At 37.8% G+C, this 72,089-nt stretch overlaps 2 protein-coding genes and 3 pseudogenes across 2 annotated transcripts in view; 2 read left to right on the top strand and 3 right to left on the bottom strand.

Annotated features, from left to right (window-relative positions):
• Window positions 1-72, bottom strand: part of LOC120858043 (olfactory receptor 6C65-like) — a 936-nt gene extending 864 nt beyond the window's left edge. The window contains exon 1 of the mRNA XM_040233929.1: window positions 1-72. This exon is cut by the window's left edge and continues 864 nt beyond it. Coding sequence (XP_040089863.1) covers window positions 1-72 — 72 coding nt within the window.
• A 27,825-nt stretch (window positions 73-27,897) lies between these two features.
• LOC120857376 lies at window positions 27,898-28,831 on the top strand (annotated as a pseudogene).
• Window positions 28,832-51,384: 22,553 nt separating this feature from the next.
• LOC120858042 (olfactory receptor 6C1-like) lies at window positions 51,385-52,362 on the top strand. Its single transcript, XM_040233928.1, has one exon. The coding sequence runs from the start codon at window positions 51,385-51,387 to the stop codon at window positions 52,360-52,362; it is 978 nt and encodes a 325-aa protein (XP_040089862.1).
• Window positions 52,363-60,703: 8,341 nt separating this feature from the next.
• Window positions 60,704-61,715, bottom strand: LOC120858041 (annotated as a pseudogene).
• Window positions 61,716-64,996: 3,281 nt separating this feature from the next.
• LOC120858040 lies at window positions 64,997-65,818 on the bottom strand (annotated as a pseudogene).
• Between the last annotated feature and the right edge of the window lie 6,271 nt (window positions 65,819-72,089).

Below are 72,089 nucleotides of genomic sequence, written 5' to 3'. Positions count from 1 at the left end.
CAAAACATTTAGCTCTGGATCATCTGTTAATCCCAGAAGAATGAACTCTTTCACAGAGGTGTGATTTTTCATTTCTTATTACTGACTTATTCCAAGTCTATAAATGCAAAAAGAAGCAAGATTTAGTGAGTACGGTTTTACGGATTTTACCTTTTTAAAAATCACTTCTGCTGGTTTAAGAAATGTGTGCATGTGTGTGTGCTTTGTCATTCAGTCATGTCCCACTCTTTGTGACCCCATGGATTATAGCCCACCAGGCACCTCTGTCCACGGAGATTCTCCTGGCAAGAATACTGGAGTGGGTTACCATGCCCTCCTTCAGGGGATCTTCCTAACCTAGGGATTGCACCCAGGTCTCCCACATTGCAGGCAGATTCTTTACTCTCTGAACCCCAGAGAAGACCAAGAATATGGAGTGGGTAGCCTATCCCTTCTCCAGGGGAACTTCTTGACCCAGAAGTTGAACTGGGGTTTCCTGCATTGCAGGTGGATCTTTACCAGCTGAGCTACCAAGGAAGCGCATATATATGTATATAAATAATGGAGATGTAAATTAGACAACAAATTTTACTGAATTTTGAAAATATATCTAAGCCAGGAGAAGAAAACTTACATCTTCTAGACCATCAGCCTTTTCATATTGAGGGAGTGACTTGATAGGACTAATAATCATGTTTGTATAAGAAAAATATACCTATTACATGTGCTTCAGTTTCTTTTCAGAGTTTGATCATACGTGTAAAAAATTAGGTAGAACATTATAAAATATTCTAATCCTCAATCACCATATGGTCTAATGATTTTTCTGAAAATAAAACATTTCAAAATTTGTCTTTTTAGTGAGTTATATGTTTAAATCTTTAATGTCATTCTTGCTTACATAGAAAATTAATAACTTAACAAAAGGATCAGAGCCATAAAAATTAATATGCATATAACCATAGATAAGCTGAGAAGTTAAAATTTTTCTTTTGAGTTAAATAACAATCTACTATATTTTACAAGAGATTTTTATAAGCAAAGTTAATTGATCTAAGTATAAATTCATTAGAAAGTGAGAAAAATAAATGAGGTGATATAAGAACAATACACTTACAATTATATAATCCCATGTGGTAGCAATTTGACTGTTCAAACCCAAGTAATCTTTTACTTTAATTTGAGTGTCAGTGTGGAATTTTACTTATGGAGTATTTCATAGACTTTCCAACTTGTTTCTGCCTTTGATTTTTCCATGCAATAACATACTTATATAGTGTGTAGGTGGATTTTGGCAATATAATCCTGGCTGCGTAGTGTGAGATGGACATATTGAAGGATAAGTCCAGTAGAAAGTTTATTCCTGAAATTGATGAGATCCTGACAGAAAAGTGACATAGTCCCAGTTGCTGGTATAAGGTGTTACATCCAGAAGACAAGCAAAGAGTTCAAGAGGTCCCTCAGGAAAGGATTTGTTGACACAGTGGCAGAGGCTCCATGGCAGTCCCACGTAGTCAATTCATGTTGAGTCTGAAAGGCTGAGACTCAGTAGTATTGCAAGATTTTTTATTGAATAACAGTGTCTCTGATACTAGCTTATTGTTTAGGAGAACAGCTAGAAATGCTGGAATTGGGAGAGGGTAGCAGCCAAACAAAACTTTGTTCTAAGTGTTAAACTGTTGCACAGTAGAACCAACCAGAGACCAAGCTTTCCGGAAATATGGGTCAGACTCAAAGAACTAAAGAGATAACAGAAAAAGGGAAAGGAAAAGAAGAAAGTGGGATTAGAGCAGTAGTTACTTTGGTGAAACAGGCAAATAAAGGTGATAAAGTTATATATTTTGCTGGTTAATAAAGTGAAGCTCCTAGTTCCTAAGGAGAGAGCTCAAACTTTCTGAGTTAGATTCAAAAAATAGAAGCTCTGGAAAGGAGATGCAATGCATGGCGTATCAGTAGAAACTTGTAAGAAAAAAAATGCACTTGAAACTATTCCATGTTTCACCATCTAAGGACAGGCATTTAGTACCTCGTTTCCTAAAATTTTAATAAAAGTAGCAGTGGTCTAACCTTAGATGCAAGGAAAATCTAGCAATATAATATCTTACTTCACTCTCAGTAACCTTTGTGAAAGAAGGATGGTTTATAATTTTGGTTTTCACTTGTTTACCTTCCAGGGGTGAAGACTAGAGTGTCTAACTACTGTTTCCAAAACAAACAGACTGTTTTTTACCTGTTTTTTTTTCCTCCTCAAAATAGCCACAGGGGATTGTTGCAGTGAAACAGAATTCAAATGCCTCTGGAGAGAAATGGTGCTTATTAGTTCAACCTAAATTTAGTTGAATAATTTTAATTAGATGTCCTTTGGAAATAATTTTTAAAGAACATTAAATGTCAGAGGACAACTGCAAAAAGCAACAGCTAGGAAGTAGCCTTCTTTGAAATTTTGGATTTTGTGTTGTCAGTGTTGTTTTATTTTTGCTTGATATAAATGTCTGCTGAGGTACTATATTTCAACTAATGTAAACTTGTGAAGAAGCAGAAAATAGCAAGAGGATAGGGCAACCAGGAGACTCAATGCACTGTTCAAATGTTTTGTTATAAAGTTATTCAAGATTCCTTTACATGGGTAATTAATGTATCGGTCTCATGTGTTAATTTTTTCAATTTTTTCTTAGATCAGTGTGAGTTCATGGATATTTATTTTATACCTTGAATTATAACCATTGCTAATTTATCTTGTTGCTAGATTTTTTCTCAGCTTCGGCCATTGGGAGCCCTTTCAATGGGCTGCTGCTTTTTTTGACCTACTGGTATCATGGTGCTTAAAAAAAAAAAAAAAAAAGGCCCTTCTTTATTTTCTGGAATTATAAGATGCTTCAGGATCATCATGTATATTCCTTACCACAGCCCTCAGTTATTTCTTCAATGATGCCTGGATTCTTTAGGATTAAAGTGTTAGTCACTCAGTCCTGTCTGACTCTCTGTGACCTCATGACTGTAGCCCACCAGGTTCCTCTGTCCATGGAATTCTCCAGGCAAGAATACTGGAGTGAGTTGCCATAGAAACCAGGATCTCGGCCCTGGGTGTGTTCATTGCTGTCATGTGCCATTGATTCTAGGTCCTCTAACAGGACAGAACCAGGAAAAACTTATGAGACTGTGAACCTGTGTATCAATATGTATGTATAATCTTTATGCTACCTTCTGGATTTATATTAAACTAAAAATGACTCTATATTGTTATCTTCATTACCAGATACATTATAATAACTTCAGGTCTTCTCTGTAAGCTCCCACTGCAAAAGTAAGATTATTCTTGGCACCCACTATCCATTTACTTAAATCTTCAATACCTGTCTACTTATATAACATTATCAAAATATTGACCTATACAATGATGGGAAACCCCGTTATTAACTAGACTGTAGAACTTATGTACCTTTCCTTTGTTTTTAGTCTTACAAATTTCATTCATTTTGAAGCTACTTAGGTCAGCAACTTTCAACCCTACTCCCTTCAGTGAGATTATTGCACACATTTAAGATAGAGCATCCATAAAATTAAAAGATGCTTACTCCTTGGAAGAAAAGTTATGACCAACCTAGATAACATATTCAAAAGCAGAGACATTACTTTGCTAACAAAAGTCCATCTAGTCAAGGCTATGGTTTTTCCAGTCATCATGTATGGATGTGAGAGTTGGACTGTGAAGAAGGCTGAGCGCCGAAGAATTGCTGCTTTTGAACTGTGGTGTTGGAGAAGACTCTTGGAGTCCCTTGGACTGCAAGGAGATCCAACCAGTCCATTCTGAAGGAGATCACTCCTGGGTGTTTTTTGGAAGGAATGATGCTGAAGCTGAAACTCCAGTACTTTGGCCACCTCATGCAAAGAGTTGACTCATTGGAAAAGACACTGATGCTGGGAGGGATTCGGGGCAGGAGGAAAAGAGGACGACAGAGGATGAGATGGCTGGATGACATCACCGACTCAATGGACGTGAGTGAATTCCGGGAGTTGGTGATGGACACGGAGGCCTGACGTGCTGCGATTCATGGGGTCACAAAGAGTCAGACACGACTGAGCGACTGAACTGAACTGAACTGAACTGAAGATACAGTTGTTTGGGGAGTCATATTCTGCATTCCAGTCTGTGATCCCCCAACCTCTTAAGTGATTTTTTTAAACATTTGTCTAAATTAAAGTTTACTACCCTCTTCCCCCTTTCTAAAAAAACTTTTTTGGTTACACTGTGTCTTCATTTCTGCAGGAGAGCTCTCTCTAGTTGTGATGAGAGAGAATTATTCTCTTAGTTGTGTCCACAGGCTCCTCATTGCAGTGACCTCTTTTGTGAATCACAGGCTCTAGGGCATGGACTCAGTAGCTGTGATGCATGGGTTTATTGCTTCGTGGCATGTGGATCCATTGAGACCAGCATCAAATAGGTGTTCTCTACACTGGCAGTTGGATTGTTAACCACTGAACCACCAGAGAAGCCCAAGGTTTACTCTTTGGAATGTAATCTTCTATGAATTTTGACAAATGCATAGGACCATGAATTCATCATTACAATATTAAACAAAATAATTTCTTTGTCTTAAAGTCCCCATTCATGTCACCTATGTAATCCTCTATTTTTCAACAATCCCTGACAGCCACTGATCTTTTTACATCACGTATTGTTTTGGTTTTTATAGAATATCATATAACTGAAATCATACATTATGTTGCCTTTTCAAACTGGTTTCATTCATTTAGGAATGTTGATTTATGGTTCATCCATGTCTTTTCACCGTTTGATAGCCATTACTTTCTTTCATTGAATATATAGATGAACCACTTTTTTTTTCCCCATCCATTTCCCTATGTAGGAGCATCTTGAATACTTCTAGTTTTTGATGTTTATAAATAAAGCTTCTAGGAACTATTTGAATTCACTTTTTGCATAGACTTGAGTTTTCAAATCAATTGGGTAAGTATCTAGAACTGTAATTGCAGGATTATGTGGAAGATCATACTTAGATTCTTTTATTCTTTTTGACTCTTGGCTTTTGGATATCAGTTCCCCCCACTGGGGACTGAACCTGGGGCATGGCAGTGAAAGCCCAGAATCTTAACCACTTGGCCACCAGGTAACTTAGCAACTCCCCATATTTAAAAAATTTATTTTTATTTTTATTTATTTTCTTTCTTTTTTTAAAATATAAATTTATTTATTTTAATTGGAGGTTAATTACTTTAAAATATTGTATTGGTTGTAAGCCAGAAAGGAAAACACCAATACAGTATACTAACGCATATATATGGAATTTAGAAAGATGGTAATGATAACCCTGTATGTGAGACAGCAAAAGAGACACAGATGTATAGAACAGTCTTTTGGACTCTGTGGGAGAGGGAGAGGGTGGGATGATTTGGGAGAACAGAATTGAAACATGTATAATATCATATATGAAACGAATCACCAGTCCAGGTTCAATGCATGATAAATTTTACTTTTAGTTTTAATTGGAAATAATTGCTTTGCAATATTGTGTTGGTTTCTACCATACATGAGTCAGGCATAGGTATAGTTTTTTAAGAAACTGAGAAATGTCTCCTAAAGTGACTGTATCATTTTGTGTTACCATTTGCAGTGAATGAAAATATCAGACTTCCTGTTACCTGCATTATCTCTAGCAATTGGTGTTGTTAATGTTTTACAGTTGAGTCATAATATGTGCATAAAGATAGCTCATTATTGATATAATTTGCAATTATCTAAGGACAGTGATGCCTAACATCTTTTCATTCTAATCCCTTAGATTCAAGGAATTAGATCTGATAGACAGAGTGCCTGAAGAACTTGAACAGAGATCCCTAGTCAGTGACCAAAACCATCTCAAAGAAAAAAATGCAGAAGAGTGGTTGTATGAGGAAGCTTTACAAATAGCTGAGAAAAGAAGAAAAATAAAAAACAAGGGAGATGACCCAGAGAGATGTTATGGGGAGGGAGGTGGGAGGAGGGTTCATGTTTGGGAATGCATGTACGCCCATGGTGGAGTCATGTCAATGTATGGCAAAACCAATACAGTATTGTAAAGTAAAATAAAGTAAAAAAAAAAAAAAAAAGCAAGGGAGAAAAGAAAAGATAAACCCAACTGAATGCAAAGTTCCAGAGAAAAGCAAAGAAAGAAAAGAAGATCTTAAATGAACAATGCATAGAAACAGAGGAAAATAAAAGAATGGAGATGACTAGAGATCTCTTCAAGAAAGTTGGAGAGATCAAGGGAATATTTCAAGCAAGGATGGACATGATAAAGGACAGAAATGGTAAGGACCTAACCAAAGCAGGAGAGATTAAGAAGAGGTGGCAAGAAAACACAGAAGAAATATAGAAAAAAATACCTTAATGATGTCTTAAAATAACCATGAAGGTGTGGTCACTCACCTAGAGCCAGACATCCTGGAGTGTGAAGTCAAGTGGGCCTTAGGAATTATTACTATGAAGTAAACTAGTGAAAGTGATGGAATTCCAGTTGAGCTATTGCAAATCTTAAATGATGGCGCTGTTAAAGGGCTATACTCAATATGTCAGAAAATTTGGAAAACTCAGTAGTGGCCATAGGACTGGAAAAGCTCAGTTTTCATTCCAGTTCCAAAGAAGAGCAATGCCAAAGAATGTCAAGTTGCCATATAATTTCACTCATTACACATGCTAGCAAAGTTATTCTCAAAATCATTCAAGCTAGACTTCAGCCGTATGAAAAATGAGAACTTTCATATGTGCAAGCTGAATTTTGAAAAGACAGAGAAAGCAGATCAAATTGCTAATATCTGTTGGATGTTAGAAACAGCAAGGGAATTCCAGAAATATATGTACTTCTGCTTTATTGACTATGCTAAAGCCTTTGACTCTGTGGATTACAATATCCTGGGGAAAATTCTTAAAGACATGGGAATACCATACTACTTTACTTATCTTCTGAGAAACCTATATGTGGTCAAGAAGCAACCTTTAGAATTGGACATGGAATAAGTGACTGGTTCAAAATTGAAAAATAGTATAACAAGGTTGTATTTTCGTCCTATTTTTTAAACTTCCATGAAGAGTACATCATGTGAAATGTTGGGCTGGATGAATCACAACCTGGAATCAAGATTTCCTGTAGAGATAGCAACAACCTCAAATATGCAGATGACATCACTCTAGTGGCAGGAAGTGAATTAAAGGGCCTCTTGTTGAGGGTGAAACGGGAGAGTGAAAGAGCTAGCTTAAAACTTGATACAGCTACTACGGAAGAGGGTATGAACAAGCAACCCCACTCCTAGGCATATAACCTGAGAAAACCAAAATTGAAAGAGACACAGGTATCCAATTGGTCATTGCAACACTATTTACAATATCTAGAATATGGAAGCAACGTAGATGCCCATTGACAGATGAATGGATAAAGAAGTGGTGGTATATATACACAATGGAATATTACTCAGTCATAAAAGGGAACACATTTGAGTCAGTTTTAATCAGGAGGATGAACCTAGAACCTATTATACAGAGTGAAGTGAGTCAGAAAGAGAAAGATAAATATTGTATTCTAACACATATAACACATATAACATATAACAGTGGAAGTAAGGAGATACCCCTCGTCCAAGGTAAGGAGCAGTGGCTGTGCTTTGCTGGAGCAGCCGTGAAGAGATACCCCACGCCAATGTAAGAGAAATCCAAATAAGATGGTAAATGTTGCAAGAGAGCATCAGAGGGCAGACATACTGAAACCATATTCAAAGAAAACTAGTCAATCTAATCACACTAGGACCACAGCCTTGTCTAACTCAATGAAACCAAGCCATGCCTGTGGGGCAACCCAAGATGGGCGGGTCATGGTAGAGAGGTCTGACAGAATGTGGTCCACTGGAGAAGGGAATGGCAAGCCACTTCAGTATTCTTGCCTTGAGAACCCCATGAACAGTATGAAAAGGCAAAATGATAGGATACCAAAAGAGGAACTCCTCAGATCATTAGGTGCCCAATATGCTACTGGAGATCAGTGGAGAAATAACTCCAGAAAGAATGAAGGGACGGAGCCAAAACAAAAACAATACCCAGTTGTGGATGTGACTGGTGATAGAAGTGAGGTCTGATACTGTAAAGAGCAATATTGCATAGGAACCTGGAATGTCAGGTCCATGAATCAAGGCAAATTGGAAGTGGTCAAACAAGAGATGGCAAGGGTGAACGTCAACATTCTAGGAATCAGTGAACTAAAATGGACTGGAATGGGTGAATTTAACTCCGATGACCATTATATCTACTACTGTGGGCAGGAATCCCTCAGAAGAAATGGAGTAGCCATCATGGTCAACAAAAGAGTCCGAAATGCAGTACTTGGATGCAATCTCAAAAACGACAGAATGATCTCTGTTCGTCTCCAAGGCAAACCATTCAATATCACAGTTATCCAAGTCTATGCCCCAACCACTAACGCTGAAGAAACTGAAGTTGAACGGTTTTATGAAGACCTACAAGATCTTTTAGAACTAATACTCAAAAAAGATGTCCTTTTCATTATAGGGGATTGGAATGTAAAAGTAGGAAGTCAAGAAACACCTGGAGTAACAGGCAAATTTGGCCTTGGAATGCGGAATGAAGCAGGGCAAAGACTAATAGAGTTTTGCCAAGAAAATGCACTGGTCATAGCAAACACCCTCTTCCAACAACACAAGAGAAGACTCTGCACACGGACATCATGAGATGGTCAACACCGAAATCAGATTGATTATATTCTTTGCAGCCAAAGATGGAGAAGCTCCATACAGTCAACAAAAACAAGACCGGGAGAGGACTGTGGCTCAGATCATGAACTCCTTATTGCCAAATTCAGACTTAAATTGAAGAAAGTAGGGAAAACCACTAGACCATTCAGGTATGACCTAAATCAAATCCCTTATGATTGTACAGTGGAAATGAGAAATAGATTTAAGGGTCTAGATCTGATAGATAGAGTGCCTGATGAACTATGGAATGAGATTCGTGACATTGTGCAGGAGACAGGGATCAAGACCATCCCCATGGAAAAGAAATGCAAAAAAAGCCAAATGGCTTTCTGGCGAGGCCTTACAAATAGCTGTGAAAAGAAGAGAGGTGAAAAGCAAAGGAGAAAAGGAAAGATATAAGCATCTGAATGCAGAGTTCCAGAGAATAGCAAGAAGAGATAAGAAAGCCTTCTTCAGCAATTAATGCAAAGAAATAGAGGAAAACAACAGAATGGGAAAGGCTAGAGATCTCTTCAAGAAAATTAGAGATACCAAAGGAACATTTCATGCAAAGATGGGCTTGATAAAGGACAGAAATGGTCTGGACCTAACAGAAGCAGAAAATATTAAGAAGAGGTGGCAAGAATACATGGAAGAACTGTACAAAAAAGATCTTCATGACCCAGATAATCATGATGATGTGATCATTAATCTAGAGCCAGACATCTTGGAATGTGAAGTCAAGTGGGCCTTAGAAAGCATCACTATGAACAAAGCTAGTGGAGGTGATGGAATTCCAGTTGAGCTGTTTCAAATCCTGAAAGATGATGCTGTGAAAGTGCTGCACTCAATATGCCAGCACGTTTGGAAAACTCAGCAGTGGCCACAGGACTGGGAAAGGTCAGTTTTCATTCCAATTCCAAAAAAAGGTAATGCCAAAGAATGCTCAAACTACTACACAATTGCACTCATCTCACATGCTAGTAAAGTAATACTCAAAATTCTCCAAGCCAGACTTCAGCAATACGTGAACCATGAACTCCCTGATGTTCAAGCTGGTTTCAGAAAAGGCAGAGGAACCAGAGATCAAATTGCCAACATCCGCTGGATCATGGAAAAAGCAAGAGAGTTCCAGAAAAACATCTATTTCTGCTTTACTGACTATGCAAAAGCCTTTCACTGTGTGGATCACAATGAACTGTGGAAAATTCTAAAAGAGATGGGAATACCAGACCACCTAACCTGCCTCTTGAGAAATCTGTATGCAGGTCAGGGAGCAACAGTTAGAACTGGACATGTAACAACAGATTGGTTCCAAATAGGAAAAGGAGTACGTCAAGGCTGTATATTGTCACCCTGCTTATTTAACTTATATGCAGAGTACATCATGAGAAATGCTGTACTGGAAGAAACACAACTGTAATCAAGATTGCCAGGAGAAATATCAATGACCTCAGATATGCAGATGACACCACCCTTATTGCAGAAAGTGAAGAGGAGCTAAAAAGCCTCTTGATGAAAGTGAAAGAGGAGAGTGAAAAAGTTGGCTTAAAGCTCAACATTCAGAAAACGAAGATATGGCATCCGGTCCCATCACTTCATGGGAAATAGACGGGGAAACAGTGGAAACTGTGTCAGACTTTATTTTTGGGGGCTCCAAGATCACTGCAAATGGTGACTGCAGCCATGAAATTAATAAATGCTTACTCCTTGGAAGCAAACTGATGACCAACCTAGATAGCATATTGAAAAGCAGAGGGGGTGGTCCTAAGATGGTAGAGGAATAGGACGGGGAGACCACTTTCTCCCTCAAAAATTCATCAAAAGAACATTTCAACGCTGAGTAAATTCCACAAAACAACTTCTGAACGCTGGCAGAGGACATCAGGCACCCAGCAAAGCAGATCATTGACTTCAAAAACAGGTAGGAAAAAATATAATAAGATGAAAAAAGAGACAAAGGAGGTAGGGAGGGAGCTCTGTCCTGGGAAGGGAATTCCATCCCGGGAAGAGACTCTTAAAAAGAGAGCTTTCCAAACACCAGGAAACATTCTCACAGCCGAGTCTGTGGTGAGCTTTGGAAGCACAGAGGGCAACATAACAGGAAGGAAAAATAAATAAATAATTAAAACCAACAGATTACGAGCCCAACAGTAACTCCCCCAGCGAAAAGCAGTGCAGACGCCTGCATCCGCCACTAGCAAGTCGGGGCTGGGCAGGGAGGAATGGGAGGCACAGCCGGCAGTGCTTTTTAAGAATCGGGCCACGGGAGGCGTGGGCTGCAGTGTTTTCTTTTGAGAATCGAGCTGGAATGCCCCACGCGTGGACAGAGCGAACTAACTTGGGCTAGCAAACCAGACTGTGGGATAACTACCACGTGAAATGCTCGAACATAAGACAACGCCAGGACCGGGCACAGAACAAAGGACAGATCGGAAATAGCCGGCTGCAGACCATCCCCCTCCGGTGATAGGCAGCCAGAGCCTTAAGGGCTGGAAAGGGGCAATCACAGCTCAAGAGAGACATTACCTACCAAAATGCAAGCAGGTTTCTTTGTTAACTAAGACTTCTGGGGGTTCTGGACAGTCATCATCCGCCTGAGAAGGAACGCCAGCCTTACACCCAGAAAACTGAGCAGCAGGGAAAGGCCATAGTCACAGCGATTGCCCTCGCCAAACTCCTGAGCCACTCGGACCTGGGAAAGGCACAAAACGCAGGCCCAACCAAATCTGCGCCTCTGAGGGCTTCCTGAGTGCTGAGCCTGAGCGGCTTAGACCGGGGAGGTGCTTGAAGCCTAGGGCCGGCCTCAGACATTTCCCCGGGGGAGCTACATAGAGCCTGAGTGGTGTGCGCAGTGAGCAGGGGCAAGCCCAGAGTGGATGAGACACTGCAAGCACACGCCAGTAATATTTGCTTGCAGCATCCCTCCTTCCCCACAGCGCAACTGAATAGTGAACCTAGTGTGTCCACCACCGCCTTCCCTGTGTCAAGACGGAAATCAGACACGGAAGAGACCAGCAAACAGAGGAAGTTAAACAGAAGGAATCACCTTGGAAGTGACCCCACACAACCCACAACACCAGAGAAAGGGCCAGATATACCTTTACTACTTTTACAATCATTTTTTTGTTTGTTTGTTTGTTTGTTTCATTTTGTTTTGTTTTGTTTTTGGAGTTGATGGGGTTGCGTGATGTTTTTTTCTTCTTTTTCTGTTTTTCTTTATTTTTTTTAACTTTCTTAAATTTTTAAATACTCTATTTCTCTAATTATTATTTTTAATAATTCTTGTGGCTTTGTTTTTTTGTTTTATTTTGTTTTGTTTGTTTGCTTGTTTTTTCTTTCCTTTTTTTCCTCTTCTTCTTCTTTTCTTTAATATTGTATTTTTGAAAATCCAATTTCTACTCCAGATTTTTAATCTTTGCTTTTTGGTATTTGTTGTCAATTTTGTACATGTAAAAACCCAATTTTCAGTACCCAATTTTACCTGAGAGCAAGATTACTGGCTTGACCACTCTCCCCTCCTTTGGACTCTCCTTTTTCTCCACCAAGTGGCCTCTGTCTCCTCCCTCCCCCTTGTCTTCTCTACCCAACCCTGCGAATCTCTGTGTGTTCCAGATGGTGGAGAACACTCAGGCAACGGGTTACTGGCCGGATCTCTCTCTCTCCTTTTCATTTCCCTCTTTTATCCTCCTGGCCACCTCTGTCTACTTCCTCCCTCTCCTCTTCCCTGTATAACTCCATGAACACCTCTGAGTGGTCCAGACTGTGGAGCGTACATAAGGAAGTGATTACTGGCTAGCTTGCTAACTCCTCTTTTGATCCCACCTCATTTCATTCCAGTCACCTCTAACTACCCCCTCCCTCTTAACTCAGTGAACCTCTATGGGTGACCCTTAATGTGGAGAAACCTTTCATCTTTAACCTAGATGCTTTATCATCAGTGCTGTATAGATGGAGAAGTCCTGAGGCTAGGGTAAAAATAAAACTGAAAACCAGAAACAGGAGGCTTAAGTCCAAATCCTAAGAACATCAGAGAAATCCTGAATCCAGGGAACATTAATCAATAGGAGCTCATCAAACGCCTCCATACCCACACTGAAACCAAGCACCACCCAAGGGCCAACAAGTTCCAGAGAAAGACATACCATGCAAATTCTCCAGCAACACAGGAATACACCCCTGAGCTTCAATATACAGGCAGCTCAAAACTACTCCAAAACGATTGACATCTCACAACCCATTACTGGACAATTCATAGCACTCCAGAGAGAAGAAATCCAGCTCCACCCACCAGAAACTCCAACACAAGCCTCCCTAACCAAGAAACCTTGACAAGCCACTGATACAACCCCACCCACAGTGAGGAAACTCCATAATAAAGAGAACTCCACAAATTCCCAGAATATAGAAAGGCCACCCCAAATGCAGCAATATAACCAAGATGAAGAGACAGAGGGATACCCAGCAGGTAAAGGAACAGGAGAAATGCCTACCAAACCAAACCAAAGAGGAGGAGATAGGGAATCTACCTGAGAAAGAATTCCATATATTGATAGTGAAAATGATCCAAAATCTTGAAATCAAAATGGAATCACAGATAAATAGCCTAGAGACAAGGATTGAGAAGATGCAAGAAAGGTTTAACAAGGACCTAGAAGAAATAAAAGAGAGTCAATATATAATGAATAATGCAATAAATGAGATCAGAAACACTCTGGAGGCAACAAATAGTAGAATAATGGAGGCAGAAGATAAGATTAGTGAAATAGAAGATGGAATGGTAGAAATAAATGAATCAGTGAGGAAAAAAGAAAAATGAATTAAAAGAAATGAGGACAACCTCAGAGACCTCCAGGACAATATGAAATGCTCCAACATTCGAATTATAGGAGTCCCAGAAGAAGAAGACAAAAAGAAAGACCACGAGAAAGTTCTTGAGGAGATAATAGTTGAAAACTTCCCCAAAATGGGGAAGGAAATAATCACCCAGGTCCAAGAAACCAAGAGAGTTCCAAACAGGATAAACCCAAGGTGAAACACCCCAAGACATATATTAATCAAATTAACAAAGATCAAACACAAAGAACAAATATTAAAAGCAGCAAGGGAAAAACAACAAATAACACACAAGAGGATTCCCATAAGGATAACAGCTGATCTTTCAATAGAAACTCTTCAGGTCAGGAGAGAATGGCAAGACATACTTAAAGTGATGAAAAAAAATAACCTACAGCCCAGATGACTGTACCCAGCAAGGATCTCATTCAAATATGAAGGAGAAATAAAAAGCTTTACAGACAAGCAAAAGCTGAGAGAATTCAGCACCACCAAACCAGCTCTCCAACAAATACTAAAGGATATTCTCTAGACAGGAAACACAAAAAGGGGGTATAAACCCGAACCCAAAACAATAAAGTAAATGGCAACAGGATCACACTTATCAATAATTACCTTAAACGTAAATGGGTTGAATGCCCCAACCAAAAGGCAAAGACTGGCTGAATGGATACAAAAACAAGATCCCTCTATATGCTGCTTACAAGAGACCCACCTGAAAACAACGGACACATACAGACTGAAAGTGAAGGGCTGGAAAAAGATATTCCATGCAAATAGAGACCAAAAGAAAGCAGGAGTAGCAATACTCATATCAGATAAAATAGACTTTAAAACAAAGGCTGTGAAAAGATACAAAGAAGGCCAGTACATAATGATTAAAGGATCAATCCAAGAAGAAGATATAACAATTATAAATATATATGCACCCAACATAGGAGCACCGCAATATGTAAGACAAATGCTAACAAGCATAAAAGGGTAAATTAACAATAACACAATAATAGTGGGAGACTTTAATACCCCCACTCACACCTATGGACAGATCAACTAAACAGAAAATTAACAAAGAAATGCAAACTTTAAATGATACAATAGACCAGTTAGACCTAATTGATATCTATAGGACATTTCACCCCAAAACAATGAATTTCACCTTTTTCTCAAGTGCTCACAGAACCTTTTCCAGGATATATCACATCCTGGGCCATAAATCTAACCTTGATAAATTCAAAAAAATTGAAATCATTCCAAGCATCTTTTCTGACCATAAAGCACTAAGATTAGATCTCAATTACAGGAGAAAAAATATTAAAAATCCCAACATATGGAGGCTGAACAACATGCTGCTGAATAACCAAATCACAGAAGAAATCAAAAAAGAAATCAAATTATGCATAGAAACGAATGAAAATGAAAACACAACAACCCAAAATCTGTGGGACACTAAAACAGCAGTACTAAGAGGAAAGTTCATAGCAATACAGGCATACCTCAAGAAACAAGAAAAAAGTCAAATAAATATCCTAACTCTACACCTAAAGCAACTAGAAAAGGAAGAAATGGAGAACCTCAGAGTTAGGAGAAGGAAAGAAATCTTAAAAATTAGGGCAGAAATAAATGCAAAAGAAACAAAAGAGACCATAGCAAAAATCAACAAAGCCAAAAGCTGGTTCTTTGAAAGGATAAATAAAATTGACAAACCATTAGCTAGGCTCATCAAGAAACAAAGGGAGAAGAATAAAATCAATAAAATTAGAAATGAAAATGGAGAGATCACAACAGACAACACAGAAATACAAAGGATCATATGACTCTACTATCAGAAATTATATGCCAATAAAATGGACAATGAGGAAGAAATGGACAAATTCGTAGAAAAGTACAACTTTCCAAAACTGAACCAGGAAGAAATAAAAAATCTTAACAGCCCCATCACAAGCATGGAAATTGAAACTGTAATCAGAAATCTTCCAGCAAACAAAAGCCCAGGTCCAGACGGCTTCACAGCTGAATTATACCAAAAATTTCGAGAAGAGCTAACACCTATCCTACTGAAACTCTTCCAGAAAATTACCGAGGAAGGTAAACTTCCAAACTCATTCTATGAGCCCACCATCACCCTAATACCAAAACCTGACAAAGACGCCACACAAAAAAAAAAAAAACTACAGGCCAATATCACTGATGAACATAGATGCAAAAATCCTCAACAAAATTCTAGCAATCAGAATCCAACAACACATTAAAAAGATCATACACCATGACCAAGTAGGCTTTATCTCAGGGATGCAAGGATTCTTCAATATCCGCAAATCAATCAATGTAATTCACCACATTAACAAATTGAAAAATAAAAGCCATATGGTTATCTCAATAGATGCAGAGAAGGCCTTTGACAAAACTCAACATCCATTTATGATAAAAAACTCTTCAGAAAGCAGGAATAGAAGGAACATACCTCAACATAATAAAAGCTATATATGACAAACCCACAGCAAACATTATCCTCAATGGTGAAAAATTGAAAGCATTTCCCCTAAAGTCAGGAACAAGACAAGGGTGCCCACTTTCACCGCTACTATTCAACATACTTCTGAAAGTTTTGGCCACAGCAATCAGAGCAGAAAAAGAAATAAAAGGAATCCAAATTGGAAAAGAAGAAGTAAAACTCTCACTGTTTGCAGACGACATGATCCTCTACATAGAAAATCCTAAAGACTCCACCAGAAAATTACTAGAGCTAATCAATGAATATAGTAAAGTTGCAGGATATAAAATCAACACTCAGAAATCCCTTGCATTCCTATACACAAATAATGAGAATGTAGAAAAAGAAATTAAGGAAACAATTCCATTCACCATTGCAACAAAAAGAAAAAAATACTTAGGAATATACCTACCTAAAGAAACTAAAGACCTATATATCGAAAACTATAAAACACTGATGAAAGAAATCAAAGAGGACACCAATGGAAAAATATACCATGTTCATGGATTGGAAGAATCAATACAGTGAAAATGAGTATACTACCCAAAGCAATCTACAGATTCAATGCAATCCCTATCAAGCTACCAGCGGTATTTTTCACAGAACTAGAACAAATAATTTCAAGATTTATATGGAAATACAAAAAACCTTGAATAGCCAAAGCAATCTTGAAAAAGAAGAATGGAACTGGAGGACTCAACTTGCCTGACTTCAGGCTCTACTACAAAGCCACAGTCATTAAGAGAGTATGGTACTGGCACAAAGACAGAAATATAGATCAATGGAACAAAATAGAAAGCCCAGAGATAAATCCACACACCTATGGACACCTTATCTTTGACAAAGGAGGCAAGAATATACAATGGAGTAAAGACAATCTCTTTAACAAGTGGTGCTGGGAAAACTGGTCAACCACTTGTAAAAGAATGAAACTAGATCACTTTCTAACACCACACACAAGAATAAACTCAAAATGGATTAAAGATCTAAATATAAGACCAGAAACTATAAAACTCCTAGTGGAGAACAATGGCAAAACGCTCTCTGACATAAATCACAGCAGGATCCTCTATGATCCACCTCTCAGAATACTGGAAATAAAAGCAAAAATAAACAAATGGGACCTAATTAAAATTAAAAGCTTCTGCACAACAAAGGAAACTATAAGTAAGGTGAAAAGACAGCCTTCTGAATGGGAGAAAACAATAGCAAATGAAGCAACTGACAAACAACTAATCTCAAAAATATACAAGCAACTTATGCAGCTCAACTCCAGAAAAATAAATGACCCAATCAAAAAATGGGCCAAAGAACTAAATAGGCATTTCTCCAAAGAAGACATACCACATGAAAAGATGCTCAACATCACTCATTATCAGAGAAAAGCAAATCAAGACCACAATGAGGTACCATTTCACACCAGTCAGAATGGCTGCAATCCAAAAGTCTACAAGCAATAAATGCTGGAGAGGATGTGGAGAAAAGGGAGCCCTCTTACACTGTTGGTGGGAATGCAAACTAGTACAGCCACTATGGAGAACAAATTGCAAATAGAGCTGCCTTATGACCCAGCATTCCCACTGCTGGGCATACACACCAAGAAAACCAGAATTGAAAGAGACACATGTACCCCAATGTTCATCACAGCACTGTTTATAATAGCCAGGACATGGAAACAACCTAGATGTCCATCAGCAGATGAATGGATAAGCAAGCTGTGGTACATATACACAATGGAGTATTACTCAGCCATTAAAAGGAATACATTTGAATCAGTTCTAATGAGATGGATGAAACTGGAGCTGATTATACAGAGTGAAGTAAGCCAGAAAGAAAAACACCAATACAGTATACTGACACATATATACGGAATTTAGAAAGATGATAATGATGACCCTGTATGCAAGACAGCAAAAGAGACACAGATGTGTAGAATGGACTTTTGGACTCTGAGGGAGAGGGAGAGGGTGGGATGATTTGGGAGAATGGCATTGAAACATGTATACTATCATGTAAGAAATGAAGTGCCAGTCTATGTTCGATGCAGGATACAGGATGCTTGGGGCTGGTGCATGGGGATGATCCAGAGAGATGACATGGGGTGGGAGGTGGGAGGTGGATTCAGGATTGGGAGCTTGTATACACCCATGGTGGATTCATGTCAATGTATGGCAAAACCAATACAGTATTGTAAAGTAAAAAAAAGTAAAAAAAAAAAAAAGAAAGAAAGAAAGAAAAAAGAAAAGCAGAGACATTACTTTGCTGACTAAGGTCCGTCTAGTCAAGGCTGTGGTTTTTCCTGTGGTCATGTATGTATGTGAGAGTTGGACTGTGAAGAAGGCTGAGCACCTAAGAATTGATGCTTTTGAACTGTGGTGTTGGAGAAGACTCTTGAGAGTCCCTTGGACTGCAAGGAGATCCAACCAGTCCATTCTGAAGGAGATCAGCCCTGGGATTTCTTTGGAGGGAATGATGCTGAAGCTGAAACTCCAGTACTTTGGCCACCTCATGCGAAGAGTTGACTCATTGGAAAAGACTCTGATGCTGGGAGGGATTGGGGGCAGGAGAAGGGGACAACAGAGGATGAGATGGCTGGATGGCATCACTGACTCCATGGACGTGAATCTGAGTGAACTCCGGGAGTTGGTGATGGACAGGGAGGCCTGGCGTGCTGAAATTCGTGGGGTCGCAAAGAGTTGGACACGACTGAGCGACTGAACTGAACTGAAGTGGCAACAGACTAGGCTGTGAACAAATGATAGTGTTAGCTGCTCAGTCGTGTCTGACTCTCTGCAACTCCATTGACTGTAGCTCAGCAGGCTCCTCTGTCCATGGAATTCTGCAGGCAAGAATACTGAAGTGGGTTGACATTCTCTTCTCTAGTGGATCTTCCTGACCCAGGGATAAAACCTACGTTTCCCTGGTTGTTTCTTTACTGACTGAGCCACCAGGGAAGCCCCATGAAAAAGTGGGTTTTTCTCAAATCATAAAGAAAACATGAAAAATTCATTGTGATGTTAAGACATCCATTATTCTACACTGCTGCTACTGCTAAGTCACTTCAGTCATGTCCGACTCTTAGCGACCCCACGGACATCAGGCTTCTCCGTCCATGGGATTTTCCAAGTAAGAGTACTAATAAGGTATTAATTATTCTACACTGTAAAAGATGGCAGGCTTATTTTTAAGTTTTTATATACTTTCATTGAATGTTGACATAAGAGACCTGATCATGATTAGACCCATTACCATTGATTCATTCAATAATTATTTTTGACATTTTTTCTGCGAATATACAGATGACAACGATAGCTTTTTACATAATTTTCACTTCTTACAAAAAGTGTGAGAATTCTACATTGTTTTTGAAATCTCAGATTCCCTTTCTCTTGTCCAATATAAGCAATATTCTTTCTCAGCATTTTCTTGCTCACTGCTTTGATCTGAAAAGATGTCTATAGTATTCCATTCACATTAAATTTTTGAGATTTATATTATGTTGTTTTAATCCAGGAGTTCCAGAAAATATATAGCTTAAATTAAATGAAACCTGGGATTATTTAATAATCTTAATAGAAATTCCTGAATAAAGAATTTCAAATTATTTTTACTGTTTCTTTGGGAGACAAATGAAGTTATTCATGGTATATTAAGTAATACACAGAACATACTGAAGAAAAAGACTATTTAAAAGAACTTCACTAATGTGACATAAACATACTCATGTTTAATTATAAATGTCACAATAGCTTTTTTCTGATGTTTATCTATAAACCACAGTGTCATTTATAATTACACATCAAGTGTGTCTCTTATAGAACTGTCTTTTGGACTCTGTGGGAGAGGGCGAGGGTGGGATGATTTGGGAGAATGGCATTGAAACATGTATAATATCATATATGAAGTGAATCGCTAGTCCAGGTTTGATGCATGATACTGGATGCTTGGGGCTAGTGGACTGAGATGACCCAGAGGGATGGTATGGGAAGAGAGGAGGGAGAGGGGTTCAGGATGGGGAACATGTGTATACCTATGGTGGATTCATGTTGATGTATGGCAAAACCAATACAATATTGTAAAGTTATTAACCTCCAATTAAAATAAGTAAATTTAAAAAAATTATGCATCATGGACAACCTGTCACTAAACAAAGCTACATGGAAAATTAATGTATAAATCCTCATCTTAGCTTGCTTACATATGCAAAGATCCTATTTTCAAATAAGGTCAAAGTTTCAGACTCTAGATACACATGAATTTTTTGAAGAACACTATGCAAACCAGTAAAGTACTGAAAGCAAATACTTCTTAGGACAATGTTAAACAATAACTTATATCTTCACTGAGCATAGTAATTCATGTGTTTTCAAAGTTTTTTTATAGAATCTGCTTTTTACCAGTGTTTTCAATAATGGATTATATGAATGTACATGCTTTTAAGAAACGATACCTTAAGACTGGGCTTTGAGGACCATTTTAAGCAGTAAAATCGCCAATAAAAATACAAAAATGTAAAAATTATGGCATGAGATAGGCCATAGAAAAGGAATGTGTTTAAGATATAAGAGCTGAAAAAAGAAAGGAGAGCATTATTTTGTTTAACCTCAGCTGGAAATGTGTGCAAAGGTTTCTTAAATCCAAGACTTAAAGGGCAACGTTAGGGGAAATGTTTAAGATGTTTCAATAGCAGATCTCCCACTTTAATCGTCAACCCCGTGTCCCTTTTTTCCCTGTTAAAAAAGACACTGGAGAGACATACTTGTTTCAACTCTGGACATCTTAGAGAATAAAGTTTGTTCTGTTAATCAATAGCTTTATCTTCTTTTTTTAAATTACAGAATAATATTTTATAATGTTGTGATGTCTTTTGCCGTACATCAACAGGAATCAGCATTCAGTTCAGTTCAGTTCAGTCACTCACTCACGTCTGACTCTTTGCAACCCTGTGAATCGCAGCACGCCAGGCCTCCCTGTCCATCACCATCTCCCAGAGTTCACTCAAACTCATGTCCATTGAGTCCATGATGCCATCCAGCCATCTCATCCTCTGTCGTCCCCTTCTCCTCCTGCCCCCAATCCCTCCCAGCATCAGAGTCTTTTCCAATGAGTCAACTCTTCGCATGAGGTGGCCAAAGTACTGGAGTTTCAGCTTCAGCATCATTCCTTCCAAATAACACCCAAGGTTGATCTCCTTCAGAACGGACTGGTTGGATCTCCTTGCAGTCCAAGGGACTCTCAAGAGTCTTTCAAACACCACAGTTCAAAAGCATCAATTCTTCAGTGCTCAGCCTTCTTCACAGTCCAACTCTCGCATCCATACATGACCACTGGAAAAACCAAAGCCTTGACTAGATGGATCTTTGTTGGCAAAGTAATGTCTCTGCTTTTCAATATGCTATCTAGGTTGCATTAGGTATACATACATCCCCTCCTTCTTGAACCTCCCACCCACCTCCATCCCCATCCCACCCTGCTAGTTGTCACAGAGCACTGTCTTTGAGTTCCCCATGTCATGCTTTCATATCATGTCACCCTCTCCTTCCCCAATCAATAGCTTTGAATTTACTGAATAAATTCCAATCTATCTGTCTCTTTATATGTTTAAAACTCTACTTTTTATAAAGGAACTTATGCTATTTCAACTTCTTTTGTAATAAGTTAATTTGAAATTGAAATGTATTAATCACCTGAAAATCCAGTGGTGCTTCTCCCATCTACCCCAGGTGACATGGAAAATTCAGAATTTTTGATAAGTGCACTCATTTCAGTAAATTCAGCATGATATAAAATGTTTCTTTTCCCCTATGCCATAGGAATTCATCCAAACATAAATTTCCGTATCTATAGTAAAATAAATCAGCAATTAGTTAAAATAATCTAGCATCATGTAAAGCATGGTGGCTATAGCTAATAATTCGGTGTTATGTATTTGAAAGTTGCTAAGAGAGTATATCTTAAAAGTTCTCATCACAAAAAATGATTATAACTATTTGTGGTGGTGAGGTGTTAACTAGACCTATTTTGATTATTTTGTGATTTATACAAATATCTAATTATTATGTTGTACACCTGAGACTAATGCAATGTTATATGTCAATTTTATTTCAATAAAAATAATTTTAAAAAGGAAAGAAAACATAAAACAGATGGGATTCTGTCCATCAACATTTTTATGGCCTTGGAAAAGACAGCCACTCTATTATCTGATGGTTGGATAATAGTTTAAATCCACAGTGAGTCTCCCTGAAGCTCACAGACTTCCTCTGCTGGTTCCCAAGTTTGCTGGAATTGTCCTGAGTCCTGGGTGTCTGAACCATTGGCCTCCTGCAGTCATGGAGGCTGTCTCTCCTTTCTGGTGCCTCAGGGAGGAGAATTGAACAACAAAAGCTCTGCCATATTCTTGTTTCCAATGTGTTCCTTCCTGCGACTTCATCTTTGCCCTGCCAGGGTGAAACAGACCTTGTAATGCTTTGCACCTGCTCGTTGTAAACTCCACAAACCCAGTCCACTTGTTCCCCACTTGTCCAGTGAGCCCAGCCAGTCATGCTCTGGAGCTGGGCTTGTTTTTAAGTGAGAAGAGTTTTCAATCCCAGAATTTCAGAGGCCAAAGATGATCTACATTCCTCTGCTCTTGCTGCATTTTGTCTGGTTTAGTTTCACTGTCATCATTAATAAAGGATCAGGAACAAGACAAGGGTGTCCACTTTCACCACTATTATTCAACATAGCTTGGAAAGTCTTAGTAACAGCAATCGGAGAAGAAAAAGAAATAAAAGGAATCCAGATCAGAAAAGAAGAAGTAAAATTCTCAGTTTGCAGATGACATGATACTGTACATGGAAAACCCTAAAGATAGTATCAGAAAATTACTTGAGCTAATCAGTGAATTTAGCAAAGTTGCAGGATACAAAATCAATACACAGAAATCACTTGCATTTCTATGTACTAAGAATGAAAATCCAGAAAGAGAAATTAAGGAATCAATCCCATTCACCATTTCAACAATAAGTATTAAATATCTAGGAATAAACTTACCTAAGGAGACAAAAGAATTGTACACAGAAAATTACCAGACACTAATGAAATAAATCAAAGATGACATAAACAGATGGAGAGATATTCCATGTTCCTGGGTAGGAATAATCAATATTGTGAAAATGACTATACTACCAAATGTAATCTACATATTCAATATGATCCCTAACAAATTACCAATGGCAAATTACCAGAGTAGCAAAAGTAGTCTTGAGAATGAAGAATGGAGCTGAAGGAATCAATGTTCCTGATTTCAGATCATACTACAAAGCTGCAGCCATCAAGACAGTATGGTACTGGCACAAAAACAGAAATATAGACCAAGGGAACAAGATAGCCCAGAAATAAACCCATGCACCTATGGGTACCTTACTTTTGACAAAGGAGGCAAGAATATACAATGGGGCAAAGACAGCCTCTTCAATAAGTGGTGCTGGACAGCTACATGTAAAAGAATGAAATTAGAACACTTCTTAACACCATACACAAAGATAAACTCAAAATGTATCAACGACCTAAATGTAAGACCAGAAGCTATAAAATTCTTAGAGGGAAACATAGGCAGAACACTCAGTGACATAAATCAAAGCAAGATTCTCTATGACCCACCTCCTAGAGTAATGGAAATAAAAGCAAAAGTAAACAATGGGACCTGATTAAACTTAAAAGCTTTTGCACAGGAAAGGAAACTATAAGCAAGGTGAAAAGACAACCCTCAGAATGGGAAGAAACAATAGCAAATGAAACAACTGACAAAATTTAATTTCCAAAATATACAAGCAGTTCATACAACTCAATGCCAGAAAAACAAACAACCCAATCAAAAAGTGGGAAAAAGACCTAAACAGACATTTCTCCAAAGAAGACATACAGATGGCTAAAAAACACATGAAAAGATGCTCAACATCACTCATTATTAGAAAAATGCATATCAAAACTACAATGAGATATCACATCATACTGGTCAGAATGGCCATCATCAAAAAGTTTACAAACAAATTCTGGAGAGGGTGTGGAGAAAACGGAACGCTCTTGCACCGTTGATGGTAATCTAAATCGATACAGCCATTATGGAAGGTGATTTGGAGATTCCTTAAAAAACTAGGAATAGAACCACCATATGATCCACCAATCCCACTCCTAGGCACATACCCTGAGGAAATCAAAATCGAAAAAGACACATGTGTCCCATTGTTCATTGCAGCACTATTTACAATAGCTGGAACATGGAAGCAACCTAGATGTCCATTGACAGATGAATGGATAAAGTTTTGGTACATATACACAATGGAATATTGCTCAGCCATAAAAAAGGAATGCATTTGAGTCAGTTCTAATGAGGTGGATGAACCTAGAACCTATTATACAGAGTGATATGAGTCAGAAAGAGAAAAATAAACATCATATTCTAACACATATATATGGACTCTAGAAGAATGGTATCGAAAAACTTATTTACAAGGCAGCAATAGAGAAACATAGAAAATAGACTTATGGACATAGGAGAGAGGAGGAGAGGGTTAGATGTACGGAAAGAGTAATATGGAAATTTACATTACCCTATATAAAATGGATATCCCACAAGAATTTGCTGTATGGGTCAGGAAACTCAAACAGGGACTCTGTATCAACCTAGAGGAGTCGGGTGGGGAGGGAGATTGGAAGGAGGTTCAAAAGGGAGGGGATACATGTAAACTTATGGCTGATTCATTTGATGTTTGAAAGAAAACAACAAAATTTTGTAAAGCAATTAACTTTCAATAAAAAGTAAAAAGAAAAAGTTTGCAAAAATAGCAAAACTTTGTGAAATTTTTCATATACAAAGTTATTTTTAGTTTTTTTTTTGTTTTGATGTTTACCATCTCCTGAATAATTCCTGACATGTATACATGCTATAAACTTAAAAAATAGTTTGAAGTGAGGTGAAGTCGCTCAGTCGTGTCCAACTCTTTGCCACCCCGTGGACTGTAGCCCACCATTCTTCTCCGTCCATGGGATTCTCCAGGCAAGAATACTGGAGTGGGTTACCATTTCCTTCTCCAGGGGATCTTCCCGACCCAGGGATTGAACCTGGGTCTCCTGCATTGGAGGCAGACACTTTAACCTCTGAGTCACCAGGGAAGTGACAAACGCACACATGAAGAAAATAGCTCCTTCATGTGAAGTAATGACAGTGTCCCTAAACAATGCATGGCCAGCTTCCTGAAGCAGAGGGAGATGGATCCTTTTCTTGGCAAGGGAGTCTACGTGGTGCCTCCAAATTCAGGTTTTGAGGCATCTGAATCTATAGACGCTTCATACTAATTCTCAGTCCCCAAACTTCCCCAGTCACATGAGACTAGTAGTTACGTGAGACAGGTGGAAAAGTTGTGAATTAAATCATTTGTAAAATTAAGGAGACTGTAGGACCAGGATTTATTATTGGTAATGCCATCTCATGGTTATGAGATTACTGAAATATTAAAGTTATATATATATATTTTCTTTTAGCTATCAGATGCATTTGGAAGATGCCAGCACAGTGCACAGGACTCCTATTCATTATGCAAGTTTCTTCAATCTTGTTTTAGTAGGCACTTAATTCTAGGTGACTTCTGCCTTGCTAGTGTATCATGTAGAATACCAAGGTTTCATTGTCTAATGAAGCCATTATTGACTTCAGAAGAAACACATTAACTAATTGGTTAGATCCTTATTGCTTTGAGAATCTGTTATTTGTATATGCTGTCTATTTATCAAGAGCATGTTAGATTTAAAGTTCTATGTTTGTAAGATTCCCCATTTATTTCTATTACTCATGAAATATTAAATAATTGTGGTTAATGGAAGTGGTTATTTTATAAAAGTCAACATTGAGGTCTTCTATGGGATACAAGGAGAAGGCAATGGCACCCCACTCCAGTACTCTTGCCTGGAAAATCCCATGGATGGAGGAGTCTGGTAGGCTGCAGTCCATGAGGTTGCTAAGGGTCGGACACGACTGAGCTACTTCACTTTCACTTTTCACTTTCATGCATTGGAGAAGGAAATGGCAACGCACTCCAGTGTTCTTGCCTGGAGAATCCCAGGGACAGAGGAGCCTAGTAGGAAGCCATCTATGGGGTCGCACAGAGTTGGACACGACTGAAGCGACTGAGCAGCAGCAGCATGGTATACAAAGATGAACATAGCCATTCTCAAGAGAGATTCACTTTAGAGGAGAATTAGGAGGCTACTGAGAATGCCAAGTATGGCTTCCAGAAATCCCTCATGGTCTATACCTTAGCAGAGATTTGGCCTCGACTTTGCTTCATTCCTAGGAGATCAGTGTATGACTTTCTTCATAGGTCAGAACAACTGGACATGAAAAATTTGAGCTATTGGTGCAGCCAGAGAGATACCAGATCCTAGTTTAAGTATCTATGCTCATAATACCCAATATTGTCATATTCCTTGCAGTTTTCTCTTAAAATATTGCTCCCTTAAACTTCTAGACCAACTTTATTGAAAAGGAGGATAGTGTATTTCCAATCTTCTATAGGTTTCTGACATTGTTTTTATTTCCTGAACTATTTCCCTTGAGTCACCATAAAATAGAGAAAATTTAATGAAATTTGATTAATGTGACATGTGCTAGTGTCTGGCAGGGAAGCAATGATTTTGCATTTTATTACTCACAGCAGAAATGTGAATATCAGAAATAAAGAGAAGGGATCTGTCATGATTTTAGCAAAACAAATAAACAGAATGATATGTCTAGCAGAGATGGGAATTAAGTGAATAGGTTTGTATGCATAGGAGAGGTTTCCCTACATATTTCTGGAATATCCTTTTTTTTCAGTTGCTTCATGCAAAAGACAAATGTGGGGCAGAGCTTCAAGGAAATAAAATGCTTTTTAATAAAGCTTAATAACTGAGAAATAAGGATGTTCAAACAGAAAATGCACTGGGCTGCAATCTGGGTGACAGAGGCACTATGATCTGAGGCAAGTAGATACTTTTCAGTTTGTGCTTCAATACAAAAAGAAAAGTAGATAGATGCTGCATATCCTTAAGCTCAAAATAGAAATGCTTCTATATGTATATTCTTAGAAAATCACAGAAGATACCAAACATTAATGATTTCAATGGAATTATAGACAAATCTTTAAGTGAATATATTTTCTATTAAATAACATAATTCAGCTATTTATTCTATTTTATTATAAATACATATATAAATATAGAGCATTCTTATGTTATGTTGATAATTACTTCATAAATATCAATATTAATATTAAAATAAAATTAATAATTTAATCATTAAACATTTTAAAGTTTATTTTATTTGCTAAGAAAATCTTTAATTGATTTATATCATAAAAGTAATGAGTCATGCACAAAGAAAACTGGGCTGCTACTTTAGTTTTTTAGATTTCATTTTTGATCTTTTGAAGGAAGTGAGATCATCCATTTCTGTTTTTTAAGTGGTGGCATCTTCTAATAAATACATGACAGAAAAAAATGAATATTTTATAGGATTATTCCAACAAAATTGCAAGGATTTCCATTAAATGGACAAAATAAAAAGCATACATTTCATTTATCATCTCTCAATAATGTGATTTATTTTATGAAGATTTTCTAATTAGAATAAGAGAAGTATTATATAAAGCAGGACCCAGGTATATGTTTTAAGATATAATGAAAATAGGCCAAAAAAGTGACATCAGCAAGAATTAGAGAGAATGTTTTAGAATTGTACTGATTATAATGACTTTGATCATAATAAATTATATCTTTCATCTCTTCCCTTTTAATACATTTTAACCTAAATATATTTTAAAAAGAGAGAGAGAGAAATGAACCACACTGTGATCACAGAGTTTGTCCTCCTAGGCCTTTCTGATGATCCTGAACTTCAGATTGTGATTTTCCTCTTTTTATTTATCACATATGTATTCATTATCATTGGAAACCTGACTATCATCACCCTAACCTGGGTGGACTCCCATCTCCAGAGACCAGTGTATTTCTTCCTCCGAAACTTCTCTTTCTTAGAAATCTCCTTTACTACTGTGTGCATATCTAGACTTCTGGGGGCAATTATTGCCAGGGACAAGACTATTTCTTACAACAATTGTGCAGCCCAACTATTTTTCTCTATTTTCATGGGGGTGACTGAATTTTACATTCTAACCGCCATGTCCTATGACCGCTATGTTGCCATCTGCAAGCCCCTGCACTAAACAAACCATCATGAGCAGGAAACTGCCGCCTGCTTGTGCTCTGAGCATGGCTCAGTGGGTTTCTGACCATTTTCCCGCCGCTTATGCTTCTCCTCCAGCTGGATTACTGTGCTTCCAATGTCACTGATCACTTTTTGTGTGACTATTCCCCCCCTTTACAATTCTCTTGTTCAGATACATGGCTTCTAGAAGTAATGGGTTTTTACTTTGCTTTGGTTAGTTTGCGGTTCACTTTGGCATTAGTGATTTTGTCTTATATGTACATTGTCAGGACTATTTTGAGAATCCCATCTGCCGGTCAGAGAAAAAAGGCCTTCTCCACTTGTTCCTCTCACATGATTGTTATTTTCATCTCCTATGGAAGCTGTATATTCATGTATGCTAATCCTTCGGCCAAAAAAAGGCATCATTGAAAAAAGAAGTAGCTATTCTCAATACCTCTGTAGCCCCCATGCTAAATCCTTTCATATACACCTTGAGAAATCAGCAAGTATAACAAGCCTTCAAAGACATGATCTATAAAGCAGTATTTTCTGCTAATAAATGATTTTTTTCTCCTTAGTCAAAAACACTTTAAAGAACAATTAGGTTAAATTCTCAAATTCCTAAATATCTGTATAACTCTGCTTGCTGTTTATATCTTCTTACCAGGCCACATGACTGTTAATATATATTTTCCAGTCCATTTCTTCCATTTCTCCAGTCATTGTTTATTGACATTTAAATTATAGTAAAAGTTATTTATCCTACAGTATATTCTAGAATAGAATTGTATTTCTTTAAGACATACTTTATAGTGTGAAGTTAAAAATGGAATAAAATAAAATACATCAGCAGAAAAAAAAAAAGAAATAGTAAGCACTGCTGATGGGAATGTAAGATGGTGCATGTACTTTAGAAACCATTTGGCAATGTCTTTAAAAAAAAATAAAAAATCTATACATAACTAAAAAAATAAAATTAACTGCAAAAGAAAAAATAGTTTTAATCCTATAAATATCAGTCCTTAAAATGATATGATATCACATTGTATTTTAAATGCAAAGTTTCAAAATTAATGTGTAATATCTGAAGTGTTTTCAAGATGAACACTGATAATTTCTTAACATTAAAGAATCTACCTGTTATATATTATAATGCAGTAAAGTCATTCCAAATATATCATATAATTCTTTATATTTTGTGACATTAAATGCATATTTTCACAATAAGTATTTATCAAGATATTTTATGTTTTAAAAATTCAAAATAAATCAACTAAAACTAAAACACTTCCACTTTCTTGAGCTCATTGAGTGCAATTATGGCAGTTTTTCTAAATTTTTTGTCAGATATTTATTTACCTCCATTTCTTAAGGATCTGTGTTTTGAGATTTATTTCATCTGTTTGATTGGATCACTTTTCTTTCTTTTTTTTTTTTTTAATGTTACTTTTAACTCTGTGTTGTTATCTACACATTTTACAGAACAACCACCTTTACAGGGGAATCCATCACCATCAGTCCATTTAGAGATTCTGAGTGGGCTTTCAAATCTTTTCTGAGGCTGTGTCTTCTCAGAGTTGTGTATGAAGATTCCTAACTAGAAGATTTTATCTTTTTTTTTTTTTTGCATGGAGCCCATAGTCTCTTGCTCCCTCTGTTTCTGTTTGCTGTAACTCAGTTCCTTGAAGCAACAGCACATCACCTAGTCCTCTTTTGGCTTCAGTATCCCTTAGGCATTTATTTTTTGTCAGGTCCCATAAAGGCCCCAAGAAAAACTACACAGACACTAGTGCTTCCCCAGTCCCCAAAAAGCCCAGATGCTGAATACATGCTCCACACTTTTTTTTTTTTTTCCCCCTTGAGGGAGAGTCACTGAGTTGCACTGGCCTCAGTCTGTTACAGGTGGGTCTCCTGGACATAAAATTTTCCAAAGAATCCTCTTATATTGTCATAAAACATGTATTAATTAAGTTACATCCTTCTAAATTATTTGAATCTCACTTTATGGCCTAGTATATGATCAGAGTTTTATAAACATTTTCATACACTTGAGAATTATATGTAATGATAGTTGAATGCAGTGTTCTATTTGAGTCAGCTAGTCAATAATTCATGATTTAAACCTGTACTTTTACTCTTTGCACCATTACTGAGTTACTTAAAATTTCCAAAACAACTATGGAGCAGTTTCTTTCTGTTTACAGTCATGCCAAGTTTTTATTTTTAAAAATATTAACATTGTGTATTTATGAAGACCCAAATTTGGAACTGTTATATCTTCTGGGGCATAATTATTTATCATTATGAAAACCCACCAATTCCTCTTTATCTGAAGCACACTTTTGTTCTTTAATGTCAGCATTGACTAAAATTGGCATAGCTATATCAGGATTTAAAATATATATATTAAGGACAGTCCTAAGATGGCAGAGGAATAGGATGGGAAGCACTTTCTCCTCCACAAATTCATTGAAAGAATATTTGAATGCTGAGCAAATTCCACAAAACTACTTCTGAATGCTGGCAGAGGACAACAGGCACCCATAAAGGCAGCCTATTGTCTTCAAAAGGATGTAGGAAAAAATATAAAAGATTAAAAAGAGAGACAAAAGAGGTAGGGACGAAGATCCATCCTGGGAAGGGAGTCTTAAAAAAGAGAGAAGTTTCCAAACACCAGGAAACACTCTCACTAGCAAGTCTGTGGTGAGCCTTGGAAGCTCAGAGGGCAACATAACCGGAAGGAAAATTAAATAAATAATTTAAACCCACAGATTACGTGCCTAATGGCAACTCCCAGTGGAGAAGCAATGCAGACACTCCCATCCACCACTAAAAGCGGGGACTGGACAGGGAAGCGAGGGCTGCATTGCTTAGGGAAAGAACCCAGCATGAATGCCCCAAGGGCAATCTGAAGGAACTAACTTGAGATAGCAACCCAGACTGTGGGATAGCTATCCTGCAAAAAGCCCTAACCTAAGACATTGCCAGGCCTGCTCACAGAACAAAGGACTGAGCAGAGCTAGCCAGCTGCCGACCAGCCCATCCCCCACCTGAGATAGGCAGGCGAGGGCAGCCAGAGCTGGAAAGGGGCAATCGTGGTCCTAGAGAGGCATCCTCTACTAAACTGCATGAAGGCTTCATTGCTAACCAAGACTTCTTGGGATTGTGGATGGTCCACATCTGCCGGGAGGGTCATAGCCAGAAATCAGCTCCCCAGAAGAGACACACGGCACACCTGAGAAAATGCTCCAGTTGTACACCCAGAAAACCAAGCAGCTGGGATGGGGGAGGTGATAAGACGCAGCCAGGGGTGACTGCACTCTCCAAGAACCTGGTCACCTGAATTGCTCGGACCTGAGAAGGGCACAAAATGCAGGACCAACCAAGTCTGTGCCTTTGTGAAGTATCTGAGAACCTGAACCTGAGTGTCTTAGACTGGGGAGTGCATGCAACCCAGGGCCAGCATCAGACAGTTCCTGGCAGAGCAACCTAGAATCTGAGCAGTGTAGACAGGGAAAGCACACATGCCCTGAGCGGGGGCAAACCCACTATGGCTGAGACACTGTGAGCACTCCCCACACATGTCAGTGATATTTGTTTGCAGTGTTCCTCCCTCCCCACAGCACGACTGAACAAGTGAGCCTAAATAAGTGACCACCACCTCCCCCTTGTGTCAGGGCAGAATTTAGACCCTGAAGTGAAGAAGTGAAGTGAAGTAGCTCAGTCGTGTCCGACTCTCTGTGACCCCATGGACAGTGGCCTACCAGGCTCTGCCATCCATGGGATTTTCCAGGCAAGAATACTGCAGTGGGCTGTCATTTCCTTTTCCAGGGGATCTTCCCAACCTAGGGATCAAACCTGGGTCTCCTCCATTGCAGACAGACACTTTACCATCTGAGCCACCAGGGAATTCCCCTGGTGGAATTAGACACTGAAGAGACCAGCAAACAAAAGAAGCTAAAATAAACAGAGGGAACCACATTTGAAGTGACAGGTGCAACAGATTAAAACCCTACAGTTAGCACTGACTACATAGGAAGGGGCCTATAGATCTTGAGAAGTATAAGCCGGATCAAGGAACTATCTGAAAATGAACTGACCCCATAGTGTCCACAACAACACCAAAGAAAGCCTTAGATATATTTTTACTATTATCATTTTTTAAAATTAAAAACAAATATTATTTTTAAATTTAAATTTATTTACTTTAATTGGAGGCTAATTAGATGTATAGAAAAAATTATTTTTAAGTCCTCGATTACACCTTTAATTTTCATTTTTATAACCTACAATTACTTTGCCAAAAAAAGACCCTATTTTTAAAGCAAATTTCATATATATATATAAAATAATTTTGTGACTTTGTTTTTTTCTTTAATATTGTAATTTTGAGAATCTAACCTCTACTCTAGATATTTAATCTTTGCTTTTTTGTATTTGTTATCAATTTTGTACCTTTAAGAACCCAATCTTCAGTACCCATTTTTACTGGGGAGTGAGATTACTGGCTTGATTGCTCTCTCTCCCTTTGAACTCTCCTTTTTCTCCACTAGGTTGCCTTTATCTCCTCCCTCCCACTTCTCTTCTCTATCTAACTCTATGAAACTCTTTGTGTGTTCTGGTCTGTGGAGAACACTTAGGGAACTGATTACTGGCTAGATCTGTCTCTCTCCTTTTGATTACCCCTTTTATATTACTGGCCATCTCTGTCTCCTTCCTCCTTCTCTTCTCTGTGTAACTCCATGAACATTTCTGAGGGATCCAGACTGTGGAGAGCACATATGAAGTGATTACTGATTGGATTGCTCTCTCCACTTTTGATATCCCCCTCTTCTCCTCCTGGTCACCTCTATTCCCCTCGTCTCTCTTCTCTTCTCCATGTAACTCTGTGTACATCTCTGGGTCTCCTACACTGTGGCAAAACATTTCATTAACCTATATGTTGTATCATCAGTGCTGTATAGATAGAGGTCTTGAGGCTACTGTAAGAATAAGACTGAAAACCAGAAGCAGAAGGCTTAAGTCCAAATCCTGAGAACACCAGAGAACTCCTGAATCCAGGGACCATTAATCAATAGGAGTGCACTAAACATCTCTATACCTACACTGAAACCAAGTGCCACCCAAGGGCCCACAAGTTCCAGAGAAACACATACCACACAAATTCTCCAGCAACACAGGAACATAGCCCTGAGCATCAATAAACAGGCTGACCAAAGTCACACCAAACCCACTGACATCTCAAAACTCACTACTGGACACTTCATTGCACTCCAGAGAGAAGAAATCCAGCTCCACCCACCAGAACGCTGACACAAGTTTCCCTAACCAGGAAACCTCGACAAGCCACATGTCCAACCCCACCCACAGTAAGGAACCTCCACAATAAAGAGGAACAACAAACTGCCAGAATTCGGAAAGGCCACCCCAAACCCAGCATTATAAACAAGATGAAAAGGCAGAGAAATACCCAACAGGTAAAGCAACAAGATAAATGCCCACCAAACCAAACAAACGAGGAAGAGAGAGGGAATCTACCTGATAAAGAATTCCGAATAATGATAGAGAAAATTATCCAAAATCGTGAACACAAAATGGAGTTACAGATAAATAGCCTGGAGACATGGATAGAGAAGGGGCAAGAAATGTTTAACAAGGACCTAGAAGAAATAAAAAAGAGTCAATATATAATGAATAATGCAATAAATGAGATCAAAAACACTCTGGAGGGAACCAACAGTAGAATAACAGAGGCAGAAGATAGGATAAGTGAGGTAGAAGATAGAATGGTAGAAATAAATGAAGCAGAGAGGAAAAAAAGAAAAAAAGAATTAAAAGAAATTAAGAAAACCTTGGTTACCTCTGCGACATTGTTAAATGCCCCAACATTTGAGTCATAGGAATCCCAGAGGAAGAAGACAAAAAGAAAGACCATGAGAAAAGACTTGAGGAGATAATCGTTGAAAACGTCCCTAAAATGGGGAAGGAAGTAATCACCCAAGTCCAAGAAACCCAGAGTCCCAAACAGGATAAACCCAAGGCAAAACCCCCCAAGACACATATTATTCAAATTAACAAAGATCAAACACAAAGAACCAATATTAAAAGCATCAAGGGAAAAACAACAAATAACACATAAGGGGATTCCCATAAGGATAACAGCTGATTTTTCAGTAGAAACTCTTCAGGCCAGAAGGGAATGGCAGGACATACTTAAAGTGATGAAAGAAAAAAAATCTACAGCCCAAATTACTGTATCCACCAAGGATCTCATTCAAATATGAAGGAGAAATAAAAAGCTTTACAGACAAGCAAAAGCTGAGAGAATTCAGAACCACCAAACCAGCTCTCCACCAAATGCTAAAGGATCTTCTCTGGACAGGAAACAGAGAAAGGGTGTATAAACTCAAACCCAAAACAACAAAGTAAATGGCAACGGGATCACACTTATCAATAATTACCTTAAATGTAAATGGGTTGAATGCCCCAACCAAAAGACAAAGACTGGCTGAATGGATACAAAAACAAGACCCCTATATATGATGTCTACAAGAGACCCACCTTGAAACAAGGGACACATACAGACTGAAAGTGAAGGGCTGGAAAAAGATATTCCATGCAAATAGAGACCAAAAGAAAGCAGGAGTAGCAATACTCATATCAGATAAAATAGACTTTAAAATAATGGCTGTGAAAAGAGACAAAGAAGGACACTATATAATGATCAAAGGATCAATCCAAGAAGAAGATATACCAATTATAAATATATATGCACGCAACATAGGAGCACTTCAATATGTAAGACAAATGCTAACAAGTATGAGAGGGAAAATTAACAATAACACAATAATAGTGGGAGACTTTGATACCCCATTCACACCTATGGATAGATCAACTAAACAGAAAATTAACAAGGAAATGCAAACTTTAAATGATACAATAGACCAGTTAGTCCTAATTGATATCTGTAGGACATTTCACCCCAAAACAATGAACTTCACCTTTTTCTCAAGTGCACATGGATCTTCTCCAGGATAGATCACAACCTGGGCCATAAATTTAGCCTTGGTAAATTCAAAAAAAGTGAAATCACTCCAAGCATCTTTTCTGACCAGAATGCAGTAAGATTAGCTCTCAATTACAGGAGAAAAACTATTAAAAATGCCAATATATGGAGGCTGAACAACACACTGCTGAATAACCAACAAATCACAGAAGAAATCAAAAAAGAAATAAAAATATGCATAAAAGTGAATGAAAATGAAAACACAACAATTCAAAACCTATGGGACACTGTAAAAGCAGTGCTAAGGGGAAGGTTCATAGCAATACAGGCTTATCTCAAGAAACAAGAAAAAAGTCCAAAAAAAATGATAATAACCTAACTCTATGCCTAAAACAGCTAGAAAATGAAGAAATGAAGAACCCCAGGATTAGTAGAAGGAAAGAAATCTTAAAAATTAGGGCAGAAATAAATGCAAAAGAAACAAAGAGACCATAGCAAAAATCAACAAAGCCAAAAGCTGGTTCTTTGAAAGGATAAATCAAATTGACAAACCATTAGCCAGACTCATCATGAAACAAGGGAGAAGAATCAAATCAACAGAATTAGAAATGAAAATGGAGAAATCACAACAAACACAGAACTATAAAGGATCATAAGAGACTACTATGAGCAACTATATGTCAATAAAATGGACAACTTGGAAGAAATGGACAAATTCTTAGAAAAGTACAACTTTCGAAAACTGAACCAAGAAGAAATAGAAAATCTTAACAGACCCATCACAAGCACAGAAATTGAAATTGTAATCAGAAATCTTCCAGCAAACAAAAAACACAGGACCAGATGGCTTCACAGCTGAATTCTACCAAAAATGGAGAGAAGAGCTAACACTATCTTACTCAAACTCTTCCAGAAAATTGCAGAGGAAGTTAAACCTCCAAACTCATCCTATGAGGCCACCATCACTCTAATACCTAACAAAGATGCCACAAAATGGCAAAACAAATACAGTATTGTAAAGCAAAATAAAGTAAAAATAAAAATTTTAAAAAAGATAAAAAAATAAATAAAAGCAAACAGGAAAAAAAAAAAAGGAAACTACAGGTCAATATCACTGATGAACATAGATTCAAAAATCCTTAACAAAATTCTAGCAAACAGAATCCACAACAGATTAAAAAGATCATACATCATGACCAAGTGGGCTTTATCCTAGGGATGCAAGGATTCTTCAATATCCACAAATTAATCAATGTAATACACCACATTAACAAATTAAAAGATAAAAACCATATGATTATCTCAGTAGATGCAGAGAAAGACTTTGACAAGATTCAATATTCATTTATGATAAAAACTCTCCAGGAAGCAGGAATAGAAGGAATATACTGCAACATACTAGAGCTATATATGACAAACCCACAGCAAACATTATCCTCAATGGTGAAAAATTGAAAGCATTTCTACTAAAGTCAGGAAGACAAGGTGCCCACCCTCACCACTACTATTCAGCATAGTTTTGGAAGTTTTGGCCACAGCAATCAGAGCAGATAAAGAAATAATAGGAATCCAGATTGGGAAAGAAGTAAAACTCTCACTGTTTGCAGATGACATGGTCCTCTACATAGAAAACCGTAAAGACTCCACCAGAAAATTACTAGAGCTAATCAACGAATATAGCACATTTGCAGGATGTAAAATCAACACTCAGAAATCCCTTGCATTCCTATACAGTAAAAATGAGAAAACACAAAAAGAAATTAAGAAAACAATTCCATTCACCATTGCAACAAAAAGAATAAAATGCTTAGGAATATATCTACCTAAAGAAACAAAAGACCTATATATAGAAAATTATAAAGCACTGGTGAAAGAAACCAAAGAGGACAAAAGTAGATAGAGAAATATAATGTGTTCATTGATCAGAAGAATCCATTTAGTGAAAATGAGTATACTACCCAAAGCAATCTATAGATTCAGTGCAAGCCCTATTAAGATACCAATGGTATTTTTTACAGAACTAGAACAAATAATTTCACAGTTTGTATGGAAATACGAAAAACCTCAAATAGCCGAAGCAATCTTGAGAAAGAAGAATGGAACTGGAGGCTCAATCTGCCTGACTTCATGCTCTACTACAAAGCCACAGTCATCAAGACAGTATGGTACTTGTACAAAGACAGAAATATAGATCAATGGAACAAAATAGAAAGCCCAGAGATAAATCCATACACCTATGGACACTTTATCTTCGACAAAGGAGGCAAGAATATACAACGGAGAAAAGACAATCTCTTTAATAAGTGGTTCTGGGAAAACTGGTCAACCACTTGGAAAAGAATGAAACTAGAACACTTCCTAACACCACACACAAAAATAAACTCAAAATGGATTAAAGATCTAAATGTAAGACCAGAAACTATAAAATTCCTAGAAGAGAACATAGGCAAAACACTCTCCGACATAAATCACAGCAGGATCTTCTATGACCCACCTCCCAGAATATTGGAAATAAAAGCAAAAATAAACAAATGGGATCTAATTAAACTTAAAAGCTTTTGCACAGAAAGAAAACTATAAACTAGGTGAAAACACAGTCTTCAGAATGGGAGAAAATAATAGCAAATGAAGCAACTGACAAAGAATCAATCACAAAAATATGCAAGCAATTCCTGGAGCTCAATTCCAGAAAAATAAACAACCCAAACAAAAAATGGACCAAAGAACTAAACAGACATTTCTCCAAAGAAGACATACAGATGGCTAACAAACACATGGAAAGATGCTCAACATCACTGATTATCAGAGAAATGCAAATCAAAACCACAATGAGGTACCACTTCATGCCAGTCAGATGGCTGCTATCCAAAAGTCTACAAGCAATAAATGCTGGAAAGGGTGTGGAGAAAAGGTAATCCTCTTACTCTGTTGGTGAAAATGCAAACTAATACAGCCAATATAGAGAATAGTGTGGAGATTCCTTAAAAAACTGGAAATAGAACTGCCATACGACCCAACAATCCCACTGCTGGGCATACACACCGATGAAACCAGAATTGAAGGAGACATGTGTACACCAATGTTCATCATAACACTGTTTACAATAGCCAGGATAGGGAAGCAACCTAGATGTCCATCATCAGACAAATGGATAAGAAAGCTGCGGTACATATACACAATGGAGTGTTACTCAGCCATTAAAAAGAATGCATTTGAATCAGTTTAATGACGTGGATGAAACTGGAGCCTGTTGTACAGAGTGAAGTAAGCCAGGAAGAAAAATGCCAATACAGAATACTAATGCATATATATGGAATTTAGAATGATGGTAACAATAACCCTGTATGCGAGACAAGAAAAGAGACACAGATGTATAGAACAGTCTTTTGGACTCTGTGGGAGAGGGCGAGAATGGGATGATTTGGGAGAGTGGCATTGAAACATATATATTATCATCAGTTCAGTTCAGTTCAGTCACTCAGTTGTGTCCGACTCTTTGCGACCCCATGAATCGCAGCATGCCAGGCCTCCCTGTGCAACACCAACTCCCAGAGTACACCCAGACTCACGTCTATCAAGTCAGTGATGCCATCCAGCCATCTCATCCTTTGTCGTCCCCTTCTCCTCCTGCCCCAAATTCCTCCCAGCATCAGAGTCTTTTCCAGTGAGTCAACACTTCACATGAAGTGGCCAAAGTACTGGAGTTTCAGCTTTAGCATCATTCCCTCCAAAGAAATCCCAGGGCTGATCTCCTTCAGAATGGACTGGTTGGATCTCTTTGCAGTCCAAGGGACTCTCAAGAGTCTTCTCCAACACCACAGTTCAAAAGCATCAATTCTTCAGCGCTCAGACTTCTTCACAGTCCAGCTCTCACATCCATACATGACTACTGGAAAAACCATAGCCTTGACTAGATGGACCTTCGTCAGCAAAGGAATGTTTCTTCTTTTGAATATGCTATCTAGGTTGGTCATAACTTTTCTTCCAAGGAGTAAGAGCTTTTAATTTTATGGCTGCAATCACCATCTGCAGTGATTTTGGAGCCCCCCCAAAAAAGTCTGTTTCCACTGTTTCCCCATCTATTTCCAATGAAGTGATGGGACCGGATGCTATGATCTTCATTTTCTGAATGTTGAGCTTTCAGCCAACTTTTTCACTCTCCTCCTTTACTTTCATCAAGAGGCTATTTAGTTCCTCTTCACTTTCTGCGATAAGGGTGGTATCATCTGAATATCTGAGGTTATTGATATTTCTCCTGGCAATCTTGATTCCAGCTTGTGTTTCTTCCAGTCCAGCGTTTCTCGATGTACTCTGCATATAAGTTAAATAAGCAGGGTGACAATACGCAGCCTTGACTTACTCTTTTTCCTATCTGGAACCAGTCGGTTGTTCCATGTCCAGTTCTAACTTTTGCTTCCTGGCCTGCATACAGATTTCTCAAGAGGCAAGTTAGGTGGTCTGGTATTCCAATCTCTTTCAGAATTTTCCATAGTTTCTTGTGATCAACACAGTCAAAGGCTTTGGCATAGTCAATAAAGCAGATATAGATGTATCTCTGGAACTCTCTTGCTTTTTCCATGATCCAGTGGATGTTGGCAATTTGATCTCTGGTTCCTCTGCCTTTTCTAAAACCAGCTTGAACATCAGGGGGTTCATGGTTCATGTATTGCTGAAGCCTGGCTTGGAGAATTTTGAGCATTACTTTACCAGCGTGAGAGATGAGTGCAATTGAGTGGTAGTTTGAGTATTCTTTGGCATTGCCTTTCTTTGGGATTGGAATGAAAACCGACCTTTTCCAGTCCTGAGGCCACTGTTGAGATTTCCAACTTTGCTGGCATATGGAGTGCAGCACTTTCACAGCATCAATTTTCAGGATTTGAAACAGCTCAACTGGAATTCCACTACCTCCACTAGCTTTGTTCATAGTGATGCTTTCTAATGGCCACTTGACTTCACATTCCAGGATGTCTGGCTCTAGATGACTGATCACACCATCATGATTATATGGGTCGTGAAGCTCTTTTTTGTACAGTTCTTCTGTGTATTCTTGCCACGTCTTCTTAATATCTTCTGCTTCTGTTAGATCCATACCATTTCTGTCCTTTATCGAGCCCGTCTTTGCATGAAATGTTCCCTTGGTATCTCTAATTTTCTTGAAGAGATCTCTAGTCTTTCCCATTCTGTTCTTTTCCTCTATTTCTTTGCATTGCTCGCTGAAGAAGGCTTCGTTATCTCTTCTTGCTATTCTCTGGAACTCTGCATTCAGATGCTTATATCTTTCCTTTTCTCCTTTGCTTTTCACCTCTCTTCTTTTCACAGCTATTTGTAAGGGCTCCCAAGACAACCATTTTGCTTTTTTGCATTTCTTTTCCATGGGGATGGTCTAGATCCCTGTCTCCAGTACAATGTCATGAACTTTATTCCATAGTTCATCAGGCACTCTATCGATCAGATCTAGGCCCTTAAATCCATTTCTCACTTCCACTGTATAATCATAAGGGATTTGATTTAGGTCATACCTGAATGGTCTAGTGGTTTTCTCCACTTTCTTCAATTTCAGTCTGAATTTGCTAATAAGGAGTTCATTATCTGAGCCACAGTCAGTTCCTGGTGTTGTTTTTGCTGACTGTATAGAGCTTCTCCATCTTTTGTTGTAGAGATTATAATCAATCTGATTTCGGTGTTGACCATCTGGTGATGTCCATGTGTAGAGTCTTCTCTTGTGTTGGAAGAGGGTGTTTGCTATGACCAGTGCATTTTCTTAGCAAAACTCTATTTGTCTTTGCCCTGCCTCATTCCGCATTCCAAGGCCAAATTTGCCTGTTACTCCAGGTGTTTCTTGACTTCCTACTTTTGCATTCCAGTCCCCTATAATGAAAAGGACATCTTTTTCGGGTGTTTGTTAGTTCCAAAAGGTCTTCTAGATCTTCATAGAACCGTTCAACTTCAGCTTCTTCAGCGTTACTGGTTGGGGCATAGACTTGGATTACTGTGATATTGGATGGTTTGTGTTGAGGAGTATGTCAAGGCTGTATATTGTCACCCTGCTTATTTAACTTATATGCAGAGTACATCATGAGAAACGCTGGGCTGGAAGAAGCACAAGCTGGAATCAAGATTGCCGGGAGAAATATCAATAACCTCAGATATGCAGATGACATCACCCTTATGGCAGAAAGTGAAGAAGAACAAAAAAGCCTCTTGATGAAAGTGAAAGAGGAGAGTGAAAAAGTTGGCTCAAAGTTCAACATTCAGAAAACGAAGATCATGGCATCTGGTCCCATCACTTCATGGCAAATAGATGGGGAAACAGTGGAAACAGTGTCAGATTTTATTTTGGGGGCTCCAAAATCACTGCCGATGGTGACCACAGCCATGAAATTAAAAGACGCTTACTCCTTGGAAGAAAAGTTATGACCAACCTAGATAGCATATTCAATATCAGAGACATTCCTTTGCCAACAAAGGTCCGTCTAGTCAAGGCTATGATTTTTCCTATGGTCATGTATGGATGTGAGAGTTGGACTGTGAAGAAGGCTGAGTTCTGAAAAACAGATGCTTTTGAACTGTGGTGTTGGAGAAGACTGTTTTGAGTCCCTTGGACTGCATGTGGATCCAACCAGTCCATTCTGAAGGAGATCAGCCCTGGGATTTCTTTGGAGGGAATGATGCTAAAGCTGAAACTCCAGTACTTTGGCCACCTCATGCGAAGAGTTGACTCATTGGAAAAGACTCTGATGCTGGGAGGGATTGGGGGCAGGAGGAAAAGGGGACGACAGAGGATAAGATGGCTGGATGGCATCACTGACTCAATGGACGTGAGTCTGAGTGACCTTGGGGAGTTGATGATGGACAGGGAGGCCTGGCCTGCTGCGATTCATGGGGTCGCAAAGTGTTTGACACAACTGAGTAACTGAACTGAACTGAACAGTTCAGAAACTATTTTTTGTGTGTTTTAAAGTGAATAACTGATAGGGTAACAGATTTACATTGGAGCCTGGTTTCTCATGGCAGAGAAAGATCCAATGTTGTATAAGAGAAGTTGAAATGTTCTGTTATTGCATTAGAATAAAATTGTCAGTGTGATGCTATTATATTTTATGCATTTCCTTTCTCTATTTCATGAAAATTCCAAGTAGTAATGACAGCTCAATAACAAAACCCCATAAAGCATTCAGATGCACTGTTCTAAGCATCATTTCTTGCTAAAAATCATTTCTGAGAAATGGTTGATTCCAGAACTAAACATTTGATGAATATGATGAGCTAGAGTATCTTACTGTTCTAGAAAATGTAGCAACATGTCAACAAAGGATTCACTTAGAAGGAGTACTCTATATCAGTACATTTGACCACTGAAATATGTAGTGATATAAATAGATAATAACACATTAAGTAGAAAATACTGCAAAATAAACTAATAAATTGTTAATAGGATTAGAGAAAAGAATGCTGTTCTTTATGGTAAAACCCCAACTAATAAATGTAAAAGAGCTGATAGATTTAGAAAAATAAATATTGTGTTAAAATTAATGACACTCCATTATATATTTCCACTGTCTAGATTAGAGAACAAATAATACTGAATTATTATAATAGATAAGAGTTTCTTAAGGAATATGATACTTATACAATCTCAAAATATTCCTGCATTGCACAAATATCACTGCCAGGTCATTTTTAGTTACGGAGGGGAAAGTACCTTTATAGAGGGGAGAACTTTGCAGTAGAGAAACTAGCTAACCATTAAGAAATACTAATATCATTGATAGTAAAAAGCTGACATTAAATACCTCTCAACATGATGTATTGAGATATTTCAGTCCTACTGACTATTTGCCTATCCACGTACAACTGATACAGTGTTAGTTATGGTGGCTTTATCTGGTAGGATAATTATCCTAGTTTCCTTGCCTTCTTTTTAGGATTACCTCGGCAGTATTGTCTTTCAGTTTTTATTGAATTTGTGTCCTACCAAGAAAGGTACACATAAAATACATGTGTAACACACCTAAATATATGAAAAAAGTATGTGCACATGTAACTAACAGGAAGAGTGAAAATTGATTCTTTTCAGACACCCAGAAACTCTAATCATGCTGCCTGTATTCATTTGGAATATCTTCTTTGAAAGCCTTATTACTTGGGACTGATATGGTTTTTAACAAAACACTTCTGTGGTCAGAATATTTTCACATCTTTGACTCTTTTTTATTGGAGGAAAATTGCTTTACAATGTTGTGGTGGTTTCTGTCATGCAGCAATGTGAATCAGTCAGAATTATATATATATCTCCTTCCTTTGAGTCTCTTTTTCCCCTCCATTCCACCCCTTTAGGTTGTCACAGAGTGCCAGGCTGGGCTCTGTGTGTTACGTGGCAACTTCCTGCTAGTTATCTATTGTATATATATATATGCTACTTTCTCAATTTCTCCTAGCCTCTACTTCCCTTGCTGTGTCCACAATTCCATTCTCTGTCTTCATCTCCATTTCTTCTCTGTAAATAGATTAATCAGTACTGTTTTTCTAGATTTCATATGCATGCATTAATATAGGATATTTGGTTTTCTCTTTCTGACTTACTTCACTCTGTATTATAGACTCTAGATTCATCCACCTCACAACAACTGACTGAAACTTTTTCCTTTTTATGAATGCTTGGCTTGTTATGAACCAGTTTGTAATCCAGCATATGGTTGTGCATATGTGCTCAGCTGTGGCTGACTCTTTGTGACCCTGTGGGCTATAGCCTGACAGGCTCCTCTGGCCATGTGCTTAGTCACTTCAGTCACGTCCTACTGTTTTGATTCCAAGGACTGTAGCCCATCATGGGGATTCTCCAGGCAAGAACACTGGGGTGGGTTGCCATGCTCTCTTCCAGGGCCCCCTGTCCTTGGGATCGTCCAAACAGGAAGTGGGTCTCAGCTTTCTCCTCTCAGGGCTCTTCCAGACCCAGGGATCAGACTGGAGGCTCCTGGGCCTCCTGCATTGGCGGGCAGATTCTTTCCCATTAAGCCACTTGGGAAGCCCGGCATACGGTTATTTTTGGTAAATATTACCTGTGTATTGAAAACAATGTAGGGAAGAGTGAGATCAACAAGATGGCAGGATAGGAGGCTCCAGTTCTCTTATCTCAACAGAAACTCCAATTGAATAAACTCCCACAGGAGAAAATACCTTCTGGAGAGCCCCAGAATCCAGGACAGAATATATAGCAATTTGGCAGACCATGGAAATGAGGAAAGAAGCATTAACAACGGTACAAAGAAGAGTTTCTCTTTTTTGGGGAAACTTGTTTTTAACTCCCTTGAGTAAATACCAGGGGGCATGATTACTGGATTGCAGAGAGAATATGGTCAACTTTGGAAGAAACTGCCAAACTGCCTTCCAAAATGGCTGTTCCGTTTTACATCTCCATCGTTAATGAATGAGGTTTCCTGTTGCTCCACATCCCCATCAGCATTTGATGTTGTCAGTATTCCAGAATGGGCCATTCCAGTATTTATGCAGTAGGTTTCATTGTTTCATTTTAAATGTCCCTGATGAGATGATATGAATAACTTTTCATATGTTTATTTATCATCTGTGTATCCTCTTTAGGTAAGGTCTGTTAAAGTCTAGTACCTATTTGTTAATAGGGTTGTTTCCTTATTGTTTAGTTTTAATAATTATTTGCATATTTTGTATAGCAGTTGTTTACCAGATGTTTCTTTCACAAATGTTTCTCTCAGTCTGTGGCTTGCCTTATACTTTTCTAAGCATTGTCCTTCTCACAACCAGTCTCAAATTTTAATGAAGTTCATTTTATCAAATATTTACTTCATGGATGATGCCTTTGTTATTTCTATGTCACTAATGTCACAAAAGTCACATAGGTTTATCCTGTGTGAGCAGCTTAGTTTCAGTTAAGTTCAGTCGCTCAGTCCAATCTGACAATTTGTGACCCTATGGACTGCAGCTTCCTGGGCTTCGCTGTGCATCACTAACTCCCGGATCATGTTCAAATTTATGTCCATTGAGTCAGTGATGCCATCCAACCATCTCATCCACTGTCATCCCCTTTTCTTCTGGCCTTCAATCTTTTCCAGCATCAGGGTCTTTTCTAATTATTCAGCTATTCACATCAGGTGGCCAAAGTATTGGAGCTTCAGCTTCAGCATCAGTCCTTCCAGTGAATACTTAGGATGGATTTCTTTTAGGATTGACTGATTTGATCTCCTTTTGGCCCAAGGGACTCTCAAGATTCTTCTCCAACACCACAGTTCAAAAGTGTCACTTTTTCAGTGCTCAGCTTTCTTTATGGTCCAACTCTCACATTCATACGTGACTACTGGAAAAACCATAGCTTTGACTAGAAGGACCTTTGTTGGCAAAGTAATGTCTCTGCTTTTTAATATGCTGTCTAGTTTATCATAGCTTTTCTTCCAAGGAGCAAGTGTCTTTTAATTTCATGGCAGCAGTCACCATCTGCAGTGATTTTGGAACCCAAGAAAATAAAGTCTCTCACTGTTTCCATATCTATTTGCCATGAAGGGATGGGGCTGGATGCCATGATCTTCATTCTTTGAGTTTATGCCAGATTTTTCACTCTCCTCTTTCACTTTCATCAAGAGGTTCTTTAGTTCCTCTTTACTTTCTGCCATAAGAGTGGTGTCATCTGCATATGCAAGGTTTATGATATTTCTCCTGGAATACTTGATTTCAGTTTGGGTGAGTGGCTTACCTTGCATTTAATTTCTTCTTTTTCTAGTTTCCTGAGGCACAACTTAGATTTTTAATTTTAGATCTTTCATCTTTTCTAATATTTTTTCAATGTCAGTAATTTCTTTTTAAACACTGCTTTTGGTATCCTACAAATGTTGATGTGGTCTGTTTATTTACTTATCTCAAAATATTTTAAAACTTATTCTGACATTTCTTCTTTGCTCCATATATTATTAGAAGCATGTCATTTAATCTTCATTAAATGGAGATTTGGTGGCTTTCTAGTTATCTTTTTGTAATTTATTTGTAGTTTAATTCAATTATGGTCTTAGGGTAGACATTATATTATTTCTCATTTTTCAATTCATTTAGTGCATTTGATGGTCCAAAATGTCTTGACAATAATTCTGTATGAAGTTTGAAAAGAACGTAGATTTTCCTGTTACTGGATGAAGTACTCTATAGGTGTCAGTTTTAACCAGTTGGTTGATGACCTTGTTGAGTTCCTTTATGTCCTTACTGATTTTCTACCTGCTGGATATGTTTCTTTCTGACAGATGGGTATTGATGTCTCCAACTGTGATAATGCAGTCATCTGTCTTTTAGTCATTCTATTAATTTATGTGTGACATATTTTATCTGTTGTTAGGAATTAAGAATAGTCATTAGGAATTTTTAGGTCTTCTTGGAGAATTGCCCCTTTTCAAAGTTATTTTATGGAGACATTTTATTATATGAGAAAAGAAACTGTAACATTTATACATGAGATACGTTCCCAGTATTTCAGCAAGCAAGAAGTAAAAAAGCCTATTCTTCAGAGGAATTCTGACTTAGAAAATTCAGGATATCTTTTACAAAATTTTGCAGGTTTAGATATTTTCATATAGAGAATATGCACAATATTCCATTTACTTCTATCTTATTTTTCATACTTTTCTAGCAGTTTGGACATAATCTTCCATTTTCTGTTTCAATAGTGGTACAAATGTTGATAGCATATTTATAATCCTTGGAGCATTTTCTTCTTGGCCCTTGTTGGCACATTTGAGTCACTGGAGTATTTCCCAAGAGCCTTGCTCATGTGGTGGATTAAACAACATGTGGCTCATGCAGGTTAAAATCCACATAAAAATCCTATCCAGAAAGGACCACAGTAACTCCATATCTTGATTCTCTTCACTCTTTTTACTCCCATGGCTACAATGGAAGATGTATTAAAAATACTATCTATAGAAATAAAATAACTCCAAATGTGTTGAGAGAGAATGACTCTTAGAAGTACTGGATTGCATAACCTAAAACTGAAATGGTTGCCAATAAATTTTTAATAACTGAAACCGGCTCATGTGATGCATTTGTATGACAAGAAGAGGTAAGTTTGCAATGTTAAAGGCATGTAAACCATTCTTTTTATTAGTGAAAGGTTGTTGTTGAATTACGATGCCGAGATTCTTGGCCCCCAGAGAAGAATTCAATCCGGGGCCAAAGACTAGGCTTGATCGCTCAGAGCTTTTGTGTAATAAAGTTTTATTAAAGTATAAAGGAGATAGAGAAAGCTTCTAACATAGGCATCAGAAGGGGGCAGAAAGAGTCCCCCCCCCCCCCCGCTAGTCTTTAGCTGGATGTTATATAGTCACCAGCAGTCTGTTAATGAAAGAAAGGAATGTCTCAAAACTTAGAATGGCACCGGGCCCCTCACCCATAAGATGTATTTTGGAATAATCTTGGCACCCAGTGGTTCATCTTGGGCCATAAAAGGATTAACTTGAATCTTGAAGAAGGGCAGAGCACCGTAAAAATAGTTTCATTTACATAGATTAGAGGAACAATATCAGAGTATAACATACTGGTTTATCAAGTAGGTTCTGAGCCCAAAAGGAGAACCTACTTGAAGACAGAGTTTGGGGTAAATGCATAGTACATCAGCATAGCTTAAGATAAACATTTCCATGAGCAAAAGGCATTGGTTAACTTCAGCTGAAAACAGATGTCATGGCAACACAGAATTTTAAGAGAAATCTCCTTTTAAATTTGTATAGAGAAGGAAAAAAATATTGCTAGTTTGTTTCCTCCTGCCATTTAAGGGAGATAAAAATGTCTGACACTTGCAGGCTATTTCCTCCATTTGGAGACCCCTGGCCTTCCTGCCTGTTACCCTCTCATTAGTATTGATTTAGTCATTCTCGGCTCTACCTATCATCCAGTTGAGTGGAATATTTGGTGTTGCATTTCTTCCAGTATATATCCAGGATTATGAAAAGTGAACATGTTTACATTCCCTGTTTGTCCTACTAATTTAGTTCTTTATTAGTTTTCAGAAAACTACTTTTAGAATTTGGTCCTCATTGAATACAGGTTTAATAAGTAGCACATGCTTCCGTTTCAGCAAAAAGAGCTTAGCGTTCCAATTTGTGCATTAACTAGTAGTATTATCTTCATTATGTTACTTAAAATTATGTTACTTAAAGAGGCTCTGTTGTGTCCGACTCTGCAACCCATGGACTGTAGCCTACCAGGCTCCTCCCTCCATGGGATTCTCCAGGCAAGAGTGCTGGAGTGGGTTGTCATTTTCCTTCTCCAGGGGATCTTCCCGACCCAAGGATCGAACCCAGGTCTCCCGCATTCCAGGCAGACACTTTAACCTCTGAGCCACCAGGGAAGCCCTTGATAAGTAGCACATGCTTCAGTTTCAGCAAAAAGAGCTTAGAGTTCCAATTTGTGTGTTAACTAGTAGTATTATCTTCATTATGTTACTTAAAGTTTCATGCTCAGCTTCTTCAAAATTAACATAAGAATTGTAATGAGTCAATGAGACATATGCATAAATCAGCATTGTCTCTCAAATGTTTCCTTGAAATGAATATTCTTGTTTCCAAGCAGGACCCTCTTCATCAAATATGATAATTGATTTCATTTTTAGGAAATAATAAAGAGCAATATTTTCTATGTGGAGTACATGCTTTAAAAGCTGTGCATAGTTGAATTTTACTTATAACATAAATTAGCCCTCACAATTATTCCCTGAAATATTATCCCCATCTTCCCAGTGAAGAAAACAAACAAACCTAAAACTCAGAAAAAGCTGTATTTTATGTGTATTTCTCTTGGAATGCAAACCCCAAATAATCTCACATGTTATATATTAAGTCCTGATGCCATATTATCATAACTTCTTTTCTTTTTAAAGTTAAAATTATCTTCAAATATAGATACTAGTTAACAAACTGAGTCAATCAGGGAAGAATTAGACCATCTCTATGAAAACCTATAGATTTTGAGAGTAATTTAGGTGATTACAGTTTTCCTTCATTGTTCCTATCATACTGGTTGGTGCTTTGATCTGATTGACTTGATCTGACTCCCTTTTCCATTAAGAAAAAAGCAAGGAAATTCCCACACACCCCCACCACCCCACCAAAGGACTCAGAGAGTTTTGTTTCTGAACTAATTGTAGTACTATTTGAGGCAGTCTTAAAGCAATAATCTGAAAATAATCTAAATTAATTCTTCTTATGGGTTTTTGTTTTTACTGCAGTCATGATGAAGTTCTTACATGATCTTAGATGTCAGCAAGCACAGTCAAGAGTGAAATGGATCATTCCAGAAAAAGTTCAGGTTGTTTTAAACTCAAAATTTACCCAGGATATCAAATTACCACCAATATTCTGTTCTCTTCTATGACAGAATAACCTAGCATATAAACATACCACAGAAAATGATCATCAGGTAAGAGGGAAAGATAGAGAATTGGAACACTGTTTAGTAATGCTGAGGGTGCAAATTGCCTTGAGGATATATGTTTATAGAAGTTGATTTTCACATTCAGTGAGCTACAAGACTGATTTGACAATGAGATATTCATTTAAAAATGAATTTTTAAAATTCATTTTAAAAAAGAACAAAAGGATTGAAAGGAATATGAAGCTTGTTATCCTAAATTCCACAGGCCTAAGGGGAAAACTCTATTTACTGAGAGAACTCTTAGCTTCCTTTTAAAATGAACGCATGTTATCATTACCGTTATATAGGAAGACAAAAATAAGGGCATTTCCTTACTACTTCTTGGGTTATTCCAAAGTACTAGCAAAATAGACCTTCTATTAAGGAATATTAATGTAGATAAAAGGAAAAATCTAAAAGTATAACATGCAGTAGAAAGATACACACAGACACACACAAACAAACATGTATATATTTAAAGTGACAGAGACAGAGAGAGAACAATAGCATCATTTAGATAGGAGACATTCTGAAGAAAAAAAAATGTTCTCAGGAAGATGATTTTTTTAATGCTTTATTTTAGATTTTTCATACACTTTGGTCTTCTTAGCCCATGACACAGATCCAGTCTGCTAAACATGTACTCTGCCTTCTCTGAACTCTGGACTCTCTACAGTGGTCCTCAAACATTTCAGCACTAAAGACAGTTTACGTGGGAGAAAATTATTCTATGGACCGAGGGCAGGGGTGTGGTTCAGGATGATTCAAGTGCATTACATTTATTGTGTACTTCATCTCTTTTATTATTACTCAACTCTACCTTGGATCATCAGACATTAGATCTCAGAGGTTGGGGACCACTGCTTTAATATCTGAGGAGGTCATGACGATGAATCCATTAGATATGGCTTCAGATAAGGAGTAGGAGCTTGGGGGGTAAGTGTGAGTCAGAGTGAAATCTTAGAAATTGTTTCCATTACTGAAGATTTAAGTCCAATAACTTTCATTTGGGAGACAGATCCAGCTAAGTGATCTTTTTCCTGACATTTTTGAATTTTATATAGGTTAACTAGCAAATAACAATACAAAACTAGGTGAAAGATTGAGAAATAATATAATTTTACCAGGTTTGAAGAAAAGACAAGATTCTCAATAGGAAAGAAAACTTTTAGGGAAGGATTTTTAAAAATTTAACAGGTAGCATTTCTTTTCCAGTATTTCAAACACTGAGGGGGGTTCAGGATGGGGAACACGTGTATACCTGTGGTGGATTCATGTTGATGTTAGGCAAAACCAATACAATATTGTAAAGTAATTAACCTCCAATTAAAATAAATAAATTTATATTAAAAAAGAGAAAAGCCTAGGTTAAAATTCTTGCTCTTCCCATTTAGGGGATGTGATTTGGATAAAATTTTTAAAAGTACTTTTAGCATAGTTCCAATCAGTAAAATGGAGATTTTAAAAGAAACATTCTATTGAAAACATACACAGTGTCATATAGTAAGAAATTCTTCTAAAGAGAGTTCTCTATTTGTATTAAGTTGTTTCAAAGATCTCCCAAGTTAAATCAGTATGGCATAACACATTCAGAAATAAATTCCAGTGTAGTCCATGAATAATTCTCTTTTCTTTAAGTTCTTCTGTTTCTGTTTTCTCTTGAAAGTTACTCAGAAGAAGAAGAAAATGAGAAACTACACGGAAATAACAGATTTCATCCTCCTGGGACTGTCAGATGACCCACAAGTTCAGGTTGTGATCTTTGTCTTTCTGCTCATCACCTACATGCTCAGCATCACTGGGAACCTGACCATTATCATCCTGACCCTGCTGGATGTCCACCTCCAGACCCCCATGTATTTCTTCCTCAGAAGTTTCTCCATATTAGAAGTATCATTTACAACTGTCACTATACCCAGGTTTCTGGCCACCATTATTACAGGAGATAAAACTATTTCTTATAATGACTGTATGGCTCAGTTATTTTTTTTCATTCTCTTGGGAGTCACTGAGTTTTATCTTCTGGCTGCCATGTCTTACGACCGCTACATTGCTATCTGCAAACCGCTGCATTACATGACCATCATGAATCATAGAGTGTGCACACTGCTTGTCTTGGCTTCTTGGCTGGCTTCATTCTTAAACACATTTCCATTACTCATGTTCTCCCTACAGCTTGATTATTGCAAGTCCAATGCTATCGACCATTATACCTGTGATTTTTCCCCCCTTTTACAACTTTCTTGTTCAGACACCAAATTCCTAGAGATAATGGTGTTTTCTTGTGCTGCGTTTACTCTGATGTTTACTTTGGCCTTAATAATTCTGTCCTACACATATATCATCAGAACAATTTTGAGGATCCCTTCTACCACTCAGAGGACAAAGGCCTTTTCCACGTGTTCTTCCCACATGATTGTCATCTCCATCTCTTATGGCAGCTGCATTTTCATGTACATGAATCCATCAGCAAAGGACAGGGTCTCTTTGAGTAAGGGAGTAGCTGTGCTAAATACCTCAGTTGCCCCCATGCTAAACCCATTTATCTATACCTTAAGGAATCAGCAAGTCAAGCGAGCCTTCATGGACATGGCAAGGAAGAATGTACTTTTCTCAAGAAAAAAAAAAAAAAAAGTCCTATTCCATAAATTGGAGGCACAGTGAAATGCAATTAAATAAAACTCAGAACCTTTCAAAATATATTAATTTACATAGTCTCCATAGAGCTATTTTTTCATTACTCATACTTTCATTGACAGCAATGTCACAAGCATATTATATACATTTTTTTTTTCTATTCAAATTCCCATCCTTCTCTCACAAGAGACATGGGTTCAATCCCTGGGTGCATAAGATCCTCTGTAGTAGGAAATGGCAGCACACTCCAGTATTCTTGCCTAGAAACTTCTATGAACAGGGGATCCTGATGGCCTATGGTCCATGTTGGCACAAAGATCTGGCATGATTGTGCACCTGCACGTATGTGTTCCACTCTGCAACTAGAAAACTGCCATTTCCTTCTTTGAAACTTTTAAAATTCCATTTCTTCCACAATATTTCTTGGGAAATTAAATTCAGACAGAAAGAGGCAGAGCAAGAATATTCAAGAGAGACCTTTTTCATTATTTCATTCTTTCTAGAAATTCAGGAAATAATAAATCATGTTAAACACTATTTTTAATTTACTATACAAGACCATGAGCATAAACTGACCATCTTATTAGAGTATTACACATATTATTCTCTCCATACTAAGACTTACTCAGTAATTACATGAAAAACAGCACAACTAAAAAAATAATGGAACTATACTTTCTTGAGAAATCCAAAACTTTTCTCATTATGCAACTTAAAATCTCTCTGCCATATAATTTATCAATTTGAGAACAATTATGAGTATATACTTTCAAGAAAACTATGAAATTGTCTTTATTTTGGGGGAACTGTTTAATTAACACATATAACAATGATTTATAATAAAAGCCTGAAGAATTAAATATTATTGGAAACCATATGTGACTGTTGCTATAGTCAGTTGTATATTTAACACTTGATGTCAAGCTGTTTTTGGTAAATAACCAACAGCTGACAGTTTTTACAACTTTCTCATATTAGTGGTTATTTTGAGTTTATATTGTACACATATAATGCATCCAATTACCTAATTAAATGATAAACAATTAATAGGGATAAAAATGCTAAATGACAAAATTTTACTGTGTATAAATTTGAGATTTTCTTTTGCTGAAAATTTGTATTTTCACTCTGTTTTAAGCATTATAATACAGCATTGTATTTAAAAATGTATTGATTACAATTTAGAAGATGATTATACAAGATCTTACAACTCTGGCACTAAAGTTTTTTTGTTTTCTTTTTTACATTTCCATGAAGTCAAAATTTCTAATAATATTGAATGTTACGCAAACTCATCTTGCATTTTCTAATCATTTTTCTAGAAAGACTGTAATTGTAATTCATTGAGCTAAATTCTTCTTGATATGTATGTATTATACTCAGTTGAGAGACTTAGATCCATATTATGCTGAAAAACAAATAAAAAAATTTTTAAAAATACTGGAGTTTTCCAGTTTGGAGAGAGTCATGAAGTTACTATTTCCTACCTTTTTGTTGAAACAATAATTTCTAGTTAACTGGAAATATTTGAAAATACTGAGGTTGAGGATTGATTGATGAAGTGGGTTTTGATACCTGAGTGAACTTCCAGATGTTCAGTTGGTTTTAGAAAAGGCAGAGGAACCAGAGATCAAATTGCCAACATCCTCTGGATCATAGAAAAAGCAAGAGAGTTCTAGAAAAAGATCTATTTCTGCTATATTGACTATGCCAAAGCCTTTGACTGTGTGGATCACAATAAACTGTGGAAAATTCTGAAAGAGATGGGAGTACCAGACCACCTGACCTGCCTCTTAAGAAACCTATACGCAGGTCAGGAAGCAACTGTTAGAACTGGACATGGAACAACAGACTGGTTCCAAATAGGAAAAGGAGTACGTCAAGGCTGTATATTGTCACCCTGCTTATTTAACTTATATGCAGAGTACATCATGAGAAACATTGGGCTGGAAGAAGCACAAGCTGGAATCAAGATTGCTGGGAGAAATATCAATAACCTCAGATATGCAGATGACACCACCCTTATGGCAGAAAGTGAAGAGGAACTAAAAAGCCTCTTGATGAAAGTGAAAGAGGAGAGTGAAAAAGCTGGCTTAAAGCTCAACATTCAGAAAACGAAGATCATGGCATCTGGTCCCATAACTTCATGGGAAATAGATGGGGAAACAGTAGAAACAGTGTCAGATTTTATTTTGGGGGACTCCAAAATTACTGCAGATGGTGAATGCAGCCACGAAATTAAAAGACGCCCTCTCCTTGGAAGAAAAGTTATGATCAACCTAGATAGCATATTGAAAAACAGAGACATTACTTTGCCAACAAAGGTCTGTCTAGTCAAGGCTATGGTTTGTCCAGTGGTCATGTATGGATGTGAGATTTGGACTGTGAAAAAATCTGAGCGCCAAAGAATTGATGCTTTTGAACTGTGGTGTTGGAGAAGACTGTTGAGAGTCCCTTGGACTGCAAGGAGATCCAACCAGTCCATTCTAAAGGAGATCAGCCCTGGGTGTTCTTTGGAAGGAATGATGCTAAAGTTGAAACTCCAATACTTCGGCCACCTGATGTGAAGAGTTGACTCATTGGAAAAGACTCTCATGCTGGGAGGGATTGAAGGCAGGAGGAGAAGGGGACGACAGAGGATGAGATGGCTGGATGGCATCACTGACTCGATGGACGTGAGTTTGAGTGAACTCCAGGGATGGTAATGGACAGGGAGGCCTGGCGTGCTGCGATTCATGGGGTCACAAAGAGTCGGACTCGACTGAGCAACTGAACTGAACTCAATAAACTAGCTAGTTATATTACCAGGAATTAAAAGAACTGTAAAATTATTACAAAAGATATGAGGGAGTTTATGCTGGTATCAGATAATGTGACTCTCTATATAATTCTACACAAACACTTTAGTGGTTATTATAAAGGTTTAAATCAGTATAAGCATTTTAATTATCTGTTTCAGAAATCAACACAATTTGTGTCTAAAGGGCACTATTTTAATAATTTAGAATTTGCAGACCTTATTGTCCAGATGATATTAATCAACTCTACCCCTCTGTAATATAAATGCAGCTATAAACAATGTGTGAATGAAAGGGCTCAGTTCAGTTCAGTTCAGTCGCTCAGTCATGTCCGACACTTTGCGACTCCATGAATCACAGCACGCCAGGCCTCCCTGTCCATCACCATCTCCCGGAGTTCACTTAGACTCAGGACCATCGAGTCCGTGATGCCATCCAGCCATCTCCTCCTCTGTCGTCCCCTTCTCCTCCTGCCCCCATTCCCTCCCAGCTCAAAGTCTTTTCCAATGAGTCAATCTTTGCATGAGGTGGCCAAAGTACTGGAGTTTCAGATTTAGCATCATTCCTTCCAAAGAACACCCAGGGCTCATCTCCTTCAGAATGGACTGGTTGGATCTCCTTGCAGTCCAAGGGATTCTCAAGACTCTACTCCAACACCACAGTTCAAAAACATCAATTCATCAGTGCTCAGCCTTCTTCACAGTCCAACTCTCACATCCATACATGACCACAGGAAAAACCATAGCCTTGACTAGATGGACCTTAGTCGGCAAAGTAATGTCTGTGCTTTTGAATATACTATCTAGGTTGGTCATAACTTTTCTTCCAAGGAGTAAGCGTCTTTTAATTTATGGCTGCAGTCATCACCTGCAGTGATTTTGGAGCTCAAAAACATAAAGTCTGACACTGTTTCTACTGTTTCCCCATCTATTTCCCATGAAGTGATGGGACCAGATGCCATGATCTTCGTTTTCTGAATGTTGAGCTTTAAGCCAACTTTTTCACTCTCCTCTTTCACTTTCATCAAGAGGCTCTTTAGTTCCTCTTCACTTTCTGCCATAAGGGTGGTATCATCTGAATATCTGAGGTTTTTGATATTTCTCCCAGCAATCTTGATTCCAGTTTGTGTTTCTTCCAGTCCAGTGTTTCTCATGATGTACTCTGCATATAAGTTAAATAAGCAGGGTGACAATATACAACCTTGACGCACTCCTTTTCCTATTTGGAACCAGTCTGTTGTTCCATGTCCAGTTCTAACTGTTGCTTCCTGACCTGCATACAGATTTCTCAAGAGGCAGGTTAGGTGGTCTGGTATTCCCATCTCTTTCAGAATTTTCCACAGTTTACTGTGATCCACACAGCCAAAGGCTTTTGCATAGTCAATAAAGCAGAAATAGATCATTTTCTGGAACTCTCTTGCTTTTTCCAGTGGATGTTGGCAATTTGATCTCTGGTTCCTCTGCCTTTTCTAAAACCAGCTTGAACATCAGGGAGTTCATGGTTCACGCATTGCTGAAGCCTGGCTTGGAGAATTTTGAGCATTACTTTACTAGCGTGTGAGATGAGTGCAATTGTGCAGTAGTTTGAGCATACTTTCACCACCAGACACATCCACAACTTGGCTTTGTTTCCACTTAGGCTCAGCCTCTTCATTCCTTCAGAGCTATTTTCCCACTCTTCTACAGTAGCACATTGGACCCCTACTGACCTCAGGGCTTCATCTTTCAGTGTCATATCTTTTAGCTTTGTCATACTGTCCATGGGGTTCTCAAGGCAAGAATGCTGAAGTGGTTTGCCATTCTCTTTTCCAGTGGACCATGTTTTGTCAGAACTCTCCACAATGACCTGTCTGTGTTTGGTGTGTTCAGTTCAGTTCAGTCACTCAGTTGTGTCTGACTCATTGCAATTCCATGGACTGCAGCATGCCAGGCTTCTCTGTCCATCACCAACAGCTGAAGCCCACTCAAACTCAGTTCCATCGAGTCAATGATGTCATCCAACCGTCTCATCCTCTGTCATCCCCTTCTTCTCCTGCCTTCAATCTTTCCCAGCATCAGGGCCTTTTCAAATGAGTCAGTTCTTCACATCAGGTGGCCAAAGTATTGGAGCTTCAGCTTCAGCAATGAATATTCAGGACTGATTTCCTTTAGAATTGACTGGTTTGATCTCTTTGCAGTCCAAGGGTCTCTCAATAGTCTTCTACAACACCATAGTTCCAAAGCATCAATTCTTTGGTGCTTAGCTATTTTTATGGTCCAACTCTCACATCCATACATGACTACTGGTAAAGCCATAGCTTTGACTAGATGGACATTTGTCAGCAAAGTGATGTCTCCATTTGTTTGTTTGTTTTTTAATATGCTGCTGGGTTGTTCATAGTTTTTCTTCCAAGAAGCAAGCATCTTTTAATTTCATGGCTGCAGTCACCATCTGCAGTGATTTTGCAGCCTACAAAAATAAAGTCTCCCACTGTTTCCATTGTTTACCCATAAATTTGCCATGAAGCGATGGGACTAGACACCATGATATTAGTTTTTTGAATGTTGAGTTTAATAGATGGATGTGTGGATCACAGCAAATTGTGAAACATTCTTAAAGAGATGGGAATACCAGATCACCTTACCTGCTTCCTGCAAAACCTGTATGCAGGTGAAGAAGCAACAGTTAGAACCAGACTGGAATATCAGACTGGTTCAAAATTGGGAAAGGAGTACATTAAGCCTGTATATTGTTACCCTGCTTATTAAATTTATATGCAGGGTACATCATGAGAACTTCTGGGTTGGATGAAGCACAAGCTAGAAACAAAATTACTTGGAGAAATATCCTTAACCTCAGATATGCAGATGACACCACCCTTATGGCAGAAAGAGAAGAGGGGTTTAAAAACCTCTAGATGAAGGTGAAAGAGGAGAGTTGAAAACCTGTCTTAAAATTCAGCATTCAGAAAGTGAAGATCATGGCATCTGGTCCCATCACTTCATGCAAATAGATGAAGGAAAAAATGGAAACAGTGACAGATTTTACTTTCTTGGGCTCCAAAATCACTGCAGATGGTGACTGCAGCCATGAAATTAAAAGACACTTGCTCCTTGGAAAGAAAGCTATGATAAAACTACACAGCATATTAAAAAGCAGAGACTTAGCCAACAAAGGTCCATCTAGTCAAAGCTATGATTTTTCCAGTAGTCATGTACGGATGTGAGAGCTGAACAATAAAAAAGGTTGAGTGCTGAAGAATTGATACCTTTCAACTGTGTGACTGGAGAAGACTCTTGAGAGTCTTGAGAGAGAGCAGGAGATCAAACCAGTCAATCCTAAGGCAATCAACTCTGAAGATCCATTGGAAGGACTGATGCTGAAGCTGAAGCTCCAATAATCTGGCCACCTGATGCAAAGATCCAACTCATTGGTAAAGACCCTGAGACTGAGAAAAATAGAAGGCAGGAAGAGAAGGGGATGACATAGGATGAGATGATTGGATGGCCAAACTCAATGACCATAAGTTTGAGTAAAACTCTGAGAGATAGTGAAGGACAGGGAAGCCTGGAGTGCTGCAGCCCATGGGGTCACAAAGAGTGAGATACAGCTTAGCGATTGAACTGCAACAACAATCTGGTTCTTTTGCCTCTTTAATGATATATCTTACTTGCTTTCCCAAATGTTGCATAGAGATTAATACATGTAAGTTTTCCACATCTTGAGTTAAATTTGAAATTTTGTTTTGCTAATTCCTGGTTCATTAACTCTAGGTCTTCACAGCTTATTGTTGCTGTAGTACAGTTGTGATAATATACCTACAAAGTTATGCTAATTTATTCTATGCTAGTATTTATATCTTCTTTCTGATTTGTAACTTTGCATATTTTTCTCTCTTTGTTTCATGTTAATTTCTGAGAAATTTATCATTTTTCTTATTATTTCATTTCTCTTAAAATTTGAAAGAATTCATGTTTATATTTATTTAGCTTTTAAATTTGTTTAATTTTCTATCCTTAGTAAATACATGTTCTATATACTTTAAAATAATTTTATGGTTTATGAAATTTTTATAATGAGCAGGAATTTATTTTTTGTTCTGTTTATTTTTTAAAAATAATTAATGTCTATGAATAAAAGTGTTTCCCAGGTGGCACTAGTGGTAAAGAATTTGCCTGCCAATGCAGGAGAAGCAAATCATGTTAATTCGATCCCTGGGTCAGGAAGATTCCCTGGAGTAGGAAAGAGGAACCCACTCCAGCATTCTTGCCTGAAAAATTCCATGGAGAGAGGACCCTGGAGGGTTACAGTCCATGAGATCACAAACAGTGGGACATGTTGAGCGATTGTGCACAACACATGCATAAAAATTCTTTACTTTCTTCCGTGTATAACTTTTTATACTTTATTGAATTGTTATGAAGTGTCTATCTCATCTGTATTTTTTAACTTTCAAAGAATTAATCTGTGTTCACTACTTAACATTATCTATAGCATTAGTGGTTATTATTATAGAATTTGAGTTGTAAAAGCCATCTTTGAGATATACATGCACATTCAGTCAGTCGCTTCTGACTCTTTTTGACCCCATGGATCATAGTCTCCTCCTCCCCCAAGTCCCTCTAACCATGGAATTTTCCCAATACTGGAGTAGGTTGCCATTTCCTATCTAGAGGATCTTTCGGACCCATGGATTGAATTCACATCTTGGCTTTCCTGAATTGGCAGGCAGATTATTTATCCCTTTGCCACCTGTGTGTGTGTGTGTGTGTGTGTGTGTGTGTGTGTGTTAATTGCTCAGGAATTCTTTGCAACCCCTTGGACTAGCCCACCACCAGGCTCCTCTGTCCATGGGATTTCCCAGGCAAGAATACTGGGGTCGGTTGCCATTTCCTCTACACATGGATGTTTAAACCCAAGTCCTTGTTACCTGTAATTCAATAACTTACCCCTCTTTATCCTCCTTTATTTGCTTTTCTGGAAATCCATGGGTTATAATTACTTATCTTCATTTTTGATTTTTCTGTGTCTCTGATAACTTGTGACTACTCCCATTTTAAATTATGATCTAAACTATAAATGTGAGATTTTATTCTACAGTTTTTTTGTGTTCAGTGTATTTTCCCAAAGTATTAGAAATGATATTATCTTCTCTCCCAATTGATCCCTATAGTTTTACATCATGCCCTCATCATTTCTACTCAATATTTTAGCACAAGATTTTAACTGTTGAATTTTTATAGAATATTATGAATATTTGAGTATAGTAATCAGCAATATTATGCTACTAACTTTATGTAAGACGAAAGAGTTGTTTTTTATTATGCCAAAAACTTTAATATATTATATCATGTTTATCTACAAAAGAATTTATGAGAAATATACTTTCATTTTCTTTACAGAGATAAACCTCCCTCCAGAAGATAAGTAAAAACCAAAGGAAATAATGGAGTTGATTAAGGTGCAACTTAAGTAAATCTAAGGAGGAACAGAGAAATATAATGTAACTGAAATATAGATTATTAAAAAATAAAGAAACTTAAAAGCATCAATAGAAAGGTTTATGGGCAATTCACCTTTTACATTGTATTTTACTTCTTTAATAATGATGCAATTATTTTGATTGAGTCATAACAGGATTTCTTTATTTGCTTATTTCTCAGTGTGTAAATTAATGGATTCAACATAGGTGAAATGGAAGAAATGAGCCGTGAAACCACCTTATTAATAGTGACTTTTTCCTTGGTTGTAGGATTCATATAGATGAACATGCATGTGCCATACTTGATGGAAAACACAATCATGTGGAAAGAACAAGTGGAAAAAGCCTTTTTTCTTTGCTGGGCAGAAGGGAATCCTAAAATTGTCTTCATAAAATAAATATAGGATAGAACTACACACATGAGTGTCAAAATGGGGGTCAGCACTGCACAGATTAAAACTGTTTGTTCCACGAACCATGTATCTGAACAGGACATCTTCAGGAGGGGAGAAGAATCACAGAGAAAATGATCAATGACATTGGAGCCACAGAATTTTAGATTTAGCCCCAGTCTAAGTGGGGAGGCTATGACCAACAGTCCAGCCAACCAAGAGGAAAAAAACAAATCTCTGGCAGACTTTGCTGCTCATAATGGTCACTTAATGCAGGGGTTTGCAGATGGCCATGTGGCAGTCATAGGGCATGGCAGCCAGAAGAGAAAATTCTGTTACTGCAAAGAAGTCAGTAAAAAACACCTGTCTGATGCAAGCGCTTATATAGGATGGTATTATCACCTGTTGCAATGTTATACAAATATCTAGGGATACGGGAAGTTGTGAATGAGATCTCTAAGAAGGAGAAATTTTGTAAAAAAAAAAAAAAAAAGTACATGGGTGTTTTCAGGTGGGAATCCACAAAGGTGAGTATGATGATGATGAACTTCCCAGTCACACTCAGCTCGTATCTGATAAAAAGAAAGAAAAAGTAAATTAATTAAAAGTTAAAAGTAATTAACCTCCAATTAAAATAAATAAATTTATATTTTAAAAAATCAGAACCTGTAACTCAGGGTCATCTGTCAGTCCCAGTAGACTAAAGGTGTTACTGTATAGTTTTTTCATCACTGGTGACTTCTATCGAATCTGCATTGCCAGTAATTCAGAGATTATTGTTCAGAGTATATGATGTCTATAAACTCTAATTTAATCAGCTCATCTTCACTATATTTTCATATTATATTTTAGATCATAATATGCAGATGATTTCATTTGTTGCTAACATAGTGTGCTTTTTCAGTAGCAAAATGTCATTTGGCTCCTCAAATTCTTCCCTATTCAGAGCTAAGTAAAAATCAAAACAGAACCAAAAAACTAAACAAATTAATGCTTTTCATTACAGATTTGATCCTTGTCAAAATGCTAATACATAATATGTAATTTGAACTCTAAAGAGTCTTGTCAGAACATGGAGTCTCTGCACAAGTTTTATAAGATTTTTTTTTTTTGATAAGTGTATTTTCTGCTAAAATGATGCTAAACATTACACAGAAGACCACATACAAATTTCCTTTTCCTGTTTTCCTTCCACATTTCTTTGTCATTTTGCAAACTGTTGTGCAAAATGCAGTATTTTCGATATAATTATTGTAGTTTTACAAGAAATGCTTTAATAAAGTAACTTTAAAATTACACATAAGATGTTTCTATGTAATCTCTTTTCCCTTTCTGATTGCTTGGATCCATTAGCTCCTCTTCACTTCTGTCTATACATGCTCTTCCTGTTTTCTGCACAATTCCTACAATTTTATATAACATCTTTCCCTTAATGAATACAAAGTTTCTGTTTCTAGTAATGGAGTTTTTCTGACAACATATTAAATTTATTATCAAATATAGGTACTTATATTTATAAACTACTCCTAAACATATCTGCTTGCACAAATCATATGCTTGTCTGTTGCATTGTAGGTAAAGCAAAGTTATGATATTCACCTACTATGCCATCCTTCTCGTTTTTCCTGTGTGCTAATAGGATCCATTTGTTAACCATGCAATCTGAGCCAGGTATTAGAGTAAGCTCTTGTCTTGTATGTTTTTGTCCCATATTCCCCAGTTTAACTGATTAAGAGGTGAAAAGCAAAGGAGAAAAGGAAAGATATAAGCATCTGAATGCAGAGTTCCAGAGAATAGCAAGAAGAGATAAGAAAGCTTTCTTCAGTGATCAATGCAAAGAAATAGAGGACAAGAACAGAATGGGAAAGACTAGAGATCTCTTCAAGAAAATTAGAGATACCAAGGGAACATTTCATGCAAGGATGGGCTTGATAAAGGACAGAAAAGGTATGGACGTAACAGAAGCAGAAGATATTAAGAGGAGGTGGCAAGAATACATGGAAAAACTGCACAAAAAAGGTCTTCACGACCCAGATAATCATGATGATGTGATCATTAATCTAGAGCCATACATCTTGGAATGTGAAGTCAAGTGGGCCTTAGAAAGCATCACTACGAACAAAGCTAGTGGAGGTGATGGAATTCCAGTTGAGCTGTTTCAAATCCTGAAAGATGATGCTGTGAAAGTGCTGCACTTAATATGCCAGCACATTTGGAAAACTCAGCAGTGGCCACAGGACTGGAAAAGGTCAGTTTTCATTCCAATCCCAAAGAAAGGCAATGTCAAAGAATGCTCAAACTACCACACAATTGCACTCATCTCACATGCTAGTAAAGTAATGCTCAAAATTCTCCAAGGCAGGCTTCAGCAATGCGTGAACCATGAACTCCCTGATGTTCAAGCTGGTTTTAGAAAAGGCAGAGGAACCAGAGATCAAATTGCCAACATCCTCTGGATCATGGAAAAAGCAAGAGAGTTCCAGAGATACATCTATTTCTGCTTTATTGACTATGCCAAAGCCTTTGACTGTGTGGATCACAATAAACTGTGGAAAATTCTGAAAGAGATGGGAATACCAGACCACCTAACCTGCCTCTTGATAAATCTGTATGCAGGTCAGGAAGCAACAGTTAGAACTGGACATGGAACAACAGACTGGTTCCAAATAGGAAAAGGAGTGCGTCAAGGTTGTATATTGTCACCCTGCTTATTTAACTTATATGCAGAGTACATCATGAGAAACGCTGGGCTGGAAGAAGCACAAGCTGGAATCAAGATTGCTCGGAGAAATATCAATAACCTCAGATATGCAGATGACACCACCCTTATGGCAGAAAGTGAAGAGGAACTGAAAAGCCTCTTGATGAAAGTAAAAGAGGAGAGTGAAAAAGTTGGCTTAAAGCTCAACATTCAGAAAACGAAGATCATGGCATCCGGTCCCATCACTTCATGGGAAATGGATGGGGAAACAGTGGAAACAGTGTCAGACTTTATTTTTTAGGCTCCAAAATCACAAAGAGTTGGACACAACTTAGGGAGTGAAGAACAATAACAAAGAAGAGGAGAATGCGGGAGAAATAGGGTTACCCTAACTTGACAGGACTTTTTTTAACTGAGATGTTTCATTATTTTAAAAATAATTTTGACAATTTACATTTCAACAGACACTGTGACAACAGACATATTCCAAGAGTTCTAATAAGCAAGAGAGTAAGAACTCTTTCACATTCTAAATATCTCTCAGTTTTTGATTTGACTGTAAATAAGTTTAACTAAGTTTTCATAGATTTATATATTTGCTGCTAAATTTGATTTGGTCTTAGGCCAATTACCACATCCTATTATTCTTTACCTTTTGAATTACTTATCTATACTGTTCCTATATGTAAGAGCTCTTTTTATAGCTTAGATGTTAATCTAGAACATGCTTTTTCACTGCATATGGTATAATTTGACTTACAAATGTTTTATTTTGCTATATTTATGTCTACTGTCCTTTATTGCTATATTTCTTTCCAAAAAGTATTGCATTAACTTACGGTGCCATCAAGTATGAATATATAATTTCACTTCAACATTGACAGTCACGGTAATAAAAAGCTATAAATTTGCTATTTTAGTAGATCTAAAATGCTATTTTATAGTTTCTTTTTTATTTCTCTGATTACTGTCAAGGATGAACAATTTTTTCTATGTATTTATTTACTAACTGTATTTCCTCTCAGTAAAAAAGATATTTCTCTTCTCCACATTCTTATGATGTCTATATTTAAAAATTGATGTGATAAAATATGTGAATAAATTTTATTGAAATATAGTTTCTCTTTTGTAAGTAGATTCAACTCTAATTGGTCTTAATCTATTTATTCTTTTCCCTTCTCTTTGTAAGAGAAGCAAATTTTTATTTCCTTGTTTCACAAACAAATCTGGCTGAGTTGGCTGCTTTTTGGTGATTAGCCAGAAACCAAATTCCATATCCTTATTCAACTCCTCTGACTCTTGCTTTACCTCAGTCTTGGTGGAGGCTGCTGGCAGTCACAAACGCAGATGAATCAGCCAAGAAGGCCTTGACCTTTTCAGCACGTTGAAAGGTGTAATCTATCTCTTCAGACAGAGCCAAGACCCGCTTGCCACCATTGATTATAGAATGGGGTACGGATACAGCAGTTGGGTAACGAACATGTAGACATATGCAGGCAATATTGCAGACACCTTCCAGGAAGTGAGAATGCCAAGTTTCCTTTGTGATGTCAAGCACTTCAGGACTGTGCATGCTACCACTGTCAAACACCTACTGGGATGATCAGCCCAAAGGAGAAGAGGGGGATGTTCAGAAACATGGCTTTCCTGACTCCTACTTTGTCTCCAGTCTCAATCAGAGGCCCATTACTCAGGATTTCAACGGGGACCTTGGAGATTTTAGTGGCAAATCCTAAAGCCTTGAAGAAGGAGGTCTTCTCAGGCTCCAGACCAGTGATCTGGGATGGTACAGTAACTTCACAAAGGGCTATGGCACCAGCACAGGTGGCAGCTGGCAATATGGCCAGCAGCATGCCCCTGATTTCAGTGAGGTCCTGCTTGGTGAACACAAAGCCCAGGTTCCCCTGGATGTGAGGCAACAGTTTCTCCAAAGCTGGGTTGTTTTCCAGATGTCCTTGGATGACCTTGTGGATCATCATTCCCTACCCATCAGCACCATTGTTTTCCCTTGGAGGGACATGCAGACCTGCTGCATGTCCTTGGAGTCCACATTGTCTACTCCCCAAATGAATCACTTTGAATAATCATCCAGGAGTTGGACGATTTTAAGGAAGAAGTTGGACTTGGGCATCAAGGCAGTGCATCACTGATTGCCACACAGGATTTAAACATGATGTCACTCACAGAAGGGTGCCTAGTGAGAGTCTGTTTTTTTTCTTTTAATGTGTTCCTAAAATGTACTTATATATAGCTTATATAGAACATTTCTGTTTATACATTTAATGAAATTATGATGTTTTCTTTTGCAATGGCTTGGATTGGTTTAATTTAGGCTGAAATTATTTAGGATATTTTAAGAGTTCGTGAGAATTTTTTTTTCTGGGTGCATCCACTCTTTGTTTTTTTTTAATATAAAGTTATTTATTTTAATTGGAGGTTAATTACTTTACAAGATTGTATTGGTTTTGCCATACATCAACATGAATCTGCCACAGGTATACATGTGTTCCCCATCCTGAACCCCCCTCCCTTCTCCCTCCTCATACCATCCCTCTGGGTCGTTTAAGTGCACCAGCCCCAAACATCCGGTATCATTTATTTCTCATGACACTAATTCTACCCTGGGTATCTTTATCTTATAGCTAAAATATTGTGAAAGTATATTGAGTCAAATTCGTTCAGTCATGTCTGACTCTTTGCAACACCATGGATGCTACCCCACCAGGCTCCTCCATCCATGGAATTTTTCAGGCAAAAATACTGGAATGGTTTGACATTTCCTTCTCCAGGGGAACTTCCTGATCCAGGCATCGAACCCAGGTCTCCTGCAATGCAAGCAGATTTTTTATCATCTGAGCCACCGGAGAAGTTCATATATATAATATATGAAAGTATATTAACATATACTTAGCATATATCACTGCTTCCCCACAATTAGTATTGTAAAACCACAGAATCAGAATCATTTTTCTAAAGACCACATATGATTAATTCTCCCCTAGGTGTTGTGGAAAAAAATGTTTTGAAATGTTATTAATTAAGAGTTATCCCCTATAAAACACTGGTGAAAGAAATCAAAGAGGACACTAACAGATGGAGAAATGTACCATGTTCATGGATCAGAAGAATCTATATAGTGAAAATGAGTATACTACCCAAAGCAGTCTATATATTCAATGCAATCCTTATCAAGCTACCAACAGTATTTTCCACAGAGCTAGAACAAATAACTTCACAATTTTTATGGAAATACAAAAAACCTCCAATAGCGAAAGCAAACTTGAGAAAGAAGAATGGAACTGGAGGAATCAACCTGCCTGACTTCAGGCTCTACTACAAAGCCACAGTCATCAAGACAGTATGGTACTGGCACAAAGAGAAATATAGATCAATGGAACAAAATAGAAAGCCCAGATATAAATCGATTCACCTATGGACACCTTGCCTTTGACAAAGGAGGAAAGAATGAAAAATGGATTAAAGACAATCTCTTTAACAAGTGGTGCTTGGAAAACTGGTCAACCACTTGGATAAGAATGAAACTAGAACACTCTCTAACCCCATACACACAAAAAAAACTCAAAATGGATTAAAGATCTAAATGTAAGATCAGAAACTGTAAAACTCCTAGAGGAGAACTAGGCAAAACACTCTCCGACATAAATCACAACAGGATCCTCTATGACCCACCTCCCAGAATATTGGAAATAAAAGCAAAAATAAACAAATGGGACCTAATTAAACTTAAAAGCTTCTGCACAACAAAGGAAACTATAAGCAAGGTGAAAAGATAGCCTCAGAATGGGAGAAAATAATAGCAAATGAAACAACCGACAAGCAACTAATCTCAAAAATATACAAGCAACTCCTGCAGCTCAATTCCAGAAAACTAAATGACCCAATCAAAAAATGGGCCAAAGAACTAAACAGATATTTCTCCAAAGAAGACATACAGATGGCTAACAAACACATGAAAAGATGCTCAACATCATTCATTATCAGAGAAATGCAAATCAAAACCACAGTGAGGTACCATTTCATGCCAGTCAGAATGGGTGCAATCCAAAAGTCTACAAGCAATAAATGCTGGAGAGGATGTGGAGAAAAGGGAACCCTCTTACACTGTTGGTGGGAATGCAAACTAGTACAGCCACTATGGAGAGTGTGTGTGGAGATTCCTTAAAAAACTGGAAATAGAACTGCCTTATGACCCAGCAATTCCACTGCTGGGCATACACACCGAGGAAACCAGAATTGACAGAGACACGTGTACCCCAATGTTCATCGCAGCATTGTTTAGAATAGCCAGGACATGGAAGCAACCTAGATGTCCATCAGCAGACGAATGGATAAGAAAGCTGTGGTACATATACACAATGGAGTATTACACAGCTATTAAAAAGAATACATTTGAATTAGTTCTAATGAGGTGGATGAAACTGGAGTCTATTATACAGAGTGAGGTAAGCTAGAAAGAAAAACACCAATACAGTATACTAACACATATGTATGGAATTTAGAAAGGTGGTAATGATAACCCAGTCTGCAAGATAGCAAAGGAGACACAGATGTATAGAACAGTCTTTTGGATGCTGTGGGAGAGGGCGAGGGTGGGGTGATTTGGGAGAATGGCATTGAAGCATGTATAATATCATTTATGAAATGAATCGCCAGTCCAGGTTCGATGCATGATACTGGATGTTTGGGGCTGGTGCACTGGGACAACCCAGAAGGATGTTACAGGGTGGGAGGAGGGAGGAAGATTCAGGATGGGGAACATGTGTATACCTGTGGCAGATTCATGTTGATATATGGCAAAACCAATACAATATTTTAAAGTAATTAACCTCAAATTAAAATACATAAATTTATATTTAAAAAAAGTTATCCTATACTAGGTATTTCCTTAAAATTCAATTCAACTGTCAGTTACATGGAAGTGAATTCATTTAGTTTTTAGGTAAGGTTTCTGAAGAGGGGGATAAGGAACATCTTCATGAAATTTGAATTTAAAATACACAAGATTTTGATTAATAAGGTATTTTCAGTTAATACATTTTTCAATATACAAATAAAATCGTATTTGTCTTAAACATCAGATATATTTTCTTTAAAGTGATCTAGCAGGTCTTTAGAATGATCTTTAAGAAGATTTTTGTTTTTAAATGAGGCTAATGGTAAAATTCAACAAAATTAGAGCTACCAAGGGAACATTTCATGCAAAGATGGGCTCAATAAAGGACAGAAATGGTATGGACCCAACAGAAGCAGATATTAAGAAGAGGTGGGAAGAATACACAGAAGAACTGTACAAAAGAGCCTCATGACTCAGATCATCATGATGGTGTGATCACTCACCTAGAGCCATCTGAATGTAAAGTTAAGTGGGCTTTAAGAAGTATCAACAGGAACATAGCTAGTGGAGGTGATGGGATTCCAGTTGAGCTATTTTAAATCCTAAAAGATGATGCTGTGAAAGTGCTGCACTCAATATGCCAGCAAATTTGGAAAACTCAACAGGGACCACAGGACTGGAAAAGGTCAGTTTTCATTCCAATCCCAAAGAAAGGCAATGCCAAAGAATGCCCAAACTATCCTACAATTGCACTCATCTCACACGCTAGTAAAGTAATGTTCAAAATTCTCCAAGCCAGGCTTCAACAATATGTGAACCGTGAACTTCCAGATGTTCAAGCTGGTTTTAGAAAAGGCAGAGGAACCAGAGATTAAATTGCCAACAGCCACTGGATCATGGAAAAAGCAAGAGAGTTCCAGAAAAACATCTATTTTTGCTTTATTGACTATGCCAAAACCTTTGACTGTGTGGATCAAAACAAACTGGAAAATTCTGAAAGAGATGGGAATACCAGACCATCTGACCTGCTTTTAGAGCAATCTGTATGCAGGTCAGGAAGCAACAGTTAGAACCAGACATGGAACAATACACTGGATCCAAATAGGAAAAGGAGTACATCAAGGCTGTATATTGTCATGGTGCTTATTTAACTTATATGCAGAGTACATCATGAAAAATGCTGGGCTGGATGAAGCACAAGCTGGAATCAAGATTACCAGGAGAAATGTCAATAACCTCAGATATGCAGATGACACCACCCTTATGGCAGAAAGTGAAGAATTAAAGAGCCTCTTGATGAAAGTGAAAGTGGAGAATGAAAAAGTTGGCTTAAACATCAACATTCAGGAAACTAAGATCATGGCATCCAGTCCCATCATTTCATGGCAAATAGATGGGGAATCAGTGGAAACAGTGGATAAATTTATTTTGAGGGACTCCAAAATCACTGCAGATGGTGAATGCAGCCATGAAATTAAAAGACGCTTACTCCTTGGAAGGAAAGTTGTAACCAAAATAGACAGCATATTAAAAAACAGAGACATTAGTTTGCCAAGTCCATCTAGTCAAGGCTATGGTTTTTCCAGTGGTCATGTATGGATGTGAGAGTTGGACTATAAAGAAACCTGAGCACCAAAGAATTGATGCTTTTAAACTATGGTGTTGGAGAAGACTGTTGCGAGTCCCTTGGACAGCAAGGAGATCCAACCAGTCCATCCTAAAGGAGATCAGTCCTAGGTGTTCATTGGAATGACAGATGTTGAAGCTGAAACCCCACTTTGGTCACCTGATGCAAAGAGCTGACTCATTTGAAAAGACCCTGATGCTGGGAAAGATTGAGGGAAGGAGGAGAAAGGTATGACAGAGGATGAGATGGTTGGATGGCATCACCAACTCAATGGACATGAGTTTGGGTAAACTCCGGAAGCTGGTGATGGACAGGGAGGCCTGGCATGCTGCAGTCCATGGAGTTGCAGAGTTGGACATGACTGAGTGACTGAACTGAACTGAACTGAATGGTAAAATTTTACTGACCTTTTGAGACTGCCCTGGTTGTTAAACAGGTATGATTGACTCTCTTACTTTCCTGTGGAGTGATGTACAATGAAAAATTTATTTCCTGGGATTTATGCACAATCTCGAGTAAGACACAATGTTCTTATATGCCCTTTCCATTTTATCCTCAGTGTCCCCAATGATATTTAGTCATGAAATAATTGTGCATGTTGATTGAGATAATCCATGCACAGTGCCTAGTAGATGGTGAATGAAAGCCACTACCTCTCCTTATTTCTCTCCTTCATTTTTCTCCTCTTCCTCCTTTCCTTTTTGCTCCATGTGTATGTGTGTGCTATGTCACTTCAGTCACTTCTGACTCTTTGTGACCCAATGGAGTGTAGCCCACCAGGCTCATCTGGCCATCGGATTTTCCAGGCAAGAATACTAAAGTAGGTTGCCTCGCCCTCCTCCAGGGTTTCTTCCCCACCCGGGGATCAAACTTACATCTCTTACTTCTCCTGTATTAGCAGATGTGTTATTTACCAGTAGCACCACCTGGAAATCCTTACAGCTATTGTGTTCCTTTCTTGTGTTTTGTATAAAGCTGGTAGATAAACTGTTTGGTGTTGTGTGGAGAAATATTGAGGGTAGAGTTCAGACCTGCAATTGTGGACATGAGGCAATAGGTATTCTACATTTCTCACTCAGCTGTTATTGATTAATTACTTGGGTAGTAGTTTCTTTTGTAAGTGAAGAACTTATGTCATTTATTTTTCATCCATTCCAAGGAGTAAAGAATTTTCAATTGAAAAATTAACTTCTTTGTTATATGCGTCATTTCACATATTGTTTGCAATCTATCTCACAAGAAACCTACAGATGTATTCTCCTAAGTTCTGGTGAAACAAGGCATGTTATTTCTATGAAGACAGTAAGAAACATCAGCATCACACTATGATAGATAGATAATAAATTATCAATGATTAATAGGCATCTCTATAGAACAGGGGCTGCTGCTGCTAAGTAGCTTCAGTCGTGTCCGACTCTGTGATACCCCAGAGATGGCAGCCCATCAGGCTCCCCCATCCCTGGGATTCTCCAGGCAAGAACACTGGAGTGGGTTGCCATTTTCTTCTCCAATGCATGAAAGTGAAAAGTGAAAGTGAAGCCGCTCAGTCATGTCCGACCCTCAGCGACCCCATGGACTGCAGCCCACCGGGTTCCTCCATTCATGGGAGTATCTAGAATCAAAGGGAGAAATAACTAGCTCATAATTAGGTACCCTATTGGATAGTATGATAAAGGAATTGGCCCTCTGAACTAAGCTGAGAAAATTCTGAAGCTCTCAGTGTTTCACTGTGGCATTCTAACTCAGACCATCGTTCCAGATTCTTCTTACCTTCTGTGATCCCAGATGTTAAGTGAATGTTCTGGTAAACCACTTTTGTTCAGGTGTATTTTCTGTTTGGTATATTTCAAAAAAATACTTGCATTTATCATTAGCTCACTGTAATTTTATCACTGATGGCAACATTGTTGGAAATTTGGC

Source organism: Oryx dammah, unplaced genomic scaffold (genome assembly GCF_014754425.2).
Source record: "Oryx dammah isolate SB20612 unplaced genomic scaffold, SCBI_Odam_1.1 HiC_scaffold_29, whole genome shotgun sequence".
Taxonomy (NCBI): Eukaryota; Metazoa; Chordata; class Mammalia; order Artiodactyla; family Bovidae; genus Oryx; species Oryx dammah.
The sequence above is the reverse complement of the archived record's forward strand: the minus strand, read 5'-3'. Positions and strand labels throughout refer to the sequence as shown.

Bases quoted from the DNA above. Each gene is read 5' to 3' on its own strand.
- LOC120858042 (XM_040233928.1), top strand. From the start codon at position 51,385: ATGAGAAACTACACGGAAATAACAGATTTCATCCTCCTGGGACTGTCA.